At 40.2% G+C, this 69,882-nt stretch overlaps 8 protein-coding genes across 12 annotated transcripts in view; 5 read left to right on the forward strand and 3 right to left on the reverse strand.

Moving 5' to 3' along the window:
- Positions 1-3,559: 3,559 nt before the first annotated feature.
- Positions 3,560-7,415, forward strand: cdkn1a (cyclin dependent kinase inhibitor 1A). Of its 2 annotated transcripts, none has more exons than XM_067398898.1 (3): positions 3,560-3,895; positions 5,293-5,704; positions 5,858-7,415. In XM_067398898.1, exons 2-3 carry the CDS (start codon positions 5,302-5,304, stop codon positions 5,911-5,913), a joined length of 459 nt encoding a protein of 152 aa, XP_067254999.1. In that variant the 5' UTR covers positions 3,560-3,895; positions 5,293-5,301; the 3' UTR covers positions 5,914-7,415. The 2 variants fall into 2 exon arrangements, with proteins under 2 accessions (XP_067254999.1, XP_067254998.1); XM_067398897.1 differs by lacking the exon at positions 3,560-3,895 and adding an exon at positions 4,672-5,196.
- A 2,323-nt stretch (positions 7,416-9,738) lies between these two features.
- Positions 9,739-15,155, forward strand: tmcc2 (transmembrane and coiled-coil domain family 2). 2 transcript variants are annotated; one of them, XM_067398901.1, is made up of 5 exons: positions 9,739-9,804; positions 10,726-11,079; positions 11,150-11,760; positions 12,217-12,352; positions 14,235-15,155. In XM_067398901.1, exons 1-5 carry the CDS (start codon positions 9,802-9,804, stop codon positions 14,532-14,534), a joined length of 1,404 nt encoding a protein of 467 aa, XP_067255002.1. In that variant the 5' UTR covers positions 9,739-9,801; the 3' UTR covers positions 14,535-15,155. The 2 variants fall into 2 exon arrangements, with proteins under 2 accessions (XP_067255002.1, XP_067255001.1); XM_067398900.1 differs by lacking the exon at positions 9,739-9,804 and having other exon boundaries at positions 10,234-11,079.
- Positions 15,156-16,614: 1,459 nt separating this feature from the next.
- Positions 16,615-22,064, reverse strand: usp49 (ubiquitin specific peptidase 49). Of its 2 annotated transcripts, none has more exons than XM_067398903.1 (7): positions 21,890-22,064; positions 20,871-20,954; positions 18,177-19,633; positions 17,862-18,066; positions 17,671-17,779; positions 17,384-17,589; positions 16,615-17,287 (listed from the first exon to the last, which is right to left on the reverse strand). In XM_067398903.1, the coding sequence occupies exons 3-7, from the start codon at positions 19,572-19,574 to the stop codon at positions 17,184-17,186; spliced, it is 2,022 nt and encodes a 673-aa protein (XP_067255004.1). In that variant the 5' UTR covers positions 19,575-19,633; positions 20,871-20,954; positions 21,890-22,064; the 3' UTR covers positions 16,615-17,183. The 2 variants fall into 2 exon arrangements, with proteins under 2 accessions (XP_067255004.1, XP_067255003.1); XM_067398902.1 differs by having other exon boundaries at positions 21,696-22,064.
- A 958-nt stretch (positions 22,065-23,022) lies between these two features.
- med20 (mediator complex subunit 20) lies at positions 23,023-29,020 on the reverse strand. The gene is made up of 4 exons (XM_067397163.1): positions 28,848-29,020; positions 27,477-27,622; positions 27,140-27,393; positions 23,023-25,080 (listed from the first exon to the last, which is right to left on the reverse strand). The coding sequence occupies exons 1-4, from the start codon at positions 28,859-28,861 to the stop codon at positions 24,856-24,858; spliced, it is 639 nt and encodes a 212-aa protein (XP_067253264.1). The 5' UTR covers positions 28,862-29,020; the 3' UTR covers positions 23,023-24,855.
- A 126-nt stretch (positions 29,021-29,146) lies between these two features.
- bysl (bystin-like) lies at positions 29,147-34,817 on the forward strand. Its single transcript, XM_067397162.1, has 7 exons — positions 29,147-29,543; positions 29,842-29,983; positions 30,072-30,210; positions 30,421-30,554; positions 31,723-31,883; positions 33,764-33,866; positions 34,341-34,817. The coding sequence occupies exons 1-7, from the start codon at positions 29,282-29,284 to the stop codon at positions 34,690-34,692; spliced, it is 1,293 nt and encodes a 430-aa protein (XP_067253263.1). The 5' UTR covers positions 29,147-29,281; the 3' UTR covers positions 34,693-34,817.
- Positions 34,818-35,348: 531 nt separating this feature from the next.
- On the forward strand, positions 35,349-38,039 carry ccnd3 (cyclin D3). The gene is made up of 5 exons (XM_067398904.1): positions 35,349-35,564; positions 35,991-36,206; positions 36,306-36,465; positions 36,919-37,061; positions 37,892-38,039. Exons 1-5 carry the CDS (start codon positions 35,349-35,351, stop codon positions 37,985-37,987), a joined length of 831 nt encoding a protein of 276 aa, XP_067255005.1. The 3' UTR covers positions 37,988-38,039.
- A 1,023-nt stretch (positions 38,040-39,062) lies between these two features.
- nuak2 (NUAK family, SNF1-like kinase, 2) lies at positions 39,063-51,479 on the reverse strand. Its single transcript, XM_067397165.1, has 6 exons — positions 51,205-51,479; positions 46,593-46,713; positions 46,148-46,299; positions 42,680-42,745; positions 42,145-42,397; positions 39,063-41,111 (listed from the first exon to the last, which is right to left on the reverse strand). The coding sequence occupies exons 1-6, from the start codon at positions 51,382-51,384 to the stop codon at positions 40,102-40,104; spliced, it is 1,782 nt and encodes a 593-aa protein (XP_067253266.1). The 5' UTR covers positions 51,385-51,479; the 3' UTR covers positions 39,063-40,101.
- Positions 51,480-53,437: 1,958 nt separating this feature from the next.
- dstyk (dual serine/threonine and tyrosine protein kinase) overlaps positions 53,438-69,882 on the forward strand; it is a 22,694-nt gene continuing 6,249 nt past the window's right edge. For both annotated transcript variants that reach the window (XM_067397168.1, XM_067397169.1), the window contains exons 1-5: positions 53,438-53,996; positions 57,693-58,096; positions 61,731-62,207; positions 62,278-62,473; positions 63,261-63,499. In XM_067397168.1, the coding sequence (XP_067253269.1) occupies positions 53,810-53,996; positions 57,693-58,096; positions 61,731-62,207; positions 62,278-62,473; positions 63,261-63,499 (1,503 nt within the window). In that variant the 5' untranslated portion in view covers positions 53,438-53,809. The remainder of the gene's footprint in view (positions 53,997-57,692; positions 58,097-61,730; positions 62,208-62,277; positions 62,474-63,260; positions 63,500-69,882) is intronic.

The following is a 69,882-nucleotide window of genomic DNA, read 5'->3' on the forward strand; positions in this document are numbered from 1 at the left end:
AAAACAGTCAATTTAGCAAAGTTTGTACTAATTTCGGTTTATTTTTATAAATAAAAGACTTAATTTTTGGTCAATAAATATACTATCATTAAAACATGTTAATATAAAAATATATTTAAAAAAGTAAATATTTTAAAAAGTAAATGAAAGCATTGAAGAAGGTCAATGCTTATAATAAATTATATTTTATTATATGATATGATTAATGTCATATTTTTTTAAATATGATGGTTTTGTTATGAATATGGTGATAATCTCTAAGATAGACACCCAAACTAATATATGATATTTTACCATCTGAATCTAACCAAATCAGACAGTTGTTTATTATCATTAATTAATAAGCAGTGGTGCTTTTTACCCCAAATACCATATTTTTTATATTCTTCCGTTATTGAAAAACTGTTGCTTTAATTATCTTGAACAAAACTGAAAATCATTAAGACCTTTGTCTCGAAATATATTCAATAATTGTAACGATTCTCATTTGCTACTAGACTGTGTAAATCCAGCCTGATCTGCTGCCGATTTGATTTCACCTGGCAACTCAGTCTGGAAACCCGTACATTCATTTCTACTGCTTCTGTTACACTTTTGCAGGAACCAATCACAGACTGGCTTATCCACCTTGCTCGCTATTGGCGGGTATAACACGATGACGATAGAGAAGCGACGGCAAGCACGACCGTCAATCCAATTCCTTTTAACCTCTCGATGATGCTGAATGACTTCTTTAGTTTAGCAAACAAATCGTTCGTGTGGGTGTAAATACCACTCACTTTCAGTTTTTTTTTTTTTTTTTTTTTGCACAACCTGCAAAAACCATTGCTGCTTCTGCAAACCGCTGATCAATGCTACAAACCAATACAAACTAAACCTGTCTGGAGTTTTCGCGTCGCTCTGCAAAGTACGTCACCTGGATCGTTGATCTGATTGGTTGAAGGACTATCCAATTGCGTGAATAATGCTCGTTGATCACGCCTCTTCTGCAGTAGAAAATACATAGCGGACTCCCCAGACCAATGTTCAATTTTAAATTGAGCTTGGTCTGGTGATAGCCAGACAAATTTGCCGCTTAAATCTACAACATTTAAAAAAAAAAAACATAAAATATTTTATCAAATTATAACACAATCAACTTTGCACTGAAAAAGTCACGTAGTTTTAAATCTTATGAAATAAACTCTTTTTTTTATGTAAAATTTCAACTTTTGTCATAATTTAGACGTTTTGTCATTGACGAGTCAGTTTAGACTTTTTATGTCACAATTGAATTAAGTATTTTTTTTTTTACTTTTTGTCATAATTTCAACTTTTTAAATCAATTTCAACTTTTTGTTGTAATTATGACTTATGACATAATTATGACATAATTTTTGTTATTTTTTTTGACTTGTCAATTTTGACTTCTTGTCATTTTGTCATTATGACTTTTTAAGTCAGAATTTTTGCGTTGCTGTTTGCAATCTCGTCAAGGACCAGACAAATTTCCTTGTGCATCTTGAAAAGCGGATGGTTTTTGTGCCATCTAGTGGTTTAGAGGAAAATAAAATCAAAGGCACCTTTAGCTCCTATACCCTACTGTTTTATATGGAATAAATACATTTGAGGGGGAAAAAAAATCAATTGTACTAAAATGCAATACCATGGTCCTTAAAGAGATATTAAAATGGGTTAGGGTTAAGGTGTATATGAGTAACTGATGTTTTGAAACCCAAAAAAGCGCATCCATTATAGAAGTAATCCACACGTCTTCAGGGGGTTAATAAAGACCTTCTGAAGCGAAGCCATGGGTTTTCGTAATAAAAATATCCATATTTAAAACTTTATAAACTACAATAACTGGCATCCAGCAATAGCCATATGCAAGTTGAGTTCCAGTGGAAGCGTGACCCCTGACCTGACGCATTATTTCTCATTATTATTTACTGTGAAACTGTTTTCCTGGACATGTACCGTCAGCTTAATTGTGTTGCTTACTTTGAATCTTTATATGATGTAGGTTATTAGTTTTATTAATAATGAGGGTCTCCTCTCATATGTGGGCGGGGCTCGTCTGTAATTTCCTGCTGTAAGAGAACAGAGATATTAGTTACATTTGTCAAAAATCTATGGAAGGCCATTTCTGCCACACATGGGGAAAAAGTCACGTAGTTGTAAATCTTATGAAAAAAAACTTTTTTAGGAAATTTCAACTTTTGTCATAATTTAGGCTTTTTGTCATTGACTTGTTTAGACTTATGTCACAATTGACTTATGTCAAAATTTTTGACCTTTTGCCATAATTTCAACTTTTTAAATCAATTTAAATTTTTTGCTGTAATTATGACTTGTCAATTTCTAATTGTTGTTTTTTTACTTGTCAATTTCTAATTGTTGTTTTTTTTACTTGTCAATTTTGACTTGTCAAAAATGTCAACTTTGTCATAATTGACTCTTTAAATCAATTTCAACTTTTTATGTTGTAATTATGAATTTTTAATTAAGAATTTTGAATTTTATGTCTTATATTAACTTTTTGTCATAATTGTTTTTAAGTCAGAATTTCAACATTTTATGTCATATTTTTACTTTAGTGTTTGTTTATATATTTTTACTTTATGTTTTGATTCGTAATTTCTACATTTTGTCATTTCAACATTTTAAATCAGTTTTGACATTTTGTCATTTTTAATTCAGAATTTTGACTTTTTAATTCAGAATTTCACATTTCTGTAAAATTTGGAATTTCTAAGCCATAGTTTTGACAATTCATCTCATAATCATGTATGTACTTAGTATTTCATAATATCAACTTTTTATGTCATAATTATGATTTACTAAATCATGATTTTTTTTATTATTATTATGAGAAATGGAATTCCATAAATACCAAAGAAATAAAAATAACAAAAAAATGTTAAAAAGGTATTGGAAACAAGGTGGAGAAACAATAAAACAAACAATGTGAGATGATTTCTGTTTTTCAAAATGCAGATTTGTTTTCAAATCTTGCTGTTCACGTGGCTATTAATAAAATAAAATATTCACAATTAATCTCATAGGTTTTCTGTCAGTCTTTAAAAAGCAAAATAAAACCAAGTGTACAATTCTAAATGTTCACTTTTATACTTGAAATTTATTTTAAATTTTACTCAAAATCCTTTGCAACTGTGCGGGGTTTCCGCCTGTAATTAATTATACATGAAACAGAAATCAAGTTTACAAGCTAAAAAATGTAAAAACAGTAAAGCTAGGGTTAACGGGTGAAAGCTAGGCTCAGCAGCAGTAGTAGTAAAAAAAAATTGTTTTAGTATTTTTAACTGAAGTTTTCAATTATTTCTAAGAGCTCCTTCCAGTGTAGAGTATGTTCAAGAATTTTTTTTATTTTTTATTTTTTTGCTTGATAATTGAATGTACTTTACTTTTCTGTAATTTAATTGCCATGCTCTACAAGAAAGGGAAATAAACACTTAAAACCAATAGTAGCACACTCTCGAGTAAAAATAGCGCGTCTGTCCTGGGCGGATCCGCTCAGTTCGGGAGATTCTGTTCTTTTCTGTGACGCAGATCCACTGGAATGTCCTGATGAAGGCGCGTTCACGCTGCACACGCGCTCACGTGTTGTCATGTGTTTACCGGGCTCAGTCCACGTGCAGTTTCCACTAGGCCCTGCCCACCGCCTGGACACGCCTACCGTAGTTCATAAAGTTCAGAAAGTCCCTTCAGCGCTAGAAGAACAGCTCGAATCTCGCGAATCTCGCCAGGATTGAGTTACTCGACACTTTCACCCAAAGGCACTACTAAAGTTCTCTTTTAAACTCTATACTGCTGTCGAGGATATCTGAAACCTCTCAAGGTTACTCAGCAAACAGCCATTTTACCGCTTTTCAACTCTCCTCAGAAGCTAAATCATGTAAGTTGCATGTTTTTCATCGTTTTGCACCTTCATAGCGTTTGATTTAAAGTTGTGTTTATCACAAAGTGTTTATAAAGTGGATTATCATTTATCACGAGAGAATTATGCAAACTAATAACAAAACTAGTTAAAACTCTCTTGGCTCTTTTAAATAACAATCAAGTAATATAAACATCTCAGACGAACTGTAACTGAAAACTTTCCCCTGACACTCAAATATAGATCATTATGATTGATTTTTATCGCTGTTTGAATGTTGTTGTGAAGTGAAATGTCACAGTCGCGACCTGTTTTCCACCGGCTTACACGAGAATCCTGTTCACGTGGACCGAGAGCACAGAGTGGGCGTGTCTGTGTCACTTCTGACCAATCAAACAAACGTTCGCTTTCCCGCTGCCGTCTTGAATTTTTTTTTTTTCGTAATGAACTGCACGTTCCATCACATAAACCAATAGGAACTCAGAAGAACTGTAGTGACCGAAAGCAGTGACATCATGAATGATAGAAATGTATTTTAAAAAATATGAATAAAAATAATTATATGTAAGAGAAGTCTTTGAGAAATTATTATATATCACAATTATATATTGATTTATTAAATTTAATATGTAATTGTCAGATTCTGACGTTCTGATGTGAAATTTGGTCTTGATTGTGAGATGCTGATTTTTAAGTACTGTCTTATTAAGAATGTCAAAATTATTATTTTATATTCATTATATTATCACAATTATTTTTTTAGTTAACAGTTTAAATAAAACATGTTAAAACAAAAAAAATGTTTGGTAGGTGGTATAGGCTAAAATCTTTTTTTTTTTAAAAAGTTAAATATAAAATATGTTGATCATTTATTGATTTATTAAATATGAAATTCTGTCTCTCTAATGTGAACTTTGGGCTTTATTGTGAGACGCTGGTTTGTCATAGTAAGAGTGTCAAAATGATATTTTTGTTTACTATATTATCTCAAGTATTATTTTAATGAAATATACAGTTAGTGTAGCAGTGGTTTTGTATGAATATTCAGTGTGTAAGGGTCCTGGTTGGTGCGGTGGAGCCCTGTAAAGAAAAAATCAATTTGTTTTCCTTGTAGATATAATGTGTATTGAACGCTTGTAAAGCACTAAAACAGTGTAGTGGCCCTCTGCTGGTCAGACACTGTCACTGCAGGCAGTGGAACATGCCCTCACATGTTACTGCCTCTCATGACTCACCGCAGCCTTTAAAAGCTGCTCACAGAACAGCAGAGACACTCAGACATGACAGCGCAGAGCAGGAGACGGGTCAGACAGGACAAGGTGTGCAGGAGAACTCAAATGCATGGGTTGAGTTGTAATATTGAGGCACTGTTTAGTGTTTGGAGACACTGGTAACCATCTCTCATGTCTTTGCAGCTTCAGGTCATGGCGGCGCACAAGCGGATCCTGCGAGCCCTCGGAAACGGGCCAGCAAGGCGAAACCTGTTCGGTCCGGTGGATCGCGAGCAGCTTCAGGCGGAGTACCGTGACGCCCTGAGGAAAGACCTGGAGGACGCATCGCGCCGCTGGAGCTTCGATTTCGTCTCAGAGAAGCCACTGGAGGGCGGAGACTTCCAGTGGGAGGGCGTGTCCGGGGTGCGGGTGCCCGTGCTGTACCGCAGCTGTCAGGACGGCGAGCATCCGAGGCAGCGCACCAAAGAACCGTCGTCCGACACTCAGAAAGAGAACATCCCCCGGACCCCGGAGAGATTCGGTTCGGTGCCGCAGGACATCGAGAAAACGCCAGAAAAGAGATCAGAGCTGAAGAGGAAACAAACGAATATCACAGGTGAGGTGGGCGGGGCCGAAGGTGGGAATTTTAAAAAATCTGTGGCGAATAATGTATTGAATCACAATGCAGATGTTGAGTAATGACATCTCTAGACAAAGAAAGGTATGAATGAGAGTTTGACTAATCGTTATCGTCTCACGCCCCAAACAGACTTCTACCAGGCGAAGAAGAGGCTGGTGGCCACGCCCCGTAAATCAGGACAATAACGCACACACTCAGGAACTCCCGTGTGTCATGTCTGGACTCATATCCTCAGAGGAAGAACACGTGTAACTGACTGTTTTTCTATGCCGTCATCTACCTTCATCCTTTTAAGAACTCTAAACAATCATTTGTAGCATTTTTTCAGTGTCATGGAACCAGGTTGTTCCAGAACTGTTCATTCTTCCATCATGTGTTATTCAGGAATCTGCCATTCTTCTTTAAGTACTTCCTGTTTATATGTTTGCATGTCAACGGTTATCATTTATGCAAATCTTATGTTTAAGAAAACGTGCTAAAATCCCTTTAAATTCGATGTGTGGAGGGGACGAAAAGATTCTGGAAAGATTCGAAACGTCCATAAATGAATCTTTCAGAACCACGAAAAAAGAGTTTATTTACGAAAAATATGACATATTATAAAACACTGATTTTATTTTCAGTGTGCACATATTCAAATGTATTGCTTTATTGCACAAAACATGTAGCTAATTTTAAATGTTTGGTGCCAATTATTTTTTTTATTTGACACAAAAGTTATTCTTGTTGTTAAACGTAAACCTCAATTAAGCTGCCAGTATGTTCTCACACACGTCTCGTAGCTGAGCTGCGATTACGTTTTTGCAACGTAATTTTATTTACAGACACTTGCCGTCGTTCGTGAATCACGAGCAGAAACTTTTCGTACAATGATTCGTACATCATGTTGCGTTAAATTTAGTGCGGAAATTAACGTACAAATGTTTTACAAAGATATTTGTTCCAGGGTTATTATTGTTAATTGAAACTGTTAAAAACATTTCTGTTAATTGATAAAAATCTGAAATAAAATAAAATATAAATATTAGTTGAAAAACTGTTGGCTTGGCAATAAACTGAAATAAGTTTAAGTACTTAAAATATTAACTGCAAATAAATAAAAACTAAAGCTAACTAAAACTGAAATAAATAAACCTAAATGCTAATATTTAAAAAAAAATACTAACAACATGATAAAAGCACGTAACAAAATAAAAAAAAAAATTCAAAATATTACTAAAACTAAAAAAACAGAAATTTGTTCTGCTCGTGTTTCGTGATGCGGCCGCTGGAGCTACAGCATATTTACAAACACTCTCAGTTCTCCTGTTGTCACGGAAATACAAGTAACCTGGAGCGATAACGTCTAAAATAAACTTAATGAGAGATGTGAACGCCAAACTTTATACATTGAGTAATTAAGATAAAAAGCTCTTTTCTATTCAAGTTTAGAATTCCAGCAAATGTTCATTAAATCTGTTCTAGCTCTTCTTGAATCCTGCTTGTGGATTTCTGCGACCTGTCTGTAAATATTCTGTTGATATCCGGATTGTTCGCTGTTGATTCAGAATTGCACTTGTTATTTTGAGTAGTGTAGCTTGCACAGGTCCGTTATTGTTAAAGAGCTCTGAATATATGCGTATTTATTTTGATAAATATTGTATTGTAGATTGACATGTAATTGTTCTTTTAATAAAGCTGTTCATGAAGAGAAACTCTGGTGTGTACAATTGATTTGGACAAATGAGTCACTGAAACTATCCATGCTGTTGATTCTAAAAAATGTTTTTTGTGCCGTAAAGTGTTTTTCTAGGTTATTTGTTTAAACTGACACGTTCTCTGGGTTGCTAAGTGAATCTATCATACTGTATCTATCATGCTAACATGTTATGTTTGAAGTCAACATGAAATTGCATTTAACTTCCATCATGTGATGTATTTCCAAATACAGGTTATTCAATCAGTATCTCAATCTTGACACTTTTTTAAATCTGTCTTTTGTATGGAGCCTATAGAAGCCCGTTTCTGCCACCAAAAAAAAAAAAAAGGCACAAAAAAAAAGATTCATTGCAACTTTATATCTCAGAATCCTTTTTATCACGCAATTGCGACTTTATATCTCAGAATTCTGACTTCATATCACGCAATTGTGAGATAAAAAGTCACAATTCTGAGATAAAAAGTCGTTTTTTTTTTTTTTTTTTTTTTTTTAGGATGCCAGTAAAGGGACATGGTAATGGAAAAAATATATTTTAGTGCTTTTGCACTAGCAAAGGTTTTGCTTCAAGAAGTTTCTCTGGGGAACGCAAAAGTTTTGCGAGTAAACGCAAATTTTTTCAGGGGAAACGCAAAAGTTTTGCAATCTAACGCAAAGTTTCTCGGGGGAAACGCAAAAGTTTTGCAATCTAACGCAAAGTTTCTCTGGGGAACGCAAAAGTTTTGTGAGTAAACGCAAATTTTTTCAGGGGAAACGCAAAAGTTTTGCAATCTAACGCAAAGTTTCTCTGGGGAACGCAAAAGTTTTGCAATCTAACGCAAAGTTTCTCGGAAATACAAAAGCAAATTTTTTCAGGGGAAACGCAAAAGTTTTGCAATCTAACGCAAAGTTTCTCGGGGGAACGCAAAAGTTTTGTGAGTGAACGCAAATTTTTTCAGGGGAAACAAAAGTTTTGCAATCTAACGCAAAGTTTCTCTGTGGAACGCAAAAGTTTTGCAATCTAATGCAAAGTTTCTCTGGGGAAATACAATAGCGAAGTTTTTCAGGGGAAACAAAAGTTTTGCAATCTAACAAAAAGTTTCTCTGGGGAACGCAAAAGTTTTGCGAGTGAACGCAATTTTTTTCAGGGGAAACGCAAAAGTTTTGCAATCTAACGCAAAGTTTCTCGGGGGAAATACAAAAGTTTTGCAAATTTCTTGGGGGAAAACAAGCAAAAGTTTTTCTCCCACCTCAATTTTTCCTTCATCATATATATTAGCTTTAGTGCAGTTTATTATATTACCATTAAGTCCAATTAAATTATTGTGTCAACTATTACACTTTAAAAAGCAACCTAAAACAATGACTATAAATATTTGACTATTAGTTAAAATTAAGCAAGGGGAAAGGGAGGCGGAGCAAGATTTTGCTGAAATGTATGTATTTCGTGAAATAACTTAGAACATGAATTAAGAAAATCCATTTCATCTAATAAATGTTGAAATTTCATGTTATATGGGAGGTTGTTTCCGCCACTGTGAATTTTTAGAACTGTGAGAAATAAATTGAAATTGTGAGATGATTATTTTTTATCCCATGGCAGAAATGAGCTTCCATTCTTTTTAAACCGTGTGATAGTTGCGTGTTTCAAACCTTTATTTTTGCAGTGTATTTCTGTAAACATGTTTATAGATGAGCATCGAGGGACAAATAAACACATGCAATCTTCTGACTGCCAGAGATGTCAATACTGTTAATTAACCTGAAATATTAGTTGAAATAAGAACAGCGACTCAGATCACAGGTGTGTAGTGTGTGTAGCAGGTGCTGTTCTTCAACACAGTGACCCAGTTGTTGTGAAGCATGTTGCTATGAGACGGAGGTCAACGTTTCCCATCAGCCCCTCCTGTCAGTTTGGGAAATGTCCCACCTCACACACACACACACACAAACACACACATATATCCCTTAAAAATGTGTTTGTCACTCTGAAAACATACACACACCCAAATCATGCTCTCAAGAACATGCACAATGAAATGCACATAGATTAAGCTGCAGTGTGTGTGTGTGTGTGTGTGTGTGTGACGCATGCTCCGCTGATCTCCCCTCCCCCTCTGCTCATCTGCTCTGCAGCCGCGTCGAAACACTCAGACAAACACACGGCCGGAGAGACCAGAAAGAAACGCGAGAAACAGATGAGAAAAGGATGAGAGAAGAGAAAACGCAGCCGATATTGACTCTAATGTGAAGCATGGCAGACTCGACTGAGAGATAGACAGATAGAGGAGGGGGGAGGGGTGAACACAGACAGAGAGAGAGAGAGAGAGAGAGACAGGAGGGAAATGGCCCTCTTAGACGTCTCTGCAGTGAAGCTGCACATCCTGCACTGAAGATCATGGTAATTTATCGTAAATTAGTCTTCTGTGTTGTACTGTTCATTCATTCGTCCATCCATCCATCTATCCATCCATCCATCCATCTGTCCATCATCACCCGTCTCTCTCTCTCTCTCTCTTGCGCTGTTCTGCTGCTGTGTTTAACTCGCCTAACACTCATCCCTGATTTTCACTGCAGGTGTCATGCATGTGTGTGTGTGTGTGTGTGTGTTTGCTGTCCCGCACCAGTCAATTACAACCTATATTCTGAATGCGGCCTGTAGATCGCACACATGCGCATGCTCTTGGCAGGTAACATGACTCACATGCATTAAAAGATGCATGGACCGCGCTGACCTTTAGAGGAGTCGTGTGTGTGAAACACAACAAACCTCGTCTCAGAGAAACGCATCCTAGCATGCGTGTTACGGCCTGCAGTAACCCCTCATGCCACTCTGAACACACATGTAAAGGTTAATGCATCTTACACGCATGTTCCCTGCACTGCAACTTCATTTGTTTACGGCTGCAGGTTGATTTGATTTGCTACGACTTTCTAACGCGTATGCGTGTGGCATTCATTCATGCAGCGTGTTTTGGGAGCGAATTGTGACGCTGCGTTTATGAATGATTCATTTCAGATGTATGGTGTGACGTTCACATCATGCGCTGATGTTTACTGTTCAGTGCTGTAGTCGGTGTAAATCTGCAGGAGTTCTTCTCTTAATTTACTGAGAGGTTGTGTATGAAGAGATTTTCAGAACAAAACTGGGTCACTCCGTCTCTCTCTCTTCGGCTTGTAAACAGACGTGACCACTCACTCGTGCAGCTGCCGCGCATATGACAGAGGTGTTAAAATTAGTGCCTGTGGTTTCATATCAGAAGTTTGACGTTTGCATGACAGTGCAATTCAGCTTTGTGCGCTCATGTTTTCCCTCACACAGCTGGATAAAAGTGAAGTGTCCACTCTCAGCCTGCCGCCCTCCGTGAGCCATGGCGGGTCAGATGGGAACATCAGCGTGGAGGCGGGATCAGACGGCGAGGTCACGAGAACACGAGTAGCTCTGGAGCACCTGCAGCAGAAGATCCTGAAGATCACGGAGCAGATCCGCGTGGAACAAGAAGCCCGTGACGCCAATGTGGCCGAGTATCTCAAACTGGCCCATAATGCGGACAAACAGCAGGCGTCACGCATCAAACAGGTGTTCGAGAAGAAGAACCAGAAGTCTGCGCAGACCATCGCACACTTGCACAAGAAACTCGAGCACTACCACAAGAAGCTCAAAGAGATCGAGCAGGTAAATGAGCGTTCTGTTGCATGAATAATCTGCATTTTCCAGAGTAATCACGTCTAGCCCTTTCCCGCAGAATGGTCCCGCGCGGCAGCCCAAAGACGTCTTTCGGGACATGCACCAGGGGCTGAAGGATGTAGGTGCAAACATGCGAGCAGGAATCAGCGGGTTCGGAGGGGGCGTGGTGGAAGGGGTGAAGGGCGGAGTCTCGGCGCTCACGCACACCGCGGTCGTCTCGAAACCCCGAGAGTTCGCCAGCCTCATCCGCAACAAGTTCGGCAGCGCCGACAACATCGCCCACCTGAAGGACACTCTGGAGGACGGGCACACAGAAGAGACGCCCAGAGCTCTGAGCGGCAGCGCCACGCTGGTCTCCAGCCCCAAATACGGCAGCGACGACGAGTGCTCCAGTGCAACTTCTGGGTCAGCCGGCGGCAGCAACTCCGGCGGGGCGGGCGGGGCCATGTCAGGGATGGGAGCAGCCATGGGCAGCCCTCGACTGGACGGACATCACCACCACCATCACCACCACCATTCCTCGTCTTCCTCTTGGGATGCGCTGCTGGAAGGCCTGCAGGAGATCAAAGTCGGCCAGGTGCACATGGAGGACGCCATCGAGGACATGAAGGCGCAGCTGCAAAGCGACTACAGCTACATGACCCAGTGCTTGCAGGAGGAGCGATACAGGTAAAACCGCACCACATATAGCAGTTCCGGGGCTTTCCAGTTGATTCTTAAAATTAATCGTTCTTTTAAGCTGGTTAACTGAATCAAACTTCAGTCCCAAGTGGATGATGTGCAGCACCAAATGAGCCAATGAGCATGTCCAGATATGGGTAATTGAGCCAAAGAACCAGTTTGGGCATGTCCATCTTTGACAATTAGAACTGGCTCATTCGCTTCTTTGTGAGTCGGTTCTATTTGATTCATTCATTTCAAACCGGTTCTTTGGTTCAGTAACCCATCTGGACATGCTCACTGGCTCATTTAGCACTGTGCATCATCAATCCGGAACTGAAGTTCGAATCTGTGAACTGGCTCGACTGGTTATGGGCTTAAAAGAACGCTCCGTTCAAGAATCGAACTTCACTATTTTTCCAGAGCCGGATGTTCAGGTGTGTGTCTCCTCTCGTTTTCCTCCAGATATGAGCGTCTGGAAGAGCAACTGAATGACCTGACGGAACTTCACCAGAATGAAATGAGCAATCTGAAGCAGGAGCTGGCCAGCATGGAGGAGAAGGTGGCGTACCAGTCGTACGAAAGAGCGCGAGACATCCAGGTGAGCAACGATAACAAAGAGTGTGCAGTTTAGTTTTGGAGTCTACTAGAACAGGTTTTCATGCTTAAATGTTCAGAAACTGTTGCAGCTCCTCTCTTCCCAGTCTGTCAGTAACTCTCTGTTTAGTTCCTGTCTCTATGAAGCCCCTCCTTCTGAAAAGCACAATGTGCTCTGATTGGTCAGCTGGAGCAGTGTGTTGTGATTGTTCAAGCGCTTCAAGTGTGTTTGGGAAATGTCCTGCCCCTTACCATAACCATCAGTTCAAACACACTACTAACTAATTCAGCCCTTTATTTTGGGCAGGAATTATTTAAATGAGGAATATTGTAATGTGTTTGTCCCAGAAGAAAAACACAAGACTACAATGGAGGCGTTTCAGGGAGTTCAGAAACGGTGCACACTGATATAGAGAATAAATAACTCTCGCTGGTGGGACTTTGGAACTTGTACACTTGTACACCGAATAGTTCTAGGAACTCAGTTATAGGTATTAGCCACTAAGATAGTTCCCCAGGAACTAATTTCTCCCCAGGCCATGTTCCTGGTTGCAATCGCACTCTGAAGTGGCCGACAGCGGCATCTTTAAGCGTGGCATATACAAACACTAAAAATTGTTGTGTGTCTTGGATTCCGTGATAACGGAAATGGAATGTAAACGCAGAATTTATGCGACTGAAAGAGAAAAAAGTGCGGCAAACAGACGAAATCTCCAACAACTTTCAGTATTACATATCATCATCGATATGCAGAGAAAAGAACACAACAACAGACATTTACAGACATTTAAGCATTTACCTGTTGTCTGCAGGGCTGTGTTTAGGGCTGGTTAAAAAAATATTGATTTCTTGATTTTAATCGATTCTCAGTTTTACGAACCAATATCAATTCTTAAATCCCAAGAATCGATTAGTCTAGTCTGTTTTCAGTGGATGAATGAGCAGAATATGTAGCTCCTCCATCCAATAAATCACAATAATCTTTGTTACGTATGATATGAAGCAAAGTCTCAGATTTCAAATGACGTCCATCTTATTATGAGATTCAGAAAATAAATACCGTTTTGGCACTGTTTAATGTGGCGTGACGGATCGCTTTAGCGCCTCAGTTAAAGAGAAGCATGTGATCATCCTCTCCTCCACATATTCAGTGACCATAAACTCATTAGTCAGCTAGAAAAGTGACTCTAGAAAGATAAATATAGCTATGCACCGTTACATATTCATTATAATGTTCTTCAATATTTAATACATGTTTGAATAAATCAGTTATGACAGCCACGAATTAAAAAAAAAAAAAATGTTATTTATTATGTAATTCTAAACTTTATTTATAATAAAAACATCACTGAGTGTAATTTAAGTATTTGTATATAAATAAGTTAATTTAACCTTCAATATTTTTATAGTTGTACCAACTGACTCACATGTGTAGTTTACAGCATTAGTTGAGAGATTTTTTTCCTCTAGAAAACTTGCCTTGTACTGAAACTGAAATACTACATCCAAAATAATCGATATCGAATTGAAATCGTAATCGAATCGAATCGAAAGCAAATCGAATTGTGAAAATTGTGTCAATACCCAGCCCTAGTTGTGTTCTTTTCTCTGCCTTATCGCTGTTTTCCATGTTCGTGAAATGAATATGTTTACACGGGTGCCGGTGTTTGACATGCGTTTGACCAATCAACTGGTTTAGACCCTACTCTGAAGTAGGAGCTAATTTAGTTCCCCTAAAAGGAGTTCCTAGAACTAAAATCGTTCATAGTTCTTGCGAACATGAACATGCCAAAATCTGTGTTCTTCAGCCAATTGTTCTAGGAACTATGAAAAGGTTCCTCCGGTGCGAAAGCCCCTAAAGTTCTGTACCCTGTGTTTGTGTGCAGGAGGCCGTAGAGTCCTGTCTCACCCGCATTACCAAACTGGAGCTGCAGCAGCAACAGCAGCAGGTGGTGCAGCTGGAGGGCGTGGAGAACGCGAATGCTCGAGCTCTGCTGGGGAAACTCATCAACGTCATCCTGGCCCTGATGGCGGTGCTGCTGGTGTTCGTCTCCACCATGGCCAACTTCATCACACCCCTCATGAAGACACGTGCCCGGGTTGGCGCCACCCTCGCCCTGGCGCTCTTCCTGGTCACACTGTGGAAACACTGGGATTGGCTTGAGCTCTGTCTGTTGCCCAGCTGAAAAAGATGAACAAAATACACGTTCAGAACTGTGACACATCCCTCCCATCGTACCAGAAATGGGTGAGAGTTTGAAGGACATATAAACAACTTCAGTAAGGAGAAGATGCTGTCTGAATCGGTCTGTCTGGCTTTGCATTTCCGGACTTTCCTTCTGAATGGGTTTCTTTCCTGTTTTAGACCACTGAGCTAATTTTTGCTTTAACTAATGAATGTTAAAACTGGTTCTTAGAGCAGACAGTCCAGAGAATGGTCTTCTGCTGATGCATGGCTTTAATACCAACACACGGTCACATTTCAGATCCAAACATCTTCACTGCCGAAGGAACTTTGACATGCTGACACCAAAACTGTGTTGCATTTAGTTTGTTTTGTCTCTGTGGAACTCAGTGTCTGTTATATATGAAATATCTCATTACGGAGGAGAGCGAAACATTGTCATTTTACTTTGTGTATTGTTAAGTGATATTTGACTAGGGTGAAAAGGCAGAAATGTAACGTCAGTAGTCAAGAATCAATCAGAATCAACTACATCTGTCATCAGAACATTTTTGTAAACACAGTAATAGTGTAACCCGCTCCATTGGCTTGATCACATTTCTCATGTTTCTACCCGTTTGCTAAATCACAACAGCACTGTATTCTTAATAAATACATTTGCAAATATAGGCTTTTGTTTTCATTATGGCCCGAGCAATGATGGTGCGAGGACCCTATTGGAATTGTATTACCTTTTTTCTTTTTATTATTTGGGGTGAACATATTTTTGCATTGGTGCGACAATCTGCTGATGTAATTCAGCTGCAGATTTTAATCCAGATCAAATTCATTAATCCCAGGATGGATTACACTGAGACCTGCTTCAGGCTCAAAATGATGAATATGATAATCAACAACTTGATTCATGATGATCCACAACACAGCATACGTTTATGAAAAAGGCTCCTTTATTCTGAGTTGGTCGCAAACCTATTCCTACTCTATAAATCAGCAGATGTGATGTAGTTTATCGACGTTTAATAAATTGCTCGGTTTACTGCATGTTCAACGTGTTAAAACCCGCTCAACGGCGCCACCTGGCGCTCAGATGTAGGTTTTACACAGCGGTCGGTAGGAGCCTCGTTATCTTTCTAATGGGAAGCAGCTCCCTTTAATTAACATTATGCAAATAAGATTGATCTGACAAACTGTGCCCGGAAAAAGGAACGAGGACAGAATGGGTAATATCAGAGGCTGTACGCTTAGATAAGCGCTTTAATATGTTTACAAATCGATAATTTTCGCAATTAATAGGGATAAACTTACCATAATCTAGTCGACGGACCGTTTACCGAGTCTGACCGTCTGAGGTAATTTAGGCGCTAAAATGGCGCGCGCTTTCATAACGTCAAGTTTCACGTCAGACTGAAAGCTATTAAAATTAAAAAACAAAGTTCAGTTTGAACCAATATTTCTAGACAACTACAGTGAGCACGTCTGAAGAAAAAGCCACTGGATTTGAAAAATGTGAGGTTCATAATATTAATTCAGATTTTTAAAAGCAAGTGATACGTTTTCTGAGGAGTTTGTAAAATTAATTGGTACTTTTAATGTAGGTCTATGTAAAATTTATTTTGTATTAACATTACACACAATTGCTTTGGTGTTTGTTCAACCTTTCACAGTTTGCCATTTTTACTGTTTATGGGTGGTTAACCATGACCTTTTTTAACAAAAAAGATTTTAGCATAAAATAACACCAGGAATTCCCAAATGTTTTTGTTATCCGAACCTCTATGACCTAAAAGTCCCCCGAAGATTTTAAATATTTCAATAATTTCTCAAATTGTTCACAGTTCTCCGTTATTGCAAGTAAACAAATTATTAGTTATTTAATTTGATATTTTTGTGGTTTTATTAAGGTTAAATAGACTTTATTTTAGAGTGACAAATTAATGTTTAAACATACTAATATTTTAAGTATACCAATTACACAAGATTAAGAGATTTCAAAAAACTTTTTCTCTCTATACTCAATCAGCAATGATATGCGCATCAAATATAAATCAAACAGCACCAAGAGATTTCATGATTTTCTCTTTATTCACTATCATCAGGAAGATCCCACAAGATCAATAAAGTTGATAACAGGTGCTCCCACAATACAGGACAAAGGTCAAGGGTCAGAGGTCAGCAGTCACACCCTTCCACTCAACACACACTCACACACATACACAACTAAAGACATTCAGCGTCATAAGATTGTTCAGTCATTTACCACTGATGTAAATGAAGAGGCTTTCTCTGTTTTCCTGAATTTCATCCCAAATAGAAAGAGAGTAGAAAACAGTCGCAGTATCAAAGGTGAAGAATTCCTGATTCAGAGTGTGTGTGATGATCATATTGCTGTCTCCAGGATGAGCATCCGTCTGTCTCTCTCTTCGACAGCAGAGGGACTTCAGTATTTCTGTGTGTGTGTGTCCCTGCTGTTCTGGACCCTGCAGGTGAGTGTAGTTTGGTCCTGAATGCCCTGGGTAAAGTGTGACTGTGCCAGCAGAGACCAATCAATCTCTGAGTCTCACTGCTGATGTCAGGAACAGACCTCCAATGAGAGACAGAGAGAAATGGGTAGAGAGAGAAGAAAGCGAGAGACAGAGATAGACAGACAGGTCTAAGAGGAGCGTTGTGTGTAGAACAGGATGTAGGCCTGAGTGCTGCACACCTCCTCCACACTGCACACGTTCATCTCAGAGTCGTTACAGTGAACCCAGAAACCTGCAAGACAAACGCAATTACTATTGCACCGCATGCCAAAAGCAAGGGTTGCTATAATACCAATTGTAAACCCTAGTCTCGAGAACTGTGACTTACCTCCTTCAGTGTTATAACAGTAGGCCGTGTAGTGCCCTGAGCCAAAGCCTTTCCCATGATGCATCACTACAGCAGATAGGTCATAGGTGTAGGCTTCTCTCTGCTGCATCGGAGCGGCGTCCGAGCAGCAGTATGGTTGTATATTCAGGACCTGATCAAAAGCCACGTGGACGCCGATCTTCTCCCTGTGGTTCCGACCGGACCACCTGAAAACACAAGGACTGAATTGTTAGGACGGGGTGTGGTCAAACTAACAAGGTGAAAACACAGGAAGGGTTCTGACTGACCTGAAGCGTTTGAGGTGTAGCCGCAGCACCTGAGGTAAACGGCAGATAAGTAACTGCTTACAGGCCTCTGAAAGAGACAGGGGCTTATGGGACGATTTACGGCGCTTTCCTGAAACGGGAAATTTTGATAAATGCATCAACAACTAGAAGGAAGAACAATTCTTGACGTCTGTAAGAAAGACGGAACTTACTGTTGCAGAAGTTGCAGGCGTAAATGCAGCCCTCCAAAGCTTCCGTCTCCGTGAACTTGGCGAGCATCTCTGACAGGGAGCAGCTCTGTTGACACGTCGCAGCGCTGGGCTTCTCCATCCGGTGGTATCGTTCTGGGAACTCCAAAGATAAATCCCAGAACGGCTCCACCGTGTTCGACTTGCGCTTGCAGGACAGACACGTTACCTGCAGGGACATCGGAAGTTCAGTTTAGAAACGTGGATTATTGCAGGCAAATCTGATACCTGATACACCCAAAGCCCTAAATGCATTAAAAATGGTAAGTTGCACATCACCTGGCTGAGCAGCTGTCCGTGGAAGATAGTGTTGAGCACTTTGAGGACCTGTTTGGACAGTTTCCGCTGCGTGATGGGGATCAGGAAGTGTTTCCTGGGTCCGTCCGACTCCAGTTCCTGCTGAACTTTATCCAAAAGCTCGCACAAGAACTCCTGCGCATCCTGCTGGTCGTATCCGCGGAACGCTGGAATCAGGTTCCACACGGAATGCAGCATGGCGAACGGAGACACCAGCGTCCACCGACCCGACCACATGACCCTGAAGAGCGTGTGCAGCTCGTGACACAATGACATCTGCTGCCGAGATGAGGACCGCGGCTCTTTCGGTTGCACCAGTTCTGCTGAGCTCAGACTGGGCGGGACGTTCTGTTTGCTGCCCGGCGTGGCGCCTCCGCTCGCCCTCCCCATGCGGCCCAGTGCAGTGAGGGCCCCGGTCCCGCCCACCACACCTTGGTTGGTCTTGGCGAGCAGCTCCTCCGTCTCGCACAGATCCAGTGTGAGGAAACACTCCCGGAACTTCTGCAAGTGACTCAGCACCTGGAGGATGGAGTTCATGTAACACGTGTTCCCGAGGTTGCGCAGTCCCGTTACTCCGGGCGCGAGTTTCCTGCGGCGCGACGACTGTGAGGCGTGATATCGGTGCAATCGCCCCGTGCTGCGGAGCGGTTTGCGCGAAAGGGGCTTGTTGGACAGCGACAGCATGGACTGTTTGGGAGCTGAAGGGACTCGCTCCGGAGGGTCACGGAACTTACGAGGGATGAGGGTGAGCGTCGGACGTGGAGCCTGGGTGAGCAGCCGCGCGCTTTTCCTCGGCGGGACGTTGGCTAGTTCTCCCATGAGCCTTTTCTTGACCTCCCTGCGTTGTCGTCGCTTCTCCTCCCGCTCTTGCTCCTGCTTCTCCTCGCGCTTCCTCTGTTCTTCTTGCTGCCGGCTCCTCCAGTGGCGCAGGGCACTTTGGAGAAGAGTTTTCCGTCGGTGCCACAAGGCCGTCTGCATGGGCAGACGTGGCCCCACGCCGTCCCGCACAACCTCGCACACTCTAAGACTGCCATCAGCTGTTGATGACCGCAGGGAGCGCTGACCAGGGCTGCGGACGGTAGATAGAGCCCCTCGGAGGAGCTTCAGGTCACCCTCAACATTATCGTTCAACACGTAATCTCCGCACGCAAAACAGAAGACGTCTAGTTCGCGTACGTCCATGGCCAGTGGGTGCTGCGTCTGCTGGTAGTGGCTCAGGGAGTGTTCTTCCATGTAGCGGCCACACGCTACATGAGAGCACTTCAGACAAGCCCATACCGACTCCGTGGTGCCACAGTCCACACAGCGCCACATCTGCGGGTTGAGGATGGAGTGGCCCTGGCCCAAACGGAACCGCACCACATGCTTACAGCGATCCATGTCTCCCAACACGCATGAGCACTCGGAGTCAGGAACCACACGCCATGACCGCACTCATCCTGAGGACAACGGAGAGAAGTTGCTTACAATTTGGTTAACAACAATGTGCAAATGTGTATTATTTCAAGTAAGTAATGCATTACTACTCTATTTACTTACTGACTGATGACTGAAAGATGCAAGTTTCAATGCAACATGTCAGTATCAAAAGCAAGATTATCCATTAGGAGTGTGACGGGACATGAGATTGGGTTCACAACAACGAAATGAGAAGATTTTTGCACAGTATTACTAAGAAATCCTCAATGACAAAATTCAATATACAAGCACTCTAAAAGGTTTTGCCACAAAGTGCTTCTGTCCTGTATGATTTCACACAAGTCTCTTCAGACCTTTCTTTTGTATGTAGCCTAATTTGCATGCACCATTTTACTTTTGCTTTCGAATTCGCGATCGCACGTATTCTGTGTATAGGGAGTGGTGGTGGTGCTGTTTTTTCACACAGTTTTTTCTTAGTCTTATTAGGTGCAACAATAATCAAAGTACTCTCTCAATATTCAACGTGCAAACGGAGACCAGAACTAAGAGGTGGTTACAACTACACAGCCTAGCCTAAGATAGGTTTGATATTGGGAGACAGACTATTGTATGTAGTATACTTTCTGCGCGCAAAGGAGCTCGCATTTTACTTTTGCTTTCTAATTTGCCTTGTGCTTTTGAATTCGCAATCACACATATTCTGTGTATAGGGAGCGGGTTGAAGAGCGAGCATTCTACAAGTTTTGCATTTATCAGACGCTTAGTGCCTGTTGCGCAAAGAATCGTCCACCATGGTCTTGTCAGTCATCTCGCCTTACTCTTGTCACGTGATCAGTGAACTGTGATTCTGCAACTCGTGCTGGATGAGCAGAGCAGACGTTTACAATAGTTTACAACTGAAGCAACAGTTAAATCTCGTCACGTTTTGATGCTGCATTCACTTCACCTCGTATATACACCGGAATGTTGAGATGATAACACGTGACGTTATATTCGGAGCTGTTCACGTCCTTGGACTGGGAATTATTCATTTTCATGGCTACATTATCAACGCCTAAATGAATCTACAGTGGTCAGGTGGAGGTTTCAGAAAACTCCCAGCTTACAAGCTGTAAGTACGAGCTCTACGAGGACGTGAACGCTTTTTACAAGTTAGAATCTCGTAACCACAGGAATTACGAGGCCGTGTGAACGCACCTTAATATCACAAGATCTCGTCACACTCCTACTATACACAAAATGTTTTAAAGGACTCACTGTGAGAAACGGTGAGCTTCAGCATCAGAGCGGACGTGTCCTGCTGCTGTACAGTTTAAAGGACTTCATAATGCCGAACAAACACTGTGGACGAGAAATGCACGTTATTTACACCCAAAACTTGAACATGAAACAAACAAAAGTGAAATCAGTGCCATCAAACGGTTCAGTCCTGATCTTAGCAACATCTGTTCCTGTGAGGGGAATGAACTGGTTTTGAAGGGGTGTATGACTGCTCCACTAACAGGGAACGTTCTCAAGACTTTAACTAATGTTCCGGCAAGGTTCTCTTAAATTATGAACAAACATTCTTCCAGTAATAGAAAGTTCATTCAAAGTTATCCGGTCTTTAATAATGTTAGCACAAAAACATTATTGATACATCATTCGTGGAGCATTTTTCCTAAAATGTCTTAGTCTAGTTGTTTAAGAACGTTCCCATAATGTTTGAAGAATGATCAAATGCAATGTTTCCTCAACATTTGCATAACCAAGAAAAAATATTAAGACATTTAAAACGTTCAGAGAACATTCAGAAATGTTTTCATAACTTGATATTTTTGTTAGCTGGGTGTTTGTTGTGCATTGAGTGCATGTTTGTTTTTGTACAGAGCCTTTCTTAGTATTTTGAGTTTCTGTGTTTGAGTCTTGCTGTGTGCGCGTGTTGTATGTGTGTGTTATTATGTTATGAGTGTGTGTGTGTGTGCGTGTCTGTCTGTCTCTGTTGTTTGAATGTTTGTGTATGTGTGTGTGTGTGTGTGTGTGTGTGTGTGTGTGTGTGTGTGTGTGTGTGTGTGTGTGTGCTAACCCGCTAGCGCTACTTACAGAACAAAAGACGCTCCGCCGGGAGACACGCGGAATCCGCGGTAGCGGCGGATCCGGGAGGTTCTGATCCCGGCGCTTGATCGGTGCGTTTGTGTGCGTGTTTACACCGGCGCGAGAGATCTGTTACTTTAAATCCGTTGAACAAAAACCAGCAAGAGCCGCAGCTACAGAATAAACTCACACTGAAAACCCACCGATCAGCTTTAATCGGCCCCTCCGCGCGAGTCCTCCAGGAATCAGCCGCTAAATGTGTTTGATGAGTAAAATCGCGGTTAATATTTGCGTGTTTTTTGTTTTGTTTTTTTTACACTCGCTTTCGGCTGTTATTTACCGCCATCATCCGCACGCGCGAGCTGTCACCATTTTCGGCTCAACCGAACTCGCCCAGCGCCGGCGTCACTGCGCTCTGATTGGCTGAGGAGCGATCAATCGCCTAGCGACCTTGTTTTGATTGGTCGAGATGGAGAACTGTGGCGCTTTTAAGCCGGCTTTTCATGCGGTTGTGGAGACGTCCGTCAGGTTTTAAAGCTCCAGAGGCGGGGTCAAATGAACAGATTAACCTTGTCCATGTCATGATTAGATTTATTTTACAGTAAGATTATAAGCAAGTGCATATTAACTAATAAACAAACAAAAGTGTGGATTTTACAGTGTATGGTAAAGTAACGTACACACGTTTCTGCAATGAGAATGTTACCCAGCATGCTTTGCGACTGTAGTCAAATCAGATCGAGCCTAGAGTTTGAACTGACTGAGATTGAGATTGGTGTTTTCATAGTCATTCACAGTTTACATTTCACTGTTGTGAGTGTGTTGAGATAGTCCCAGAATTATAGTGCAGATGTTGTGCCAAATTTTGACCCCCCTGCCAGATTATTACCCCACTAGTATTGCTAAGTTTATGAGTAGGTATGGGGGAGGGGTTAAGATTAGGGGTGTGGTTAAGATTAGGCAATCAGATAGCAGAGGTGTAAAGAGTACCTGAAAACCATACTTGAGTAAAAGTACAGATACCTTACATTGAAAATGACTCCACTACAAGTTACAAGTAACCAATTCCAATACGACTTGAGTAGAAGTCTTAAAGTATCTGATTTTAACAGTATTAAGTATTTTACTCGCACTGAATGTAGGCTCAGAGATGTTTTAGTCCTGAAAGACATGCCAGTGAAAATAAGAAACAATTGATTTGTAAGATGAGAAATCAAGTTTATTTTCTAAAATCAAAATAAAACTCAACACCTCAATGTTGCAATAAATCAAGGTCAACACAACAACCTTTGATACATCAACAAACTCTCAAGTCTCAGTTGAGCTCAAGTGCACAGAAAGGCCATGGGTAAACCAATATCCGTCAAAACGGTCTTGTCAATATAGCGGATAAATAAAACAATGTAAAGTAAAATTAAATAGTCAAAGTGTACTGTAAGTGCTGGTTTGAGCCTCATCACCAGCACCAAATCAAACATCTGCGATCAGAAACTACCTGCTAATGCACTCACATTCACGTAAAGTATCCTTGTTGACAAGTTTGGGGGAGTAAAGGCAAAACACACAAGATACAGTACCTTCAATTACCTTAGATGGCGATATCACTTCTTTATATCAGAAACAAACTGCTGCAGAAAAAGTTATCTGCCATAAAAAAAAATGTAATTTGTAATTGCATTATTAATCACAAATGGAGTAAAAAGTACATTTACTTGCTCAAAAATGTAGTCAAGTAGAGAGTAAAAGTTGCCAATATATTTGATACTCGGTACAACTACAAAGTAGCCAAAAAGATACTTAAGTACAGTAACTAATCACATTTACTCAAGTACTTTACACCTCTGTCAGGTAGCGACTTCAACAAGGGGGTAATAATTTGGCAGGGGGTTGAAATTCTTGTCGGCTGTTGTATTTATTCAACTATCATTGGTTCCCAGAGTATTATGAGAAGATTAGTTTCTGGTTAACTTAAAAAAAAGAATGTTCTCAGAATGTTCTTGTTTGGTTTCTCCCCACAAAAAAAGTAAAATCATATGGGAACATTCAGTGCTAAACATATAGTATGTACTTAAACTTCATGTCCTGTCAATTGTGATTTGAACCATGGTGATTTTAAGATCGTATTTTATATAAGGCTGATAAAAGCATGTTAATTGGAAATCATCCACAGTGTGTTCTGCTCATGCATATTCAAATGAATTGGTATTTTCTAGCCAATTATCTGCGCCTTCATCTGTTCTGCAGGCGTTTGTTAAATGCAAATGTGGTTTTCAAACATCAAAGCAGACATTCTTCAAGCGAAATCAAAGAACCAATGCGTGTCGTTATTTAAAATGAAATCTGACTGTTTTGTTCGTTTTGGCGAATTTAAACAATCCAGAAAGAATTGTGCCAGCAGCTTTTAGCGATTGAATCTCTGAATCATTTGCAAAATCAGAACCAGTTAAAACATGACGCCTTTCACAAGACAAACTGCAAATATTTTCATGAAAGTGTAATAAATTAAGAGTAATCTACGAATCATTACTTCCAATTAAAGGGTTAGTTCACCCAGAAATGAAAATAATGTCATTTATTACTCACCCTCATGTCGTTCCACACCCGTAAGACCTTCAGAACACAAATTAAGATATTTTTGATGAAATCCGATGGCCCTGCATAGATCCATTAATGTACTAAAAACATATTTAAATCAGTTCATGTGAGTACAGTGGTTCAATATTAATATTATAAAGCCACGCGTCAAAAAAACAAAATAACGACTTATATAGTGATGGCTGATTTCATTAAATATCACAGTTTTTTGGCAAATCACTAATATTGTGAACCTTTTATGACGTAACAAAGCCTTGTTTGCTGAAGTACGGATTGAAAACAAAGGTTTGCGTTTCTACCTTAACATTGATTTTATTTTGATAAAGATTGCAATTCAAAGTAAACACTTTATTTTACAAATTCCAATGTACAGATAGAAAATAAGCATCCACAACTAAAAAAAGGCAGGAACAGATGCTTCATGTACAAGCACAAAAGAAACGAGAAATGTTCTCATCACTTGTATAAAGTTCTTTCTCAAACTCCTTGCAGGACTGTCTGTATCTCTGAAACCGCGAGTAATTCCTGACATCGGTTTGCTTGCGTTGAGTTCCGGTGAAGCGTAACGCAGGTGTCAGCGCACGCCGCTGCCCGGCATCACCTGCTGTTTGCGAACTTTGCTGAAGAGCTCCAGGTACTGGCTCATGGTGTCCATGCAGTCCACCGGCACGCACAGACCCTCGGGTTTGTTGGTAAACACCGTCGGCAGCTCGGGAGTGTTTGATCCCAGAAAACTCTGCATGAACTCCTTCATGAGGTTCCAGCAGTCTCCAGGGATCACGCACGCGCAGTACTCCACCTTCAGACAGACATCCTCAATTACTGTACATCATCATGCGTTTCTCAACAGAACTTATTTTGGATTAATCGGAAAAGACAATGGGTCTCGTTCACGCTTATGGTCATTCACAACACATACATACGAACATGAATGTAATGTCAATTAATTTGGAGTATTTTAAAGGCCGGTTCACACAAATAACTATAATAATATACTCGCCAACGTACGATAACACAAAGTTTCCTCTAAAGATTCACAGCTCAAGCTTTAACATGGCATTTCTTACTTATACTCACTGTATATGATTAAATATCTATGTATTTAATGTAGTCTTAACACAAAGGCCAGCCTGACTGTTTGGTTACATTTTTTCAGTTTCTCAATAAATAATTTTTTTTTACACATGGTAAAAAAATTCTGAAAAAAATGTGCTACTGGCGAGCAGTTTACTTTTTTGACGTAAGTTTGTTTTCAGTTGTTCTTATTAAATTTTTTACATTTAAAATAATTAGTACAAAAGTTATTTATGAATCATGATTTGTTTGTGATAAAGTTTGCATGCAGATTTCTCACACGAGTTCATGAGTATGCGCACTTAGTTTTAGTAAATTAAAGTGATATTTACATTTGTTTGTAGTTGTTCTTGTGTTTTTCATAAATTTAAAATAGTTAGTATGAAAGTTATTTTAATCATTTTTTCGTAAAATGTTATTAGCATGCAGATTTCACGTACAAATTCATGAGTACGCACAATTAGTGAATGAAAGTGATCTTGGTGTATTGATTATTGATGTTGTTAATATTGATTATTATTGTTCAATTAAATTATTGATGACTTATGATTTGTTCGTAAAAAAAGTTAACATGCAAATTTCATGTACAAATTTGTGCGTACGCATGCTTAGTGAATCAAAGTGATTTTGTGTTTGTTTTCTGTTGATCCTTAGTTTTCGTAAATTTAGAGTAAATGTTAGTGCGAAAGTTTTTTTGTATCATGATTTGCTCGTAAAAAGTTAGCATGCATTTTTCTCATACAAATTCATGAGTTTTCAAACTTAGTGAAAGTGATCTTGGCATACGTTTTTTTTTTAGTTCTTATGTTTTTTCATAAATTTAGAATAAATGTTAGTACGAAAGTTATTTAAGAATCTTGATTTGCTCATGAAATGTTCACAAGCAGAATTTGTGCGTACGTACTTTTAGTAAATTAAAGTGATATTTACATTTGTTTGTAGTTGTTCTTGTGTTTTTCATAAATTTAAAATAAATGTTAGTATGAAAGTTATTTTAATCATTTTTTCGTAAAATGTTATTAGCATGCAGATTTCACGTACAAATTCATGAGTACGCACAATTAGTGAATGAAAGTGATCTTGGTGTACATTTTTTTTTTTTTTTAGCTGTTCCTATGTTTTTTCATAAATTTTGAATAAATGTTGGTATGAGAGTTACTGATAAATCATGATTTGTTTGTAAAAAGTTAGCATGCATTTTTCTCGCACAAATTCATGAGTTCGCAAACTTAGTAAATGAAAGTGATCTTGGCGAACTTTTTTTTAGTTCCTACATTTTTTCATAAATTTAGAATAAATGTTGGTATGAAAATTATTGATTACTTATGATTTGTTCGTAAAAAAAGTTAACATGCAAATTTCATGTACAAATTTGTGCGTACGCATGCTTAGTGAATGAAAGTGATTTTGCGTTTGTTTTCTGTTGATCCTTAGTTTCATAAATTTAGAATAAATCTTAGATTGAAAGTTATTTATGAATCATGATTTCCTCGTGAAATGTTTGCAAGCAGAATTTGTGTGTACGTACTTTTAGTAAATTAAAGTGATTTCGTTTGTTTTCCGTCGTTCCTACATTTTTTTCGTAAAAAAGTTTGCATGCAGATTTCACGTACAAATTCATGAGTACGGACACTTAGAATGAAAGCGCCGTACGTTTGTTTTGAGTTGTTCCTACGTTTTTTCGTAATTTAGAGTAAATGTTATTGATGACTCATGATTTGTTCGTACGCAGATTTCATGCTCAGACACACTTCGTGAACGAGACCCACTGAACGCATCACAACCTCGACTGAAATCCCTCTTGCGCTGGAGCTCATGGCGATGGTGCCGATCTTCACCAGGAAGTCGCAGTAGCGGTAACGGGCTCCGCGACTCTCCACCTTATGGCCTTTGGCGTTCTGGAAGTGGCTCTTGAGTTTCACCATCAGAACGTCAAAGTTTGCGTCTGCGCTGAGACCCGGTCCGCCCTCGAACAGAGCCATGCAGCTCAGCGGCGTCTCCGAGTTATGCATCACGTACAGCAGCTTCGACGGCTGACCTACAGCAGAGAGAGAGAGCGTTTCGCCATGGTAATATGCAGTGTGGTTCCCATGGTAACACACGGCAGTGTGACGCGGTTACCGGTGGCGTTTCCCGTTGCGTGGTACGTCTCACAGTCCACCCAGAAGTTCCCCTGTTTAACGGCTCCCAGCTGCTCCAGCTTCTTATGCAGCATGTCGACCGTCTGCTGCACGCTCTTGCCCTCGGCCACGGGCACCTGACACACACTGACACACACCTTATTTTCTTCACGTGAATTAATTAATATACATTCATATCAATTTGTGTAATATATTCCTTCCAATAACAATAGTTTTTTCATACATCTTTACGAAAATGAAAGGGTTAGTTCACTCAAAAATGTCTGTCATTAATTAGTCTCCCTCATGCCGTTCCACACCCGTAAGACCTTCATTAATCTTCAGAACACAAATTAAGATATTTTTGATGAAATCCGATGGCTCAGTGAGGCCTGCATAGCCAGCAATGACATTTCCTCTCTCAAGATCCATTAATGTACTAAAAACATATTTAAATCAGTTCATGTGAGTACAGTGGTTCAATATTAATATTATAAAGCCATGAGAATATTTTTGGTGTGCCAAAAAAACAAAATAACGACTTATATAGTGATGGCCGATTTCAAAACACTGTTTCAGGAAGCTTCGGAGCGTTATGAATCAGCGTGTCGAATCTGCTTTTTAGTACATTAATGGATCTTGAGAGAGGAAATGTCATTGCTGGCTATGCAGGCCTCACTGAGCCATCGGATTTCATCAAAAATATCTTAATTTGGGTTTTGAAGATGAATGAAGATCTTACGGGTGTGGAACGGCATGAGGGTGAGTAATAAATGACATTATTTTCATTTTTTGGGTGAACTAACACTTTAATTATGGTTTTACTGCAAATAAAAAAAACATGGTTATTGAACTTATTCCATAGTAACCACATTGTTTCACTTCAAAAAGGACAGTTCACCCAAAAATGAAAATTCTGTCATCATTTAATCACCCTCAAGTAGTTCTAAACCTGTATACATACATATATTAGGAAGATATCTGGAAGAATGTCAGTAACCAAATAGATCTCGCCCCCCATTTCCTGCCATAGAAGGAAAAATAAATACATGGTAGTCAATGGGGGCCGAGATCTGGTTACTGACATTCTTCCAAATATTTTCCTTTGTGTTCAACAGAAGAAAGAAATTCATACAGGTTTAGAACTACATGAGGATGAGTAAATGATGACAGAATTTTAATTTTTGGGTGAACTATCCCTTTAAACTATGTTTTTTGCGTAAAAAAAATATTGTTTCTTTCCAAAGTCTCTCAGTGGATTCATCACAGCGCGAAATATTATAATCGTTTTATAAACACCAGAGCACTCAAAACGAAACATATAAACACAATTTATTAAACAATAATATGAAAACAAAAGTGTTTTGCTCACCACGTTACACCCATTTCTTTGCCGCAAACTTCCGCGAGCCCGTATTTACTTCCGGTTCAATCCGGCTTTCGTGAATAACACAAAATCAGTTAAATTGAAGAAACTTTAAAAGGACAGTACATATAAATCCGTAAATATGTACATAACTCATTAAAATGATCGCAAATGCGGCGAAACGTTGATTGAGCCGCTCATGTGAGCGGAAGTAAACAGTGTGACGCAGCGCCGGTCTGAGATCAGCTGTTGTCAGAGACTCTGATCCGCGCTCGCTTCATTCATCTGACCTCAGATCAGCCGCACAGACACATACACACTTCTGCGCCATTTGCTTCAGACACACGTGTGTTCCGCGCGCAGCTGCATGTCATGAGTTGAGAACGGGACTGTTAATAATAATAATAATAATAATAATTCATCATCATCATCATCACATAATGCCGAAGGTGAAGAAGAGCAGAGGCGGAGCGGAGCGCGGCGGTGTCGGCGTGTCTCTGGCCGATCAGATCCTGCAGGGAGACTCGGTCCGGAGCAGCGGCCGCGTGAAGAGCCGAAGCCGGACTCCCGAGGAGGAGCAGGAGTATGTGGACGAGAAACTGTCCAGGAAGATCCTGCAGCAGGCCCGAATACAGCAGGACGAGCTGCAGACCGAGTTAGGACTCGCTCCAGAAACCAGAAGACAGCCAGCTACTCAACTAGGTGAATGAACCTACCTGACCATCAGCCGGCGGACCCGGGTTCGAGTCCCGCTTAGCTTCAAACAGCTTTAAAATCTGCATACTTTACATTAAAGCATAACTATGATCAAAACATACACCAGTCTGTTTTAATTAGGGCTGGGTATTGACACAATTTTCACGATTCGATTCGATAATCGATTCTTGGGATTTAAGAATTGATATCAGTTCGTAAAAATGAGATTGATTAAACTGATTGATTACCCAGCCCTCCTTTTGATCCATATTAAAGTGTCTGTGAACTGCATCTGGTGTTTCAGGTCCGCGGTCACATGATGGAGACTCTGATGAGGAGTGGCCGGCTCTGGGAGAGTCTGCGGAGGAGACGGCTGGAGAGGTGGACGTGGATCCTGAGGACGAGAGGGCCATTGAGATGTTCATGAACAAGAACCCGCCGCTCAGGTGAGCTCCAGCGAGTCCGGTGTGTGTGTGTGTGTGTGTGTGTGTGTACGCAGTGTGTCATGTGACGTGTGTGTGTGTGCTGTGACAGGCGCACGCTGGCCGACATCATCATGGAGAAGATCACGGAGAAGCAGACGGAGGTGGGCACCGTGATGTCCGAGGTGTCGGGACGAGCCGTTCCTCAGCTGGACCCCAGAGTGGTGGAGGTGTACAGAGGCGTCAGCAAGGTCATTTTCACCTGGAGAATATCCTCTTTTTCCCTCAAATGCTAGTTAATGCTACTGATTTTCTTCTGGCATACAAGCAGATAAAGTCCAAAGCTTGAAGAAACAACAATAAGATGTTCTTAAGAAAATATTTGAGAACTTCCTAAGGATTTTTCGAGAATTGCAGTTTTTCTCGATGATGTTGGTGTTTCACGCTCTCTTCCTCCGCAGGTTCTGTCTAAATACCGCAGCGGGAAACTTCCCAAAGCGTTTAAGATCATCCCGGCTCTTTCCAACTGGGAGCAGGTCCTGTACCTCACGGAACCGGAGACCTGGACCGCCGCCGCCATGTATCAGGCCACCAGGTCAGAGGTCAACACAGCCAAAAACATCGCCTCTGATATATAGGCGTAACCATGCCTTGAACATTTATTTAAAGAAATTAAATAATTAAAGGATAAACAGGGATTTAAGGGATAAATAAGAAATAAGAACAGTAAAGTAAGTTATAGATGAAATTATAGCCTATAGTTGTGAAGTAGTCCATTTAAACTCTTCGCAAAGATTTTATTTGAAAATATGCACACGCTCACTCTTTTTTTAATATATGTCAAAAATCTATAAAACATATCTCATCTCGTCACATTCAGTTATGAATGATGTCATTTAAATGATTTTATGCGGATTTTCAATTTAAAATGGAGAAATTCCATAAGTTGAGTAGTTTGCATCACTGTATGTTACTGCGATTCGTTAAACGTTCATCGTAAAAACGGTTCTCAAATATTATACATTTAGCTACTTCTATCTCACCGCGCACTTACTCTTTCACTGTAAATACTAAAAGCGCTGTTAGAATTCACTCATCTTCAATGAACATTAAGCCCCGCCTACTTTGATCTGATTGGCTGTCACTGAGGCAGACCAGCATTAAGAAATATCAAATATTGGGGGGACCCAATATTTGACCCCCTATGGTGGTTACGGCCCTGTCCAAACGTGAATCTCATTTATGATGTTTGCGATCGTGATGTGAAATTAATGCACTTACGTGACTTCTGAGCAGCAGTACAAGCTCTTCTGTGTTTTAATAAACAAACATTGGGAAATATTGTAATAAATATTAGGAATTTTTAGCTTTTGTGTTTTTAAGTTGTCATTGTAGAGAGTGTTAATATATACATGACGAATATAATAAATCAGGAAACGAGAAGATTTAATGAACCTTGTATATGACGCATTTGAAAGTGCGATAAATCTAATCAAATGTAAAATTTAAATTTCTCAAATGAAAACAAATGTGATTATTTAACCCAGTGTTATTTTAGTGTCATTCAGATAGTTTTTAATTTCAGTTTTAGTTATTTTAGTATACAAAGTTAAACTGATTTAAAAATTAGAAATAGTTTTTTTTTTTTTTATAAAAAAATACTTGATTTTATTTCAGTTAATTTTAATTATATTTAAAGCAAAAAAAGTTGATTTCTTATGGTTTTAGTCTAAGTTTTGGTTAACTCTGGTGTGTGGGTGTAGGATCTTCTCGTCTAACCTGAAGGAGCGAATGGCTCAGCGCTTCTACAATCTGGTGCTGCTGCCCCGAGTCCGAGACGACATCACGGAGTACAAGCGGCTGAACTTTCACCTCTACAGCGCGCTGAAGAAAGCGCTCTTCAAACCCGGAGCCTGGTTCAAAGGTCAGTTCATCTGCATATTCTGCAATTCATTGTACTCTTGAAATCATTTATTAAAGTACTGTGCAGAATTAGTCGAATGGACAATGTGCCACATTTATACTGCAAAGGTGGCACAGAAGCGCTTCTGAAGTGGCATGTAGGTGTCTTTACTGCGAGTGTTTAATGCTGCTCAGAGGTGCAGTTACAGCTGTGCGCTTTGGTGGGTCAGAGCTGGCATAATTTAGCCTGGCTTTATGCATCATTGCGTTTTTACGCTGAATTTTGAGCAGCCTTAACTCCGCTGTGCCTTTATGCTGATTAGATGCACACAGGAATATTCCAATAGCTTGAGCAATAAAACTCAATTTATTTGATTTCTTTATTTATTTTAGAGAAGAGCATCAGTAATGATGTGCATGTAAACCTGTTACTGTAACTGAACACTAGAGGGCGCTGGTGACCTTCAGATGTATGACTAGATGAGGTTCACTTTTTTAAACATTCAGTTTCAAAGTTGCTTTTTTATCTATCAAGATACATTTTTCTACCACTAAAATGAACAGAAAAGAGGAAATGGAACATCCTGGACTTCACTGGAAACAAATGATTTCTGGTTAAATTATGTTGTGACTGATAAAGAAAACATCACTGTATTAATTAACAGATCACAGAGAAGAACCTGAACTTTGACTGTAACGCTGTTATTATTGTTTACTGAAACTATTCAAATTCGTTTGGTTAACTGATATAAAATCAAAGATAAATATTAGATGGATAGCTTGAACTTAATCTAAGTTTATGACAAATAAAATTAAATTAGGTAGAAATATTTCATATGAACACAAACTAATAAAATGACAAGAGCATATGGTAAAATATAAGACGAGGCACTCCAGGTCAAACCACTGTTTTCCTGCACTATTTTGCTTCATCGGACTAGAGGAAAGAACACATTTGAGTGTTTATCTTCATTGCACTGTTTCTATTTGCGTCTGTAGATTGAAGTTTCAGTCCACACCCTTCAAAGTTTGTTTTCTCAAAATGAGTTTTTTTCTACACTTCAGTAACGCTTACTTACACCAAAATTTACAGTTTTATTCATATCTATATTCTGAAGGATTTTACTGAGGGGTTTGTCCATATATCATTCACATGGTATAAATTTAACATTCCTAAAACAGGGTGAAAATGTTTTTTTTTTTGTTTTTTTTTCTGTCCGCTGAGAGTATTTTCTGATTCATGGACTGATTAAAAAGAGAACTGCAAAATCCCCTCTGTAAAAATCTTTAACTCTAATGTGTCAATAACATGAGAACTTTGATCCTGGCATATTAAGTGCATATTTAATGCATCATTTGCATATTTAAGACGAGACACTCCAGGTGAATAGGGTAAAACATTAACTAATAGATATCACCACACTTCTCCAGCTGATCGATTACATTAATAAGCGCAAACATTATTTAATATTACAAGTTTTCTGAAATGTTGTTTATATATGCACATAAGGCTTTATCTAATTAAATATGCACTAATTTGCATATATTTTCACAACAAAAATCTGAATATTGGATGGAAATCAGGTTCAACATTGACACATTAGAATCAAAGGTTTTAACAGAGGGGATTTCTCTTTTTATCACTCCACAAATCAGAAAATACTGTCAACAGACAGAAGAAAAATGTTTTTTTTAGGAATAAAATCTTGTATAAAATCAGGCAAACTATACTCCTCCGTAAAAACCGTCAGAATATAGATAGGAATAAAACAGTGTTTTAGCCTGTAGTGTCTCGCCTGAAACAGAAATCTTGCAAAACACTTGTCCTAAAGCGCCATGATTAATCAGCTGATGAAAGTTTGGTGATGTCTGTTTGTGAGTTACATCTGTGTGTGTTTGCAGGAATCCTGCTGCCGCTGTGTGAATCGGGCACGTGTACGCTGAGAGAAGCCATCATCATCGGCAGCATCCTCACCAAATGCTCCATCCCAGTGCTGCACTCCAGGTGAACGAACACCATGACGGAAAACTTTGCTTCTCTAAAACTACGAGCTTTAAACACGTGTCAAGCTAACAAACGCCACGGACACCAGCTTTATGTAAAACATTCTCCTCGCAGTTTATAGTCTGAGTTACATCTGACTCGGGTCAAAGTTTGAATTAATTGTTATATACTTGCACTAGCATATTGAATATGACAATTTAGTTCAAACTTTGACCTGTGGAGGGCAGTAATACACTTAGCAGTGTCTACACACTAGAGAAGAAGAACAGAGCTAGTTCAAGATGAGCATTTATGGTTAAAACGTATACAATTTTTAATTTTTTTTTGAAAATGAGCAATAGTTTCTCTAGATTAGACTCTTATTTCTCATCTGGTATCGTTTAAAGCTCTTTGAAGCTGCACTGAAACTGACATTTTGACAGCGCTTCTGAAGTGTGTGAAATAACACTTGGTTTGTTTACGTCCTCTTTGCAGCGCTGCGATGCTGAAACTGGCAGAGATGGAGTATAACGGAGCCAACAGCATTTTCCTGCGGCTGTTGCTGGATAAGAAATACGCCCTGCCCTTCCGTGTGCTCGACGCCCTGGTCGCACACTTCCTGTCGTTCCGCACGGACAAACGGACTCTGCCGGTGCTGTGGCACCAGAGCCTGCTGACGCTGGTGCAGCGCTATAAAGCCGATCTGTCCTCCGAACAGAAGGAGGCGCTGTTGGAGCTGCTGAAGGTTCAGACGCACCCGTCGATTTCAGCCGAGATACGGCGAGAACTGCAGAACTCTGAGGCGCGAGATCTGGAGGACGCCACCCCCGCCATGACCGTCGACTGAGCCGCGAACTTTGATAACGTGTTGGAATGACGATGAAATGTGGGATTATGCCGCAATATATTTTGCATTTTTGCAGTGATGCTATGTTTATATTTTTGGACTTGGTTAGAACTTAATAAAAATCATAAACTCCAGATCTGTTTGGTTTTATTCAAGCGCTTACCTTGACATGAAATGTTGTTCTCAATTAATTTTGCTTCCATGATGAGTGAAATAAATGTATATAATCTTGGTTTTATTAATGATTTGTCTATTTGACAAATATATATGATTTATGAAATCTTATGGAAATCAATGAGCTGATGTTAGCAGAAAGGAGTTTTGTGTCTTAAGCGGATGTTATTAAATTTAATTAATGATTATGAAGAAAAAAAATATCTAATGGAATTTATAAGACCAAAAACACAATAAAATAAGTTATGACTTTAAGCGGGATCACGGCCGATGTGACGTCACAACGATCGTCGAGATTCTCGTGAGCGCGGTAACACCGCGCGCCGCAGCTCGCGCACCAGCCTTCCTTAAACTGAACGAAATAATGCGTTTTTATACATGAATTCGGCTAAATGTATGTTGTATATAGTTTGTAGGCCTGTTAAGAGTTTAGTACGCGTAAATCCCGCGTCTCGCTCGAAGTTTCTGTCAGAATTACAGTGATGGAGTTACTCTGTCATGAACATGTCGAACTGGACTCGAGCTCTCAGGTAAAATCCAGACCGCTTCGGGCGTTCAGAGACGCGGTTCTGACACAAGACTCGCGGGTCCGGCAGAACCTGCTGAGCTCGGAGAGACCGAACATAATCAAACCCGGTACCGAACAGACCGACGTCCAGCCGTACATGCGGCGAATATTAACAGGGTGGATGCTGCAGGTGAGTGGATATCAGATCTGAATTCTTAATTCGAATCATACTGATCTCATGATGTCTTATGATTCATATTCTGACTCACTGATTCGAATCATACTGATCAATTGATGTCTAATAAATCTGATTCACTGATTCGAATCATTCTGAATCATGACTCATCGTTGCGTGTTGTTCTTGATCGAGATTATGACAGTCATAATTATGACAAAAAATTGGAATTATTACATAAAAAGTTAAAATTATTACATTGAAAGTTGAAACTATGACAAAAAGTTGAAAATACCTTTTGTAATAATGATCTCATGATGACTGAGTCATATTCTGATTCACTGATTCGAATCATACTGTTCAATTGATGTCTAATAAATCTGATTCACTGATTTGAATCATTCTGAATCATGACTCATCCTGCGGGTTGTTCTGGAGCAGGTGTGTGAGGATCAGAAGTGCGAGGAGGAGGTGTTTCCTCTGGCCGTTCACTACCTGGACAGGTACATGTCCCAGAATCCCGTGCGCAAATGCCATCTGCAGCTGCTGGGAACCGTCTGCATGTTCCTGGCCTCCAAACTCAGGGAATCGTTTCCTCTGAGCGCCGCCAAGCTGTGCGTCTACACAGACCACGCCGTGACCGTCCCAGAAATCCTGGTAGGTCATGTGACCCATCACTTTTTAGCACTTTGCAAACTGTCCAGCTTGTGGAAACTCAACTTTGAACTGTTTTTTCCTCATGTAATGTGTGTGAAGGATTGGGAGGTGCTGGTGGTGTCGCGGCTCAACTGGGATCTGGCCTCAGTGCTGCCCTCTGACTTCCTGGAGCTGCTGCTGCAGGCGCTGCCGCTCAAAGCGCAGAACCACGCGGCCGTACGGAGACACGCCCACTCCTACATCGCCCTGAGCGCCACAGGTACGTCACGCGCACACAATGTGAAGATCAGTTCGCCGTGCACGCGTCAGCAGCTTCTCTGTCCGCCCGCCGCTGCCGCTGATCCTGCTCTTTGTTGGCCGTATAAGCCGTGCGTCACATATATTATGAGCCGCTTTTGTTCTCCTGCGCTCGAGTTTCAGCATCTTCTGCTCTGAAGCGTCAGATCTGCATTGTGACAGTGAAATTCAGCACAAGCTCCACCCACTTTAGTTACTGTTGCTAAGTCAGAAAGCTTTACAGGAACAGCTGTGGAAGGTGAATCAGTAATAAATTGTATTTGTTATTCACACGTGAAGCATTTTTATCTGCCATTTTTTACACAACAGTGATGAAACACTTGATAAAGGCTGAATGAATTACAGCTGTAAGTGATCAGAACTGTTGCCTTAAAATAATTTAGTTGAAATAATAAGGGCTTGTGTTGTTTTTCAGAGCTGAAGTTCTCCCTCTTCACTCCGTCAGCGGTGGCCTGCTCATGTGTGACGGCGGCTGTTGTCAGACTGAACATCCAGAAAAACACCTTCACCGCTGACGGCCTCCTGCAGCTCCTGAGGAACATCCTGGACGTGGACATGGTGAGGACAGACACCTTCATCCACACAGGACAAACCAATCATGCTTTGGTAAATCACAATTAGGGCATTAACAGTTGAAATTATGAGCAAAAGCTGAAATTATGACAAAAAAAAGTTGAAATTATTACATTAAAAAGTTGAAGTTGACAAAGTCAAAATTATGACATAAAAAGTTAAAATTATTACATTAAAAGTTGAAATTATTACATAAAAGTCAAAATTATGACAGTCATAATTATGACATAAAAAGTTAAAATTATTACATTAAAAGTTGAAATTGACAAAAAGTCGAAATGATTCATAATTATGACAAAACGTTGAAATTATGAGTCATAAATATGACAGTTGAAATTATTACACAATTTGAAGTTGACAAAAAGTCATAATTATGACAAAAAATGGAATTATTACATAAAAAGTTTAAATTGACAAAAAGTTAAAATTATGACATAAAAAGTCGAAACTATTAGTCATAATTAAGACAAAAAGTTGAAATTATTACATAAAAGTCGAAATTATGACAGTCATAATTGACAAAAAGTTGAATTACATAAAAAAGTTGAAGTTGACAAATTGAAATTATGACAAAAAGTTGAAATTGAGTCATAATTAAGACAAAAATGGAATTATTACATAAAAAGTTTAAATTGACAAAAAGTTAAAATTATGACAAAAAGTCGAAATTGTGACATAAGTCATAATGACAAAGTCATAATTTCAACTTTGTCATAATTTGGACTTTGAATGTCATAATTATGATTCACCAAAAGCATGATTATTTTCTTCTTCCATGTGAACCGTGTGTGATTGAGTTTGTCTCTGTGATTCAGGCGTCTCTGCGCGAGTGTTTCTCGGCTCTGGACGAGACCATCGACCTGACGCTGCCGGCTCCACCTGAGCTCCAGGGTCAGGACGTCCCGCTCTGACAGGTGGACGCATCAGAACCACTCAAGTTTGAATGAACTCTAGCCTTCTCTTTCCGACGGTTGCCGGTTCTGGTGCACTTGTTGACGATGTTCGCGTTAGTTTTTAATTGTAGCAGATGTTCTGCACTCCAGCACATACAGCATTGCCCTGTCAGACACACACACTGCTGATTTCAGACACATCTACTGCTTCTGTCATTAATTTAATGCACTCTTCTTTGATATGTAATTGATAAACTTTTTCTCAATTGTAAACTTGAAATATGTGAAAATAAAAAGCATAGATTAGGATGGTGAATGCTGGTTTACTCAACACTAACCAGGTCAATCTCACACAAATTCACAATTCACCCTAATGCAAAAAAAAAAAAGAAAAAAAAAATTGATTTTAAGAAAATGAAGTCTATTTTACATCATGAGATTATTTTTATGACAATTAATCACAGTTTCACGATTAAATTCAAAATTTCACAATTAAATTCAGAACAACAAATAATACCAATGATAAATACTTGCAGTTTAAAATAATCAATGCTTTTGTATACTAATTAGCAGAGGGGGGTTAAATGTAATGTAAAAATAATCTTTATTTACTTTATGTAAAATCTTTTCATCTTTATTTTAGGGTAAAATATATCTGGGATATTTTTGGCAGGTTAATAATTTGATTAAAATATAAAAAAGTATATATTTTCAATTATCAGTGAGATGCTATTATAGTTTTTATTAATATTTTGAGTTTTTATTGAGTTACATTTTATAAGTTACATTTTCTGGTTTCAGTTTAATTTGACTTAAAGCTGAAATTATATATATTGCATTTTATATTTTATTTCAGTTGACATTTCAAGTAAAAAAATGTTCTAGTTTTACTTAAAATATAATGATATAACACTGGTATCGGGTCAAACTACCATTTCAGAAGACTTTCAAATTTATTATTACTTTTTAAAAAACTGCAACATTTCTCGCATACTATAGTGTATAAATGTGAACTGGAATACAATCTACGATAAACTGATTTACTATTTTTCAAAAGATTATGATAGGAACACAAGAACAGACAATGTTTTCAACTTCATTTGTGCTGTTTTATTGGTCCACTGATTCAAAGAGACATCAGGGCAGATAAATCAGGCACTTTGGCAAGTAACCATGCAGTAACTCAAACAAATATGACACCAAACAGAAGAAAAACACCTCATAACCTCGATTATCACGAGCCATGAAACCCCAGCAAAGATCACACTGCTGCTCAAATGGACAAATATCATTGCAACGAATGAAATATCATTCTTTCCCATTCTTAACTTTCCTTTACAATTGGAAGTAAACATCCAGATTCCCTGAACAGTAATCCCCACCATTTCAACACATTTCTCAAAATTATTCTGCACGGTCATGCCGTATTTTACCATCCTTAATAAATGCAGATGTGGAAGCAGTTTAAACACTCCTATCTGCAGACTACACAAAGTCATAAACAGACAATAGTTTACTGTATCCGTCATGCCCATGAATTCTGTGCAATTTAATGGCATGTTGTAGAAGTCAGACATTGGCAGGAACGATCTTAAAGAGCGCTTAAGTCAATCTTTGCATTTTGACACCTTTTGGGTTTCCTTGTATGTATCCTTGTGCATTTTTGTAATCTACCACCAATATTTACCTTTAAAACAAACAGATGGTCTAAATTCACAATGGATCTTTGGTACTTTTTGACTAGCCAACACCCTAATAAACACTCATGTAAAAGTCACAAACATTTCAAAAGATATCAAGTTAGTTGTTCATCATTTGGGCAGTTGATGAAATAAAAGGCACTTTTCTCAAATCAAGACTTCATTATAAAAGCTGCGGTTTTACATGTTGCAAATGCACCAAAAACTGCTGTTCCCTCTGAATGAAATGAGTGTCCTAAACAAGTCTGACGCACAGGACTTCCTGTCCTCTGTCAAGACCCATTTCCTGCCTGGCCTGAAACCAGCATTCGTCTGGCATTGCTCAGGAATGCTTCCAAGTACTTTCCTTGTTTCCAACCTGTTTAACTTTCTAAGCACAACGACTTGCGTCGTGTCTCGGACAGATTCTGCACTTCACAGTCGTCGTTCATCTCAGCTTGCAGTTGCTCCCAAGGCTTGCTTGTAAGTCTGAGTGACGTTTTCACAGTCAGAGATTGAAAACACGCTATCAGACACTCCTGCACGGTAGCAGGCTATGTCCATTTCCCAGTGTCCCTGGAGCTGAGTCCCTGGCCTGTCCTCTCTCAAGTCGAGGAGATTGTCAGCGGACACGCATCCTCGCATCCTCCGTCCCCCTGCTGGACGCTCCATAGGGGCGACCGGAATCTCGCGGTCAGGTAGGTCAAGTCTGTCAAAAGACTCTGAGGAGAGGATGCTGTCCTCGCTGATCGCTCCACTCGGTCGGGATCTGTTGACCACCGTGGGTAAGGAGGGTGAAAGCTGGTCCAGTGAACCAAATTCCTGCAGGCCTCCGGAAAACTTGCCATGGCGTTTGAGGATGCCCTTGCGGTGCTGCACAGGTGACAGGTTCCCAAGAGTCTGTCCGGAGCTCTCCGGGGATGAGGAGTAATAGCCTGACTCACCTTCCGAAGGCTTCTTCAGGATGCCTTTAGGAGGTGGAGGTGGAACAGACGCTGCCAAAGTGTTTGGGCTCTTCTCCTCCAAGGGTGTAGTCTGGGAGTCACTGGGCACTTTCTGTTTTAGGCTGCCCCGCTTCTTTAGAATGCCTTTAGATGGGCGAGGAGCTTCCTGCATGGTCTGCGAGACGTTATTTTCTTTGCGCGACCTGCGTATGGAGCGCTGTCGCTGGACCGGTTCTCCCCCAGCGGCCCCACCTGTCCGCAACAAGCAGCGCATCTTAGAACCGTTTTCCAGAAGAGGACGAGAGGTGCGACGTAGCCAGTCTGCGATGCGAGTCGGACCGCCGGTTTGACACGCAGCGGCCACGTGTCCCGGCCCCTGATGCACAGCTGCAGTCTCATTCTGAGCCTGTAGAGGGAGCTGATAGCCCCAGTTGAGCCACCAGTGACCCGCAATCTCATCCAGCGTAGCTCTGCGCTCAGGGTTCACCATCAACATCCAGCGGATCAAGCCACATGCATCTGTGGGGCGACAAAGAGGATTAGCATTGAATGCCTACAACAGGGATGACCAATCCTGCTCCTGGAGGGCCACTTTCCAACAGATCCTAATTAAACACACCTGAACCAGCTAATAAAGGTCTTCAGGATCACTACAAACTCCCAGCCAGGTGTGTTGGTGCCAAACTTTGCAGAAAAGTGGCTCTCCAGAAGTTGGACACCCCTAGTCTACAACGTCACAGAGAGTTGGCAATGCGATGCCGGCGATGTGGCACAGATTCAAAGTGTTATGTAACTATGCAAATGATTAACAATATAGTATGCTGACTACTAATGGGAATGAAGCATGTGAGCACACATGCAAGATACTGTAATCCATTGTTTCCCAACTGTGTTCCTGGAGACACACCAAACGTACACATTTTCAACATTCCCAATCAAACACGCCTGATTCAACTCATCAGCTTGTTCGTAGAGACTCCAAGACCTGGGGCCCGTTTCATAAAACAAGTTTACCAAATAATCCAGGTTTAGTTCAGTAAGTCTGATTTATTGTCAGTTGATTTGGTTCAAAATAATCAGATCTTATTTGGTAAACTTGTTTTATGAAACAGCCCTCTGAAATAGATTGGTCAAAATGTGTACTGTTGGTGTGCCTCCAGGAACAGGTTTGACAAGACTAGCTCATGTTACTCTGGGCAGTTTCTTGGTTCTCTGTGATTTGCTATATGACAAAAAGGAAAGCCATGAGAGACTTTTCAATGATAAGAAAAAGGCCACTGCAGCCAACAACATGGTGACTAGACCACCTCCAGCAATAAAGCTGCTGTCGGTGTGAACTTGACTTCAAATTTATGAGGTCAACACATGGCAAGCACACAATTCAGAACGTTATCTGCTAGGAATAGATAAGCTCTACCTATAAAACAGCTACATGGTATTGTTGGTTTACCAAGTTTGGACCTTTGACAAACATAGTAAACCAGTTCTGTGTCTCGTTTCAAAGGAGGTCACTTGAGTTTCGGTTGCATCTTTTGTTTCATAGGGGCCTCACCAGATGGTTTGGTGGGTTTGCGGTAGTTTCCGGTGCTGATCTGCTGGACCAAGTTCTTGTGGTCTTGTCCGTCAAAAGGCATAGCTCCATGAACCAGTGTGTACAGCAAGACGCCCAGAGACCAGCTGTCCACCTCCGGCCCTCTGTACGGCCTGCCGTTCACAATCTCCGGGGAAGCGTACAGAGGACTGCCGCAGTACGTCTGCAGGAATTTATCACCCTGGTACAGGTTTGACAGCCCAAAGTCAGCGATCTGAAAAGCAGACAGTGGTTGTCATGCTGCGCCAGTTTTATAGCTCATACACTGAAAGTACATTTATGCCGTTATCTCATGCAAGTTTCGATTGGGTGATTGTTTTATGGCCTCTTGTTTAATAATACCAGGGAAAACAGAAGTATCAGAGATAACGTTTCAAATTGACTATGAAAGTCTAGGAAATTCCCAACGTCTGAAGACCGCAGAATGACTTCATTCATGCAATGACCTAGGTGTAAAACCCTTACATATTAAAAATTAATTACTTCCTGAACTCACTTTTATATTCCCGTTGTCATCCAGCAAGATGTTCTCCAACTTCAGGTCACGATGAACAATCCCGTTCTGTTAGAAAAAACAGAGAGATACTTTACGAAACAGCATTTTCAACTAAAAATGTATAACTTTTTATGCGTTTTGGCCATTCATTTACATGACAATGGTGTTTTGGGGGCCTGAAAATGGGTTTTAAAGTGCAAGTTTTTGAAAACGATACCATTTATCGTCTCCATGTAAACTACAAAAACGTGAATTTGTGACAACAGTGATGTCATGCACATGTGTGTTCAGTCTATAGGCACGAAGTGTTTCTTTACAAAGTGACATCGCCATCTACTGACCTGGCAGCAGAATACAGCGTTTTTAATCGTTCTCGGGATCCGTGTGAACAGGGATCATTTTGACATTGCTATCTGTATGTGAAAAACGCAAAACTTCGTTTTTGGTACATCGTTGTCGTGTAAATGTACCCCACAAGGTCATGTTATTTATTTTGTAAAACGTGGTTGATTTTGACTAGATGAGCTACGTTCAGAGCCGTTGCACTTGTGGTCAGTTGAGGTCTACATTAATGTGCCATTTTTAACCGCAAACCGTCTAATGAACTGTTTATTCTGATTGTTGTCTTCTATTTACATTGGCATCTTGTTTTTATATTGCTATTGGTGTTATTTTATAAAAGCTTATTGCTACTCGAGTGCATCACGGGTTTTGTACTAAAATCACTGTGGGTTATTGCTTTATTAACACCTAGATAAGGGACATCTAAAGATTCCTGGTGTTGGGAGGGAATTTCCTGAGCAACAGAAATGCTTTATTATCAGTTTCACTCCTAAACACTTTCATTATTAGACTAGAGGACAAACAGATTCCAAAATCCCCCAAAATTTAGATTTTCTGCTCCAGAAATGATTCAACATTTCCAAACAATGACAACACAGCAGTTTGTAAAACAAGTTCAGCGTTATCACCTGCTTCACGACCCTCTTTTATCCTGTGACAAATAAAGCCGCGGCGGGAGCATTTGAGCTGTGTGTGGAATTCCAGTCATGCATGATTGTGTTTCTCTGCAGGAGGGCGAACCGCGTGTCCCTTCACCTCATTTAACGTCGCAACAAAGACGCTTCCACCTCGCCTATAACGGGATGTTCTTTCTTTCTTTCTGAAACATTATCATCATGTTGGCATGCAAAATACTGCTTTAAACTGAAATTTAACCACCCATCTAACAAAAATATGTTGTAATGTTCCCATTAAGTTATTTCTGAATGTTTTCTGAACACTGAATGTTTTAAAAAACGTTTTTTCTTGGTTATGCGATCTGGGGAACATTCAAATTTGATCATTCTATTATGGAAACTTTCCTTTTCAATGTTCTCTGAACGTTCTGAAACAAAAAAACATTAGACAAATGTCCAACTATAAATCTTTGTGCTAAAGTTTTGACCAGATAACTTTGAACGAATGCTCTATTAATGCTGCTGGAAGAACGTTTGTTCTTAACGTTGAGAGAACCTTGTTCCCGGTTATCTGGGCATCTTCTGAGTGTGTTTGTCGTTCATTCAGACCGTTGAAACAGTTGCGTGCGGCGTTTCTTTCGTAGCTGTTGTTGGGTTTGGTAGAAAGCAGCGCTGGGTGTTCCTGCATTAGCGTGTGCAAGCGTGAACGTCTGTCTGAAACCCAACTGTCTCTCTAGATCTGTTCAGACGCTGCGCAGCCATGCGGAGGCTAATGCGGGTTACGCAATCCTTTCAGTGTCACAGTGAAGTCCTGGTGGGTTTCTCTCAGACCCCTCGTCAGCACACAAGAGCCTTCTGGGTCGTTTTCCAGACTATGAGAAATGCTCACATGACGTCTGACTAATATTTAGTCGTGCTGACCTTTGGTTTCACAGATATTTGTGAAGCCGGACAGTGAAAACTAACATGTTCCTGAAACCCTAAAACTGCCCGTGCGACAATAACACACACAAAATACCCCAAAAATTAAAGAATAGAAATTACATCGGTGTCATTAATATACTATAGTAGTTTTTCTCTTTTTTTAGTCTTTTTTTGTTTTTTTTTTCAAGTTTTTAGGTTTGTTTGTTTGTCATTTTTATTAGTTTATTTATTTGTCTATATAGTTTTTAGTCCTTTTTATTCCAGTTATAATTTTAGTTATTTTAATACTTCAACTTAAACTAAACAAAAATTAGAAATGCTGCTTTGGCAACTGAAATAAAATGCATTTTTAATATTTTAATTTGAATAAAAAAAAAATATTCTAATGGTTTTAATTTTGCTTTTAGTTGAATTATATATATATATATATATATATATATATATATATATATATATATATATATATATATATATATATATATATATATTATATAGCTTTGACAACAATAACACTTTTTTTGACTGATAAATTTGTATTATTTTGCTATTCTTTTAAATACTAGTTTTTATAGCATCAACATCTGCTGAAATCAAACTAAATCAAAATATTTAATTTATTGTATTTTAAACTACAATAGAAAATGACTATATAGAAAGCAGGGCTATTATAGATAACTAAAACAAAGCCATAGAAAACATTTGAACTGAAATAAAATAGTTAACATCTTAAACTTATTTTATTTCATCTAGTTGCCAAGGCATTTCTTATTTTCAGTTAGTTTAACTTAGTTTAATAAAACCTATATAGACATATTTAATAAAAAAAAACTAAGAAAAAAATCAAAAACACAACAAAATGACTAAAACTTTAACTAAATTTAAACAAATTAAAACTAACTTAAATTATTAATAACTATAATAGTATCTCAATACTAAAATGACTTGAATATTTTTGAGACTAGAACAGTTAATGTTTGAATTGACAAATCTTATTTCACAATATAATACATTTTATTTCATGGTATCGATATATATGGCAGTATTTATGCTATTAAATTACAAATATGACAAATACAATATAACAAAATCATGAATTAAATTAAACATTTTCAGGTACAAAAGGTTTATTTAGCAGAAATTGAATAATCAGATGTAAAAATACTGTATGAATTAAATATAAATGTATTCTTATTAGAGCTAAAACAGTTATTTCCTCTGTTGTTTGATTCACATTAATGACACAGAGCAGCAGGTTTATTAGGCTGCTGTCACTTTAAGACCAAACGCAGGGATCCATCACTGATTAACATCCGGATTACTGTTCACATTCACTCGAGAAATAACCAGCGGTTACATATTTAATACTCCACATGATGGCCATTTTGACATAACTGCTTATATATTCAACCATTCAAGCGCAATAAGACGTGAAGGAGAAGTGAATTTGCAATCACATGGTTTTATTGTGCTTAATAACTGTTTTTAACATCAATCGCGTCCCGCTCTAGTGTGTCATTCATGCTCTCTAACGAGACGTTTTTTTATCATCACCACCATATATACCGTCATGTGGTGTGTTACTCACGCGGTGGCAGTACTGGACGGCCGAGACGATCTGTCTGAAGAAGTGTCTGGCCTCGCTCTCAGAGATGCGCTGTCTCTCGCTGAGGTAGTCGTACAGATCTCCTTTACTGCCCAGCTCCATCACGATCACGATCTTGTCCTTGTTCTCAAACACTGAAACACAAGAGAATCAAAATTGTTCCACATTTTCTCAATGAAGGTCAGGGTTATTATTATTGTTAACTGAATCTAAAACATTTCTGTTAACTGAAATAAAGCAGAAATGAAATATTTCTTTGACACGGCATTAATGAGGCGTTATGTTAATGAGCGGGGCAGTAATTGTGGTGCACTGAAGCACACTAAAGCGGTTTTTGGGGTTTGTCTTGATTACATAATGAGAACAAAGAGGTTTGCGTGACAGAAGAATCCCAGCGATCCGGTTACACAACACATACGGCATTTACCTTCATATATGGTGATGATGTGAGGGTGACTGAGCGACGACATGATCTCGATCTCCCGCCGGATGTGGATCAGATCCTGCTCGTCCTTGATCTTCTCCTTACGGATGGACTTTATGGCCACCTGAAGGACGAAAACACACCATCTCAATTTCAGTCTGGTCCTAGGATCATCTGAGAGGCCAAGATGGTTTATGTATATGAAGAAGTTGTACTAAGCAATGCTTTATAAACCATAATCAATCATTTAAAATCAATTCTGTACTGGACAGGCAACCAGTCGGTGTTTCGAGTCTAGCAGCTCATTCTGAACCAGATGAAGACGGTTTAACAATACTCGGCTAACAGTTACAATAATCTAGTCTTACAGACATAAAAACATGAATAATCACTGGAGGACAAACACGGTTTAACCTTTGCTATTGATCTTAAATAAAAGAAACACGACCTGTTTATCAAATTTCAAAGAACTATCAAGTTGGACACCAAAGAAAGAGGTGAATTCGCCCAAGATAAAAGAGTTTTACTTGAATCTGAAGGAAAGCAAAACTGAAATAATCTTGTTCGGGTTCCTGAAAACCTTCAAATTATGCAACTTCCGAGATTTCACTTCTCAAGAGAACCGGTTTCCTCAAAGGTAGTGTCATGTGTGTAACAATGAAAAGATACTCCATGATTATGAAACACCGAACCTGAGAGTAACATATATAATGGAAACAAAACTGGGCCAAGAACGGATCCCTGGGGAACGCCACTAGACAACACAATACTGGTGACCAAAATGAGCTGGAAATGTCCTGTTAAAAAGGAAGGACCTGAACCACTGAATTCCCACTGTCTTTTGTAGGCGAGAGACGAGGATATCGAACGCTGCGCTAAGATTACACTATAGCCACTGCCAGAATCAATCGAAATCAAACAGGCCGTTTCTGTTAAACCCCGACTGAAAATGCTCAAAAATCTCATTTTGAACTACAAAAGTCTGCAGCTGATTTAATTTCAGATAAAAATGGAACTATTGAAGCTTATATTAATTAAAGTTAACTATCAAACATACGCTTAACTAATCTTGATGGAATAACATCACGACAACAGTTTGTAGGTTTAACTGCCCAACTATATTTATATAGTATAATATTTTTAACATGATTTAATATTAATAATATTTAGTTATTAAATATGAAATAAAAACAAAAATGTTAAATATTTACTAATATTAAACATGTTAACTATATTGATATAACCGTACAATACGTAACATAATTTAATATTTGTTTGTTTTTATTGCCATATCAGCATGTATGGCTAATTTTCATTAAAAATAAATAAATAAACATAATTAGCACAGTAATAGTAAAAAACAGCAGTTAATAATCAACTCACATAAATATAACAAACATTATATAAGATTTTTCATTTCAAAGTTTGATAAAAAAAAACGTAAGATTGTTCCTGATGAAACCTTAACGAACTTCCTGTGTAAAAACGTTGCCTAGTGACATTCAAAGCAGAATAAATGTGTTTTATAGACAGGAGTTTGACAAACATTACATACTGGTGGCATTTCATAATTTAATATTAACAGCATCCATTTATTATTTATTGACTAACAATTTAATGTTCATTTAAATATTTAATGATACATTTACATATTGCACAAATATCACCCGGCTGTGAAATGTGTTTACTTTAGTTTTTGGTCATTGATCATGAAACGATCTCTGCGTAAATCATCAAATTAAACTGATGCAAATAAAAGAAAAATATTGCGAATCTTCACTGTCACTATGATCTCACAGACTGCGACGTTTACGTCCGTCTAACGGCGTGATGTCAGTGAACGAGCGTTTGCATATGAAGGGCAGCGTTTGCATGCTGGTCTTTGTGTCTCGGCTCTTTTGTCTCTTTTGTGAGTCTGTATGCGAGTATCTGCGTGTCGTCAGGCATGTTTGAGATTCCTCAGGGTGTTTGTGCGTCAGACGCGTCTCTACGGGGTCAGCGCTGACCAGCAGATGGACAAACACAGACCTGGAGAAGGAATCTCGCACACCTGCGCTCCAGCGTCACGCTGCTTTACAGCCTCAAAACCACCAGAGAACCTTGATTTCTAAGAGAGGAAACGCTCTCAGGACGTTCTCTCAAAGTTATGAACGAACGCTCTTCCAGTAACGTCGTTCGTTCAAAAACGTTTATTTCTGAAATGTTTTAGTTGGACGTTCATCAAACGTTTTAGAGAACTTTCAACTTTCAGAATGTTTGAAAAATGATACAATAAAACACTCACATTACCAAGAAGAAACATTTGTCGAGAACATTCAGAAATAACGTTTTAATAATGGAACAGAAACGTTCTAGAATATTTTTAGCTAGCTGAGGCCGCAGTTATAATGATAAACATGTTTTTGCAGGAGTTACGATAAACTGCCACGCTTCAGAGAGCTCTATAAATAGCCGAACCCGTCCGGCGTGCTATCAGAAGCATCGAGCGAGTCGGAGTCTGTTATCGCTGCGGAAAGGGAAAGAGGTCAGACGGCATTTACTCAAGATGTGTCCTGACTCGCCCAAACTCTCTCTTTCCTGAGAAGAATCACATATTTCCAAGAAACCCTAGAGGGAAAGTGACTCTACACCAAACAATGAGTCTTCTGGCTTCATTGTGTCCGGATCATTGAGGAAACACATGAGGTGTTTGCAGGGTAAACTCCGGGGGATACTGAAGGAAAACACCTGACTGATGCTTTCTGAGGTTTGAGGAGAAACTGATTTCTGACGCTTGCTTCCTGCTTCCCTGTTTGAGCTCAAATGAAAGCAAAACGATTAAACAGTAACAAACTCGACTGGAAATGGAAAATGAAATGAACCAAATTGGCTGTTCAAGTAATTTTAACAAGCCGACTTACAAAAATCAAGTTGAAATTGCTTAAGTTATCTTTACAGCACATAAATCTAGCAAAAATTAGTTTTGTGCCTATAAGGTGAGAAAAACTAACTTTATCGCGGATATTTTCTCAGAAAACGGGTTTATTCTCATAAACGTTCTTGTTTTCAGGATGTTTTCACTGGAAAACAAGAGAAAAACACACGCACTATAATGGTTCATATCAGTCAGCGAAGCTCCAGACGAATCAAAAATGACAAAAGCATTCAGCACGAGTCTGCTGGAGTCAAACGTGATGTCACTTCCTGCAGGATATGACTGATAAACAGTGGTCTGACAGAAGCTAAACCGCTGGACGGCCCTGAAAACAGCAGCTGTCGTTATCAGGGGTCAAGGGTCAGGTCACACTTCACCCTGCAGTCACTAGAGGAGTGCGTGCGAGCGCAGGTAATGGAGGGCTGGGCGGCTCCGCAGAACCGGTTTGATGAACAAAACAACAGCTGCGTTTTATCTCCACGTCACTCTGTTTTTCACCGCAGATGATCGAGCTCGACCCTCACAAACATCTTCATCCATATGAAAAATATTCAAAATCCCAAAGCCATCCATGAAACTCACAAAAACACTGTTTTATTTTATTATGAACTGTTCTTTTATTTATTTATAACTGTGGCGATTTATTCTTTCTGAATGTTTTTTATTATTTATGAGCATATTATAATAATATAATTAGTATTAAAATGATGTGATAATTCTAATAAACACATCAGTCATACAAAAAAATACAATAAAATATTAGATTTAACATTAATGATATAATGATTTAATATTAATGATATTATAATATTATACATAAATAATAAAATAACACCAATGCATTCATGAATATTAAATGACCAGTTACAAAGATGTATGCTTTATTTATTGAAAGCATTTATTATTTATGAGTAATTTATAATAATAAAATTAAAATAGTGTGATAAATCTAATAAACACATCAGTCATACAAAAAAATACAATAAAATATTAGATTTATCCTAATTATTTAATATTAATGATATTATAATATTATTCATAACACATTTCCATGGTTAGAAGGTATTTGCTCTTATATATTCTAGTATTATTAATAAATAATAAAATCATTAATGAATACTAAATTACCAATTATAAAGATGTATGCTTTATTTATTGAATGCATTGGTGTTATTGTATTATTTGTGAGTAATTTTTAGTAATAAATTAGTATTAAAACAGTGTGATAAACACATTAGTCATACAAAAAAATACAATAAAATATTAGATTTATCCCAATGATTTAATATTAATGATATAATATTATACATAAATAATAAAATAACACCAACGCATTCATGAATATTAAATGACCAGTTATAAAGATGTATGCTTTATTTACTGAATACATTTTATTATTTATGAGTAATTTATAATAATAAAATTAGTATTAAAATAGTCTAATAACACATCAGTCGTAGCCTACATAAACACTAAAATATTAGATTTATCTCAATTTAATATTATATTATTAAATAACACATTTCCACAGATTTACTCTTATATTATCTAATATTATTTTATAAATAACACATACATGAATATTAAGTGAGCAGTTAAAGATGCATTATTTTATTATTAATGAGTGATTTATAATAAGATCATTAATATTAAAGCAGTGTGACAAATCTAATGTCTTGTTTATGAATAAGTCTCTCTCACCGTTCTTCCGGATCGGTCCATGGCTTTCTTCACCCGTCCGTACGTGCCCTTCCCGAGGGTCTGCAGGAACTCGTACCGGTGTTTGAGGTTGTGTTTGTGATGGTGCCTCTTCACCGCCTGACGCCTCGCGGGAGCCGCTGCCGGATCCCCCGCAGCCCGTCCGGACCCGTCGCCCTCCATGAGCTTTACACACGCGCAGATATCACGGAATGACGTGCTCTCATGTCGCGTGCAGGTGAGACTGAGCGGCGCGCGCTGATCATCCGCACTGACTAGAGTTGAGTCGCGTGTGGGCGGGGCGCTGTTCAGTGGGCGTGTCTCTAACCGTAAGTACCGCCCTCGCGCTTGTCAATCGACAGGTGGGCGTGTCTAGCTGTGTGTAACAGTCAGTAATGATTAACGCCTCTGTGTGTTTGTGCGCTTCATATAATGTCCACACGGTGGCGCTAATACGGCGTGAAAACTTTCCCATTTTCATCATTCCGTTCCACTAATAAAACTGAAAGTACACTATTGGGAAGTAACTTTTACAACAAAACTCCCCCTTAAATCCTCCCAAAAATATAATTAAGCAAAAATCCCCCTTAAATTTAATTTGTTTTATTAGTAGTTTTTAATTATGTTTTTAATTCCAGTTAATCTTTTTTATGATCTTTGCAAGCCAGTTTCATTAAAACACAATGCCAAATTTACTTTAATAGCCTATTGTTTATTATATATACATGTATTAAAGTGTTACTTCACCCAAAAATGAAAATGTCATTTATTACTCACCCTCATGCCGTTCCACACCCGTAAGACCTTCGTTCATCTTCAGAACACAAATTAAGATATTTTTTATGAAATCTGATGGCAATATTTGATGACATATGATCCAATGACATATTTAAATCAGTTCATGTGAGTACAGTGGTTCAATATTAATATTATAAAGCCACAAGAATATTTTTGGTGCGCCAAAAAAACAAAATAACGACTTATATAGTGATGGCCGACTTCAAAACACTGCTTCAGGAAGCTTCGGTGCATTATGAATCTTTTGTGACGAATCAGCGGTTCGAAGCACCAAAGTCACGTGATTTTAGACGTTTGGCGGTTTGACACGCGATCCGAATCATGATTCGACACAAAAGATTCATAACGCTCCGAAGCTTCCTGAAGCAGTGTTTTGAAATCGGCCATCACTATATAAGTCGTTATTTTGTTTTTTTGGCGCACCAAAAATATTCTTGTGGCTTTATAATATTAATATTGAACCACTGTACTCACATGAACTGATTTAAATATGTTTTTAGTACATTAATGGATCTTGAGAGAGGAAATGTCATTGCTGGCTATGCAGGCCTCACTGAGCCATCGGATTTCATCAAAAATATCTTAATTTGTGTTCTGAAGATGAATGAAGGTCTTACGGGTGTTGAACGACATGAGGGAGAGTAATTAATGAAATTATTTTCATTTTTAGGTGAGCTAACCCTTTAAATCCATAGACTGACAAACATTGATTTAATTTGTGTCTTGAGTTTAATCACTAGAGGTCGCCAGAGTACTGCTCTGAATTTCCATCAGTGTACATGTAGTGCACTACTGTAGTACACTACACTGACTGTGCATCACTGGTGCTGAATTTGAGCCGCATACTACCCTCACTATTTCTCCCATAGAAAGATATGGTTAATGTAGTATGAGTAGTATACTAGTATGCAGTTACGATTTCAGCATGTGTTCCCGAGTGCATACTTCACTGTGCACAGCGTTTATGCTAATATTTACAGAGGAAATTGTGACGATTTGATGACTTTTTGAGTCGTACATAGTTGAATTTGAAAATAAAAAGGAAAAATATTAAGATTAGATAAGTTTAGCTGGATGCTAATGCTGTCATGCAACAATGCAATATAGCCTATATATATATATATGAGATAGTTTTATTAAGTATAAAAAATCATGCTTGGGTAAATCTTAATTATGACATAAAGAGTCGAAATTATGACAGATTAAAAAGACATGATTTTGACTTTTTATGTCATAATTATAATTTTTATGTTCAACAGAGCACGATTTATTTTCTCATGTGGCGGAATTGGGCTTCTATTATATTAGTATCTTTCCCATAAATAATAAAGTACATGTTTTTAGTAGATACTATAAGTGTTTTCGCTATGCTGAGCGGACTACATTTCCCAGCATGCACCAGCCGCGCCGCGCTCCGCCCACCGAACGTCCTTCTCTCCAAATGGAAGAGCAGCAGCAGCAGCGGCTGGCAGCGCAAAACTCCCGTATTTGGGCTGAAAAGTGAAACATTCCGAACCGAAGCAACACAAACACCGGGATTATCGATGATCGGCGGGGGGGAAGCTGTCGAACCGCCGCGAACCAGAACCAGCGACCCGGTTCGGCCTCCGGTCCGCCCGAGTGTGTGTTTCTGACACACACACACACACACACACACACACTAGTGTTGTTGTTGTTGTGTTGGCTCGGTCCATCCCGCAGTGATTCGGGCCTCTGGACAAACACCGGGCGTTCATTCGTGTGTCTGGACTCGTTTGGATGGATATGTGACACAAACACGCGTCGCTCCGGGTTCTGGTCCAGGATCAGGATGGAGAACCCGCAGAAAGCAGGTCCGCTGCTCCGCGATCTGACCCGAGCCTTCAACCACTACAACAAACACAACGTCTTCCTGAAGAAGAACCTGAAGGAGACCATCACCTTCTTCAGAGAGATCCGACAGAATCACAGCAACACCTGCAGCAGCAGCAGCACATCTGGACTCACTCCGGATTCAGGTCAGTCCGGTTCTGACGTGTTTGAACACAGACTCCGTTACATATTTACAACTAATGAGCGTGTTTTTCCCAACAATTTTATTTCTATAAATAGAAATAAATATGATCATTAGACTACTATTACAATAAACACATAATATGCATTATTTATACATTTTAATATATTTATGCTAAAAACGATTAATTGTTAAACTACACATTTCTCACGAATTTTACTGTTATTATTACGTTGAATTAGTATTCAATGCTTTATTTTAAGTTTTAGTACTTTTGTTTAAATCCTAATATTTTTTCCTTAAATTTTCTGAATTTAATATTTTCTATTTTTAGTTTTTGTAATTTTACTATTTAAACGTAAACCTATTTTATTTACGTATTTTTAACTTTTTAATTATAAGTTTTATTGTGCGTTTTTATTGCGGTTATCAAAAATGATTTTTAATTGTTTTAGTTAATAATAAGAACATATAAAGTTACTTTAAAAGATCAATAGGTTACGTCACCTGTAAATACTGTCGTTTGGGTTTCATTCTTTAAAGACGAGACAAATAAAGTCATTGATCAGTGGAGCTGTTATCAAACGACTATAACCAATGGATATCGGTTGAACCGGTTATCAGTGGGTTATCATTGGTGTGTGATTGCGTTGTTAGTTGTCAGTGATTCCTGATGACTGTGTGTGTGTGTGTGTGTGTGTGTGTGTGTGTGTGTGTGTGTGTGTGTGTGTGTGTGTGTGTGTGTGTGTGTGTCCTGCAGGAGGTTTAGTGTTAACAGCAGAAAATGTCTTGAACAGGATTTAGTGCGAAATAAGCAGCTTAACTGCTGTGAACAGAGTCGCATTCAACTGAACCAAAGTACCAAACACTCGACAATACTTTATACACACACACACACACACACACACACATTCTGCTGCCAGATGTATGTCACAAAAACATGACCAACTCATGCATCGCCATCAAATCTAAAGATGAAAGTCAGAAATTATATTCGACATTAAAAATCAAGCCTGTTTTAATATTATTTTCATGACATTTTCATTAATGTCACGAGTAAGAATTTGAAGAATGCATCTGAATTTTGAGCAGTATGAGGAATATTGTACTGTTGTTACTTTGATGTTGCACGTGTGTGTGTGTGTGTGTGTGATGTCTTTCCTGTAACAAAAGAGTTTAGCTTGTTCTGACGCAAGCTTCCTCTGGTTTCTCAATAAAATCATTGAGCTGGTTTAATCTGCCGCAGAAAGCATCGGTTTCAGTGACACTGATGTTGGTCTCGTCTCAGACTCACTGACGTCTCACGGAGGTTCAGTTCACTCTCACAACCTTTGACCCTGGCCCATGTGACCCCTGGTCTTTTCCCTGGACCGCACACACACTCTTGCGTGTTTTCATGCATGTTTTTGCGTAGATCAGCCTGTGATTTATAAAAGTAGGTGCATCTCATTTCTCAGGCCTGTCTGATCTCGTCTCGTGTGTTTCTCACTGCTGTGTTCAGGCTTGTTTTCAGCACCAATCAGAGCGCAGCGTTTCTGGCCACGCCCTCATGAACTCATGTAAACACACAGAACCTGCAGTCATGAGCCGCAATCATGCTTCAGTCTGTAACAAACAATATATTCAAGTCTTTGATGTTTTACACATTTGAATTCTTATTCACTAAATGCATTGTATTTTTTTTTATATTATGTAAAAAGCATTGCTTTTAACAAATACATTTAAATGAATGACTTTGAATGCTACAAAACTTATATATATATATATATATATATATATATATATAAACTTTTATTATTTCAGTTAATTCATTAATTTAATTTTTTGCACAATTTTATAACAATTTGATTACGAATTAGTGCAGAGACTCGCACATGACATGCAGGAAAAGATATGCATGTTGCAGCCAGAATCTAAATTGTGCCCACGATATAATAATTCGCTCCCTCGTTTTATTAAATCGAATACAAAAATGAAATCAAATCCGTTAAATCAAATTGAAGAAGCGAATTAGTACAACATGGCCACAATTTACAAAATCGAGGGAACTAATTATATTGTGCGCACAATTTAGTAAAATGAGAACAAATTCTTAATTTGTCAATGACGTGACGGGTCATTTTTTTTGTCCAAAGGCCTTTATAATAATAAAAAACACAGATGTGACAGATCACTTTTATTGAATCCAAAAGGTTTTAATTATATTTTGCTACATATAAAGGTATTTTAAAGATTTTGAAGTGTCTAAAAGTCATTCGGTTTAACCGTCCAAAGGCCAATACAGCCGTTTCACTGGTGATTAAAATATCTTTTAAATTGTAATAAATGTATATATTTTTAATTCTGGCATGATTTTTTTACATCAGATATCAACATAGTGCAAAATGACATTAAAATGATGTGTAGAAGTCGTTGCTTTGTTATGAGAAAGAAAGAATGAATTTCATTGATGTCATTCGGAGTAACCAATATAAAGAGACCATTTTGGATCAAGTTATGCGGTCAATATCATGTGACAGGATGTGACATCATTCAGGACCACATGGTCATGGTCAACTAACTCTCTCTTAACTATTTGATAAATTCATGTTTTCTCTTGATCATACGCATGTCCCGAAACATCAGGTCATTCGGTGCAACCGCTATAAAACATGGAAAATGTTGTAATATTTTAAAAACTTGTACTAAATACAAAATGTTTGATTGTCCTTTTGCTAGATATCAGCCTGTTAACATTGTTTGAAAATATCGTCATTTGGTGTAACCAAAAGTGTAATTTGGTAAAACCGAAATTTTGGTTAAACCAAATGACTTTTTGGTGACAAATTTTGTGTAAAAATAACAAAAGCAGTGATAATTGATTATAAAAAACAACATAATCTCATTGATGACACTTAATGAAACCTTATTTGCCAATGACCCAGATATATATATCTTTATTTTTGTGATAAATTCATAATTTAATTTTTGTGCAATACATTTCCAATTTTTTGTTAACCATTTAACCACAAATTAGCAACTTTGAATACTACAAAACATGCATAAATGTCTGTATTGATTTATTTATTTATTATAACTGCTGTTACTCAAATTAAATATGACTGATGAGATGATACTTTCAGCCTGTTCAGACAGCGAATCTCACTCTGAGGCGTCGGTATGTGAGCGCAGCATTAATCATCGGTTTATGGTGTGATGGCGTTTGTTAGCGTGTTAGCATGCAGCAGTCAATCAGATTACGGCGGGAAGCCGCGTGTGCAGTGCTGTTGTATAAGGCAGTGACTCAGCAGCACTGGGATTATGAGCACTCCTTAATAATATCCAGAATGACTCGCGGCTCTGTGTGTGTGTGTTTAGTCGGTCCGGCTCAGAGACGGTCATGAGATGCAGGCCTCAGGACACACCAACCCAAAGCTTGTTTTTCTACACACTGAAGCATCTCAGACACTAGAAACATCTGCTCTTCCATGCTTTTCTGAGAATCAATTCAAAGCTTTGATTCAGCGATTCATATGCATCATAAATCTTTATAAAAGTCTCTGTGTGGCATTTTTATGAATTAAATAATTTTTTCCTCTAGTTTTTGCAACCAATCTGGTGGAAAATCTTCTAAACGAAATATTAAAATGATTGTTTTAGTATAAATATGTGTAGGTAAGTATTCATATATGGTAATCGTATGTCTCCTTGTCTCTCTCAGGTCAGCTCAGCTGCATCTCGTTCCCGCGTCACGATGAGGATTATCTGCAGAATGTTGTCGGTAGCACCCCCTATATTCTCATCCTGGGTCAGGACTGTTCGGCCCGATACCAGCTCCTGAACTGCCTGCTGGGAGAGAGGCTCCTCCCCCTGGGCTCTGAGGCGGGCGGGGCCTGTGGCGCGGAGGGCGGGGCCTGCAGGAGGAGGAAGTTGTGTTTCACGCACGGCCGTCAGACGCGGTTGAGTCTGGCGTTGCCCGGACAGTACGAGCTGGTGCATCAGCTGGCGGCTCACTGCGGCCGCTGGGATACGGTGCCCCGCGAGGACCTGGAGATCCAGGAGTGCGAAGATCCCGCGCAACGATTGGCCGAGCTGGAGATCACGCTCCATCACGCACTGCTGCAGGTCAGCGGTCATGTAGTCCTAACATTAAATATGGTTTCATTTGGTGAGAAAAGTTACAGGAGCATTGGAAACATCAATCAGCTTCTCATTCTCTGGTGTTTATATAACCCTGTTCTGTGGATCTGGTGCACTTCACATGACCACAGATGAAAAAAAAAAAAAAAAAAAGCCCACTAGTTGCTGCTATGGTGATGTGTGTCTCCGTGGTGATGGGAAAACTGTGTCCCTCCTATAAATACTTGGTGGATTCGGTCATGGCTGAATTCCTTTCTTTCATGAGTTCATTTGTTTTCATGACTGAAAAGAGTTATAATCTCAGTACTTGGACAGGTTCAGATCTCTCTTAGATCAGACTCAACTTAGTCGCAAATCAGACTTCAGCAAGTCTAAAAATCCTCGGATCAGTCTCTAAACAAAAGCTATCAAACTGATCCGTTTCCGATCAGTGTCATTCCAGATCAGGATGTGGGATCAGTTAAATTAAGCTTTTCAATCAGTCACAAATCAGACTCAATCTTGGAGGAGTTGTGAATTAGATTCAGATTCGTCTAAATCAATGAGATCAGTCTGCTATCAAACTCTGATCAGTTTCATATCAGTCTCGAATCATAATCAGATCAGACTCTGGTTCTGGAATCAAACTCAGTCTGATCAAATGGGGCTCAAATTAGAGTCAAACCAGTTTTGTTATAATGTCTTGGATCTGTTGCTAATCAAACTTAGATCAGTCTCAAATCAGACTCACTCTTATATCAGTTTTAAATCTCTCTCTAATTAGTCTAAAATTACTCATTTCAGTCTGCAGACAAACTCAGATCTGTCTTAAATCAGACTGTGCCATGGATGAGCCTCAAATCAGAGTCAAACCAGTTTTGCATCATTTGGGTCTTGGATCAGTTGCAAATCAGATTTGGACTCATTAAAAATAGACTCAGATCACTTTGGTCAAAGTCAGATCAGTCTCAAATCAGACTCAGTCTTGGATCAGTTGCAAATCAGATTTCATTTAGCCTAAAACACTCTGTTCAGTCTGCTATCAGACTCTGATCCATTTCAGATTGGTTTTTGGATCTGTCTTGTATCAGACTCGGCCTTGTATGAGACTCAAGTCAAATTTAATTTCACAATCAGACTCATTAAGGTCTTGGATCGGTTTCAAATCAGACTCAATCTTAGATCAGTTGCAAATTAGACTCCAGTTAAATTCTGATCGAACTCAGATTGGTTTCGGATCTGTCTTGAATCCGACTCGGCCTTGAATGGGACACAAATCAGAGTCAAGTCAGTTTTGCTTCATTAAGGTCTTGGATCGGTTAAAAATCAGACTCAGATCACTTTGGACAAGTCAGATGAGTTTCAAATCCTCGAATGGAACTCAAATCAGAGTCAAATCAGTTTGGCATCAGACCCATTAATGTCTTGGACGGGTTCAAATCAGACTCAATCTTAGATCAGTTGTAAATCAGACTCCAGTTAATCTAAAAACACTCAAATGAGTCTGCTAGACTCCTATCAGAGGATCGTCTTGAATCAGACTGCCTCGAATGGGACTTTTGCATCATCAAGGTCTTGGATCAGATTTGGATTGGTTGAAAATCAGACTCAGATCACTTTGGTCAAATACGATCAGTCTCAAATCAGACTTGGATCAGTCTAAAACACTGTTCAGTCTGCTAGACTCCTATCAGAGTCCGATCAGATTCTGATCCAACAGATTGGTTTCGGATCAGACTCTGGCTCGAATGGGAAATCAGACTTAATCTTAGATCATTTGCAAATCAGGCTGAGTTCAGACTTGGGTCAAAGCAGACTCAGATCAGACTCGAACAGTGTGTTCGTCTCAGAACAGATTTTCTGCATGATTCTCTCTTGCGGTTTGTAACTCGTGTGTGTTTGTTCAGCGAAGTTTGCCGTCACACACATCTGCTAGAATCACGTCTGCTCTCAAATGAACTCCTTCTGTTTTTGGTCGGCACACACACGTTAGCGCCCAGGCGTTAATTAGCGTCCGTCCCTGCGCGGGGCTTGTGGTTCGGTCCCAGCGTACGCTGACAGCGAGGAGTGAAATCTGTGCATCCTGTGAACACATTCCCAGCATTCCTGCTAACACACACACACACGCACGCGTCTTTCTGTCGAGCAGCGTTAGCTGCAGTAGTGGAGAGCGTGTTTGATGCGTGTGAATCAGATCTTTGTTGGGTTCAGGTCTGATGGGCCCGCGGCTCAGCCGGCCGTTTATGAGGAGCCGTGTTTGCAGGCCATCTTTGTTCCAGAGAGACTTCAGCGCTCTATCGCTCTTGTGTCAGAGACGGCACTGACTGACTCTATTGTGCTAGTGTGCTACTGCTCTTTATTCTCGCTCTGCCACTGCGGGTTTGGTGTAATCATACTGCCGAACTTTGACCCTCCCTATCTGATATTTCTTGAACCTTTCTCTTTATCTGTAGAAACACCTACACAAGCTCATTTCACACAGTCAGGAAACATGCAAGATAAATAAGAAATGTGTAATTAATATCACTTTGCAGATATATTAAGAACCTTTGCGCAGATTGAAAATATTGTGGATATTAACTATTAACTGAGAAGTGTGTATTGAAGATATCCTCAAAACACTGATCAAAACTTGTTTTCATTTATCAATGTTTTTTCATAAACTAATTTGATGACTAAAATTGACTAAAATGTATCACTAAATTTTATTGACCAAACATATAAAACTTTGACTTTGAGAAAATATTCAAACACATTTTATTATTGTGTATTTGTTTTATTTATATATAAATTGAAACGTCAAAACAAACACGTGAAAACTGTTTTTGATATAAAAATAATTGATCTTCTAAAATAATGTGTACACTATTATCATTTTCAATTTAGTTGAAAAGTTACATTTTAATTACACCACATACCAAATTATTATGCAAGTGACATATCAGTAAGATTTCAGTAGAATAAACATTCAGATTTTAGTTTTTCTAAGAAAATGTTTGTTTGTTTATTTCTCCAAGTCTTTTTTTAGATAACTTATCAGTCTCAGACAAAATAATTTGCCAGATCTATGGAAACTCTACTTAGAGGTTGTTCCACATTATTAAGCAAGTCACAGTTCTCATGCAATATGGGGAGGAAGAAAGATCTTTCTGAAGATGAAAAGCATGAAATGGTGCAATGTTGTGCAAAAGGCATGAAAACAACTAATATTGTGTGAAAACGTAGATTATCGAATTATCATCAGATTTGTGAGTGATTTAGAGCACAGCAGAACTCGGTCAGATAAAGGCTTATTAATGAAAGTTTCTGTCAAAAAATTAATTGTATTAAAAGGGCAGCTATAAAAAAAGCCAGTGTTGAGCAGCAAACAGGTATTTGAAGCTGCTGGTGTCTCTGGAGTCTCAAGAAGATCTCCACTCACTCACAAATCTTGTGATAATTTGATAATCTCCATTCAGTTTCACACAATATTAGTTGTTTTCATGCCTTTTGCACAACATTGCACCATTTCATGCTTTTCAAGTGTGAAATTAAACCCAATATTGAGACATTTTGATTTGTTTTTATTTGCGCATTGCTTGAAACGTGCATCAACATTTAACTTAATGATGAATGTGTTCTTCTGTAATTTTGCTGACAGGAAGTGAAGATCATGGTTCTTCCGTGTCGTAATGTCCAGCCCGTGGAGGAGGCTCTGGAGGACTGCAGGCGCGGCATCCTTCCCATAATCCTCTACGCCGTCAGCAAGGACACGCTGAGCCCGGAGCAGCTGAAGGAGCTGCACAAGGTGCGCGAGACGCTGCCGTACCCCGTCTGCTTCATCCGGATCCCGACGGACGCATCGCCCGAACCGCCCCGTTCCGCGGAGAAGGAGCGCAGCGCTCTGTTCACGCAGCTCGCGTCTCTGGAGCTCATCGGCGGCTCGGCGGGAAACTGCGCCTGCGGGGCTCCGGCACAGACGCCCGGCAAGATGCAGGGCATTCTGGGAGAGAGTCTGGAGCGCCTGCACCGCGTGTTGGTGCCGTTCATCAGGCAGGTGCTGCAGAACCAGCAGGTGGAGGCGGCGACGCTGCTGAACGCCGTCCACTGCCGCTGCCTGGACCTCTTCATCAACCAGGTGACCTTACAGAAGATGAGCTGATGTGATGTTCAGGCTGAAGAGGTTTTGACGCTGTGTGTGTTTCCAGGCCTTCGACATGCAGCGGGATCTTCAGATAACGCCGCGGCGTCTGGAGTACACGCGCGAGAAGGAGGGCGAGCTCTTCTCCTCCCTCATGGCCATCGCCAACCGCAAGCAGGAGGAGATGAAGGAGATGATCGTGGAGACGCTCGGCAGCATGAAGGAACAGCTGCTGGAGGACGCCGCCAACCTGGAGTTCACAGGTCAGAGGTCAAAGCACTTCCTGCGGCATTCGGGTGTTAATTACATCGCACTCTGCTATCCAAACAGAACAAAATTACAACATTTCAAAGGTTTTGAATCATTGTTCATTTATATTCTCATGTTTAGTTTATTGTTTCAGTTTAGTTTCTTTTAGTTTCAGTTTCAGAGTTTGGTAGATTCAGTTTATTTTGTTTTTATTGTAGTATTTTAGGGCTGTCAGAGTTCATTCAGAAAGATGAAGCAGCATTACATTTCTCCATTTTGTCTGTTTAGTGCAGGCTTGTTAAAGTTTTATAATATAACTAATGTATCTAAAACTAAAATAAACTTGTGGCCATTTCTGTTTTATTTTATTTTAGTTCAATGTTTTTTTTTCTTTGAGGTTTTTTTTTTTTTTTTGTTAGGTAAAATAATAGTTTAGTTTTGTTCATTATGGGATTAAACCGTTAAATATGATGCTCTGAAACCACTGAGAGCCTAGAAAGAGAAACTTCCCCTTTGCTAGCGTGTGTGTGGATCTATTGTGGTTAAACGTGACTGTGTGAGGGGAAATCCACTGGTAGTTATTATTGTGTGTTTGAGGATATTCATTAGTGTTAATGGGTGTCACGTGGCTGTCCTGTTACCATAGCAACAGATGATGAGAATCAAAAGTGAAAAGCTGTGTCTCCTTTCAAAGGCTGCTTCATAGAACACACAATACGCTCTGGGTAATGTTTATCAGTACATCCTTACAGCAGCACAGTCATGTAGATGAACTCCATCGGTGGTTTCTCTGTGTTGCAGACATCATCATGACATCTAACTCTGAGCCCATGAGCCCTAAAGACATCAAGGTGTGCATCAGTCAGATCCAGGATCTGATCGTGATCCGGCTCAACCAGGCCGTGGCTAATAAACTCACCAGCTCCGTGGACTACCTGCGGGAGAGCTTCGTGGGAACGCTGGAGCGATGCCTGGGCAGCCTGGAGAAATCCACGGCCGAGCCCTGCGCGCACAACGTCACCTCCAACCACCTCAAGCAGGTACACACATGCCGTACACACTCATCTCCATCGCTCGCATCATCTCCATCGCTCGCATCATCTCCATCGCTCGCATCATCTCCATCCCTTACATCATCTCCATCCCTTACATCATCTCCATCGCTCGCATCATCTCCATCGCTCGCATCATCTCCATCGCTCGCATCATCTCCATCCCTTACATCATCTCCATCCCTTACATCATCTCCATCGCTCGCATCATCTCCATCCCTTACATCATCTCCATCCCTTACATCATCTCCATCGCTCACATCATCTCCATCGCTCGCATCATCTCCATCGCTCGCATCATCTCCATCGCTCGCATCATCTCCATCGCTCGCATCATCTCCATCCCTTACATCATCTCCATCCCTTACATCATCTCCATCGCTCTCATCATCTCCATCGCTCGCATCATCTCCATCCCTTACATCATCTCCATCCCTTACATCATCTCCATCGCTCACATCATCTCCATCGCTCGCATCATCTCCATCGCTCGCATCATCTCCATCGCTCGCATCATCTCCATCGCTCGCATCATCTCCATCGCTCGCATCATCTCCATCGCTCGCATCATCTCCATCGCTCGCATCATCTCCATCGCTCCCATCATCTCCATCCCTTGCATCATCTCCATCCCTTGCATCATCTCCATCCCTTACATCATCTCCATCCCTTACATCATCTCCATCCCTTACATCATCTCCATCGCTCACATCATCTCCATCGCTCGCATCATCTCCATCCCTTACATCATCTCCATCCCTTACATCATCTCCATCCCTTACATCATCTCCATCGCTCGCATCATCTCCATCCCTTACATCATCTCCATCGCTCGCATCATCTCCATCCCTTACATCATCTCCATCGCTCGCATCATCTCCATCGCTCACATCATCTCCATCGCTCACATCATCTCCATCGCTCACATCATCTCCATCGCTCGCATCATCTCCATCCCTTGCATCATCTCCATCGCTCACATCATCTCCATCCCTCACATCATCTCCATCGCTCGCATCATCTCCATCGCTCGCATCATCTCCATCCCTTACATCATCTCCATCGCTCACATCATCTCCATCCCTCACATCATCTCCATCGCTCACATCATCTCCATCGCTCGCATCATCTCCATCCCTTACATCATCTCCATCGCTCACATCATCTCCATCGCTCACATCATCTCCATCGCTCGCATCATCTCCATCCCTTACATCATCTCCATCCCTTACATCATCTCCATCCCTTACATCATCTCCATCGCTCACATCATCTCCATCGCTCGCATCATCTCCATCCCTTACATCATCTCCATCGCTCACATCATCTCCATCCCTCACATCATCTCCATCCCTCGCATCATCTCCATCGCTCGCATCATCTCCATCCCTTACATCATCTCCATCCCTTACATCATCTCCATCCCTTACATCATCTCCATCGCTCGCATCATCTCCATCCCTTACATCATCTCCATCGCTCGCATCATCTCCATCCCTTACATCATCTCCATCGCTCACATCATCTCCATCCCTTACATCATCTCCATCCCTTACATCATCTCCATCGCTCGCATCATCTCCATCCCTTACATCATCTCCATCGCTCGCATCATCTCCATCCCTTACATCATCTCCATCGCTCACATCATCTCCATCCCTTACATCATCTCCATCCCTTACATCATCTCCATCCCTTACATCATCTCCATCGCTCACATCATCTCCATCCCTTACATCATCTCCATCCCTTACATCATCTCCATCGCTCACATCATCTCCATCCCTTACATCATCTCCATCCCTTACATCATCTCCATCGCTTGCATCATCTCCATCGCTCGCATCATCTCCATCCCTTGCATCATCTCCATCGCTCCCATCATCTCCATCCCTTACATCATCTCCATCCCTTACATCATCTCCATCCCTTACATCATCTCCATCGCTCACATCATCTCCATCCCTTACATCATCTCCATCCCTTACATCATCTCCATCCCTTACATCATCTCCATCCCTTACATCATCTCCATCCCTTACATCATCTCCATCGCTCGCATCATCTCCATCGCTCGCATCATCTCCATCGCTCGCATCATCTCCATCCCTTACATCATCTCCATCCCTTACATCATCTCCATCGCTCGCATCATCTCCATCGCTCGCATCATCTCCATCGCTCGCATCATCTCCATCGCTCGCATCATCTCCATCGCTCGCATCATCTCCATCGCTCGCATCATCTCCATCCCTTGCATCATCTCCATCGCTCGCATCATCTCCATCGCTCGCATCATCTCCATCGCTCGCATCATCTCCATCGCTCGCATCATCTCCATCGCTTGCATCATCTCCATCGCTTGCATCATCTCCATCGCTCGCATCATCTCCATCCCTTGCATCATCTCCATCCCTTACATCATCTCCATCCCTTACATCATCTCCATCCCTTACATCATCTCCATCCCTTACATCATCTCCATCCCTTACATCATCTCCATCCCTTACATCATCTCCATCGCTCACATCATCTCCATCGCTCACATCATCTCCATCGCTCACATCATCTCCATCGCTCACATCATCTCCATCCCTTACATCATCTCCATCCCTTCCATCATCTCCATCGCTCGCATCATCTCCATCCCTTGCATCATCTCCATCGCTCCCATCATCTCCATCCCTTACATCATCTCCATCCCTTACATCATCTCCATCCCTTACATCATCTCCATCGCTCACATCATCTCCATCCCTTACATCATCTCCATCCCTTACATCATCTCCATCCCTTACATCATCTCCATCCCTTACATCATCTCCATCCCTTACATCATCTCCATCGCTCGCATCATCTCCATCGCTCGCATCATCTCCATCGCTCGCATCATCTCCATCCCTTACATCATCTCCATCCCTTACATCATCTCCATCGCTCGCATCATCTCCATCGCTCGCATCATCTCCATCGCTCGCATCATCTCCATCGCTCGCATCATCTCCATCGCTCGCATCATCTCCATCCCTTGCATCATCTCCATCGCTCGCATCATCTCCATCGCTCGCATCATCTCCATCGCTCGCATCATCTCCATCGCTCGCATCATCTCCATCGCTTGCATCATCTCCATCGCTTGCATCATCTCCATCGCTCGCATCATCTCCATCCCTTACATCATCTCCATCCCTTACATCATCTCCATCGCTCACATCATCTCCATCGCTCACATCATCTCCATCGCTCACATCATCTCCATCGCTCACATCATCTCCATCCCTTACATCATCTCCATCCCTTACATCATCTCCATCGCTCGCATCATCTCCATCGCTCACATCATCTCCATCGCTCACATCATCTCCATCGCTCACATCATCTCCATCCCTTACATCATCTCCATCCCTTACATCATCTCCATCGCTCGCATCATCTCCATCCCTTACATCATCTCCATCCCTTACATCATCTCCATCGCTCACATCATCTCCATCCCTTACATCATCTCCATCCCTTACATCATCTCCATCCCTTACATCATCTCCATCCCTTACATCATCTCCATCGCTCACATCATCTCCATCGCTCACATCATCTCCATCGCTCACATCATCTCCATCCCTTACATCATCTCCATCCCTTACATCATCTCCATCCCTTACATCATCTCCATCGCTCGCATCATCTCCATCCCTTGCATCATCTCCATCCCTTGCATCATCTCCATCGCTCGCATCATCTCCATCGCTCGCATCATCTCCATCCCTTGCATCATCTCCATCCCTTACATCATCTCCATCCCTTACATCATCTCCATCCCTTACATCATCTCCATCGCTCACATCATCTCCATCGCTCACATCATCTCCATCGCTCACATCATCTCCATCGCTCACATCATCTCCATCCCTTACATCATCTCCATCCCTTACATCATCTCCATCCCTTACATCATCTCCATCCCTTACATCATCTCCATCGCTCACATCATCTCCATCGCTCACATCATCTCCATCGCTCACATCATCTCCATCGCTCACATCATCTCCATCCCTTACATCATCTCCATCCCTTACATCATCTCCATCGCTCGCATCATCTCCATCCCTTGCATCATCTCCATCCCTTACATCATCTCCATCGCTCGCATCATCTCCATCCCTTACATCATCTCCATCCCTTACATCATCTCCATCGCTCGCATCATCTCCATCCCTTGCATCATCTCCATCCCTTGCATCATCTCCATCCCTTACATCATCTCCATCCCTTACATCATCTCCATCGCTCACATCATCTCCATCCCTTACATCATCTCCATCCCTTACATCATCTCCATCGCTCGCATCATCTCCATCCCTTACATCATCTCCATCGCTCGCATCATCTCCATCCCTTACATCATCTCCATCGCTCGCATCATCTCCATCGCTCGCATCATCTCCATCGCTCGCATCATCTCCATCGCTCGCATCATCTCCATCGCTCGCATCATCTCCATCCCTTACATCATCTCCATCCCTTACATCATCTCCATCCCTTACATCATCTCCATCGCTCACATCATCTCCATCGCTCACATCATCTCCATCGCTCACATCATCTCCATCCCTTACATCATCTCCATCCCTTACATCATCTCCATCGCTCACATCATCTCCATCCCTTACATCATCTCCATCCCTTACATCATCTCCATCCCTTACATCATCTCCATCCCTTACATCATCTCCATCCCTTACATCATCTCCATCCCTTACATCATCTCCATCCCTTACATCATCTCCATCGCTCACATCATCTCCATCCCTTACATCATCTCCATCCCTTACATCATCTCCATCCCTTACATCATCTCCATCGCTCACATCATCTCCATCGCTCACATCATCTCCATCGCTCACATCATCTCCATCCCTTACATCATCTCCATCCCTTACATCATCTCCATCCCTTACATCATCTCCATCGCTCGCATCATCTCCATCCCTTGCATCATCTCCATCCCTTGCATCATCTCCATCGCTCGCATCATCTCCATCGCTCGCATCATCTCCATCCCTTGCATCATCTCCATCGCTCACATCATCTCCATCGCTCGCATCATCTCCATCCCTTGCATCATCTCCATCGCTCACATCATCTCCATCCCTTACATCATCTCCATCCCTTACATCATCTCCATCCCTTACATCATCTCCATCGCTCACATCATCTCCATCGCTCACATCATCTCCATCGCTCACATCATCTCCATCGCTCACATCATCTCCATCGCTCACATCATCTCCATCCCTTACATCATCTCCATCCCTTACATCATCTCCATCCCTTACATCATCTCCATCCCTTACATCATCTCCATCGCTCACATCATCTCCATCGCTCACATCATCTCCATCGCTCACATCATCTCCATCCCTTACATCATCTCCATCCCTTACATCATCTCCATCGCTCGCATCATCTCCATCCCTTGCATCATCTCCATCCCTTGCATCATCTCCATCGCTCGCATCATCTCCATCCCTTACATCATCTCCATCCCTCGCATCATCTCCATCGCTCGCATCATCTCCATCCCTTGCATCATCTCCATCCCTTACATCATCTCCATCCCTTACATCATCTCCATCCCTTACATCATCTCCATCGCTCGCATCATCTCCATCCCTTACATCATCTCCATCGCTCGCATCATCTCCATCGCTCGCATCATCTCCATCGCTCGCATCATCTCCATCGCTCGCATCATCTCCATCGCTCGCATCATCTCCATCGCTCGCATCATCTCCATCGCTTGCATCATCTCCATCGCTTGCATCATCTCCATCGCTCGCATCATCTCCATCCCTTACATCATCTCCATCCCTTACATCATCTCCATCGCTCACATCATCTCCATCGCTCACATCATCTCCATCGCTCACATCATCTCCATCGCTCACATCATCTCCATCCCTTACATCATCTCCATCCCTTACATCATCTCCATCGCTCGCATCATCTCCATCGCTCACATCATCTCCATCGCTCACATCATCTCCATCGCTCACATCATCTCCATCCCTTACATCATCTCCATCCCTTACATCATCTCCATCGCTCGCATCATCTCCATCCCTTACATCATCTCCATCCCTTACATCATCTCCATCGCTCACATCATCTCCATCCCTTACATCATCTCCATCCCTTACATCATCTCCATCCCTTACATCATCTCCATCCCTTACATCATCTCCATCGCTCACATCATCTCCATCGCTCACATCATCTCCATCGCTCACATCATCTCCATCCCTTACATCATCTCCATCCCTTACATCATCTCCATCCCTTACATCATCTCCATCCCTTACATCATCTCC

Source organism: Chanodichthys erythropterus, chromosome 10 (assembly GCF_024489055.1).
Source record: "Chanodichthys erythropterus isolate Z2021 chromosome 10, ASM2448905v1, whole genome shotgun sequence".
Classification (NCBI taxonomy): Eukaryota; Metazoa; Chordata; class Actinopteri; order Cypriniformes; family Xenocyprididae; genus Chanodichthys; species Chanodichthys erythropterus.

Coding starts and splice junctions, on each gene's coding strand:
- cdkn1a (XM_067398897.1), top strand. CDS start 5,158: ATGACAGCGCAGAGCAGGAGACGGGTCAGACAGGACAAG. Junction 5,197..5,292: donor GACGGGTCAGACAGGACAAG/GTGTGCAGGAGA, acceptor ATGTCTTTGCAG/CTTCAGGTCATGGCGGCGCA. Junction 5,705..5,857: donor GAAACAAACGAATATCACAG/GTGAGGTGGGCG, acceptor CGCCCCAAACAG/ACTTCTACCAGGCGAAGAAG.
- ccnd3 (XM_067398904.1), top strand. CDS start 35,349: ATGGAGTTACTCTGTCATGAACATGTCGAACTGGACTCGAGCTCTCAG. Junction 35,565..35,990: donor TAACAGGGTGGATGCTGCAG/GTGAGTGGATAT, acceptor GTTCTGGAGCAG/GTGTGTGAGGATCAGAAGTG. Junction 36,466..36,918: donor CATCGCCCTGAGCGCCACAG/GTACGTCACGCG, acceptor GTTGTTTTTCAG/AGCTGAAGTTCTCCCTCTTC.
- nuak2 (XM_067397165.1), bottom strand. CDS start 51,384: ATGGAGGGCGACGGGTCCGGACGGGCTGCGGGGGATCCGGCAGCGGCT. Junction 46,714..51,204: donor TGGACCGATCCGGAAGAACG/GTGAGAGAGACT, acceptor TTCGTCCTTCAG/GTGGCCATAAAGTCCATCCG. Junction 42,398..42,679: donor ATGACAACGGGAATATAAAA/GTGAGTTCAGGA, acceptor TCTGCTTTTCAG/ATCGCTGACTTTGGGCTGTC.
- med20 (XM_067397163.1), bottom strand. Junction 27,394..27,476: donor CGCAACGGGAAACGCCACCG/GTAACCGCGTCA, acceptor TCTCTGCTGTAG/GTCAGCCGTCGAAGCTGCTG. Junction 25,081..27,139: donor CAAGAGGGATTTCAGTCGAG/GTTGTGATGCGT, acceptor GTCTGTCTGAAG/GTGGAGTACTGCGCGTGCGT.
- usp49 (XM_067398903.1), bottom strand. CDS start 19,574: ATGGATCGCTGTAAGCATGTGGTGCGGTTCCGTTTGGGCCAGGGCCAC. Junction 17,780..17,861: donor CGCCTGCAACTTCTGCAACA/GTAAGTTCCGTC, acceptor TTCCCGTTTCAG/GAAAGCGCCGTAAATCGTCC. Junction 17,288..17,383: donor CTGTTATAACACTGAAGGAG/GTAAGTCACAGT, acceptor TTTGTCTTGCAG/GTTTCTGGGTTCACTGTAAC.
- bysl (XM_067397162.1), top strand. CDS start 29,282: ATGCCGAAGGTGAAGAAGAGCAGAGGCGGAGCGGAGCGCGGCGGTGTC. Junction 29,544..29,841: donor ACAGCCAGCTACTCAACTAG/GTGAATGAACCT, acceptor CTGGTGTTTCAG/GTCCGCGGTCACATGATGGA. Junction 29,984..30,071: donor AACAAGAACCCGCCGCTCAG/GTGAGCTCCAGC, acceptor GTGCTGTGACAG/GCGCACGCTGGCCGACATCA.
- tmcc2 (XM_067398900.1), top strand. CDS start 10,708: ATGTTTTCCCTCACACAGCTGGATAAAAGTGAAGTGTCCACTCTCAGC. Junction 11,080..11,149: donor AGCTCAAAGAGATCGAGCAG/GTAAATGAGCGT, acceptor CCTTTCCCGCAG/AATGGTCCCGCGCGGCAGCC. Junction 12,353..14,234: donor AAAGAGCGCGAGACATCCAG/GTGAGCAACGAT, acceptor GTTTGTGTGCAG/GAGGCCGTAGAGTCCTGTCT.